Genomic DNA, 72,089 nt, shown 5'->3' with positions numbered 1-72,089 from the left:
TGGACACAAACCCAAATAAATACAATTTTCTCATACTAGACAAAGGGTCCAAAAATATGCAATGGAGAAAAGATAGCCTCTTCAACAAATGGTGCTGGGAAAACTGGAAAACCATATGCAACAGAATGAAATTAAACCCCTATCTCTCACCCTACACAAAACTCAACTCAAAATGGATCAAGGACCTCGGAATCAGACCAGAGATCCTGCATCTTATAGAAGAAAAAGTAGGTCCAAATCTTCAACTTGTTGGCTTAGGATCAGACTTCCTTAACAGGACCCCCATAGCACAAGAAATAAAAGCAAGAATCAACAACTGGGATAGATTCAAACTAAAAAGCTTTCTCTCAGCAAAGGAAACTATCAGCAATGTGAAGAGAGAGCCTACAGAGTGGGATAATATCTTTGCCAACCATACTTCAGATAGAGCACTAATCTCCAGAATCTATAAAGAACCCAAAAAACTCTACACCAAGAATACAAATAATCCAATCAACAAATGGGCTAAGGAAATGAACAGACACTTCACAGAATAAGATGTACAAATCAACAGATATATGAAAAAATGTTCAACATCCCTAGTAATAAGGGAAATGCAAATCAAAATTACCCTAAGATTTCATCTCACCCCAATTAGAATGGCGATTATCAAGAACACAAGCAACAATAGGTGTTGGCGAGGATGTGGTGAAGAAGGAACACTCCTACATTGCTGTTGGGGTTGCAAATTAGTGCAGCCACTCTGGAAAGCAGTATGGAGATTCCTCAGAAAGCTTGGAATGGAAACACCATTTGACCCAGCTATCCCACTCCTTGGACTATACCCAAAGGACTTAAAATCAGCATACTACAGAGATACAGCCACACCAATGTTCACTGCTGCTCAATTCACCATAGCCAGATTGTGGAACCAACCTAGATGCCCTTCAGTTGATGAATGGATAAAGAAACTGTGGCATATATATACAATGGAATATTACTCCGCAATGAAGAATGATAAAATTATGGCATTTGCAGGCAAATGGATGAAATTGGAGAATATCATGCTAAGTGAGATAAGCCAATCTCAAAAAACTAAAGGAGGAATGATCTCGCTGATAAGCAGATGAGGACATATAATGGGGGGTGGGAGGGGTTAGCATTAGGTTTAGGGTTAGGTTTCGGATTAGGGATAAGGTGTGTGGTAAGAATGAAGGAAAGAAGGACTGTATAGAGGGAAAAGAGGGGTGGGAGGGGTGGGGGGGAAGGGAAAACAAAAATAATGAATCAAACATCATTGCCCTATGTAAACGTATGATTACACAAATGGTATGCCTTGACTCCATGTACAAATAGAGAAACAACATGTATCCCATTTGTATACAATAATAATAATAAAAAAATAAAAAAAATAAAAATCATGATTGAATGATAAAATTACTGGGAAGCAGTTGTTGCTATTGGCAGAAAGGAAAATTTGATTCTTGATGTTCCTTCCAATAATATAATTACTTGTGTATTTATTCTTGTAGAGCTGGGAAGTGAACCTATGGCTTCTTTCAAATGAGGCAAGCACTTCATCACTGAATTACACCATGAACCCAATAAGCTTCTTTTAAAGCAGTGTTTGTATAAAACAAAATTAGCTGGAGAACTGTAATTATTAATTCAATGTGTCCCCCTGAAAATTTTTTTTCCAATTCTCTAAATTATTTACAGAAATGAATTGAGGAAAATTACCCTTGAAATAAAAGTCTTGTTTTTAGAGATACAAAAGACATGATTCTTTATTTCAGAACACAGAACGTTGCATTTGAAGTTGTGTTTGATTATTAGGATGTTTATAGAGCAGCAATTAGCAGAACATGTTTAAAAAAGGGCAAAAACATTAGAGGTCATCATTAAGGCTGTTTAAGTTGTCCCAATTTTAAAATAATGCACTTTTAAAACATTTATTCATGACCTCAACTGCTTTGGGATGGATTGCTTCTTAAGTCAGAGGGCAGTAAACATTTGAAAGGTTGCAGTTTATTACACTAGTGCTTCATGTACAAGAAGCAAAATGTCTCAAGAGAAGTTATAATGAAAAAGTGTTTTTTCTGGGGCCACATATGAAAAGGATACTGGGTTCTTGGCTGCAGGAGTCCTGAGAGACGATGTTTTATAGCATGGCGTTGAGCCCCAGGAAGGGTTTGGTCATAAAACCCTTCTTTGTGGAGACTCTCCAGGGACTAGAGTTCTGAAGACACGTGCTTTGGAAGTGTTCTGCTCAGATACTATAGGCTTCTAATGGCAGATGAAACCTGGCGTGGGGATAAGATATTATATTAGCGTTCTGGGGCTGCCATAACAGAGCCCTACAAACTGAATACCTTAACAACACAATTTAACAATTGTAGAGGACAGAAGTTTGAGATGGAGGAGTCAGCAGAGTCATGTTCCCTCTGAAGGCACCAGAGAAGGATCTGTTTCAGGCCTTCCTCCTAACTTTGAGAAGTTCCTTGGCTTACGGCCACGTAACTCCAGACTTTCTGAGGAGTTCTCCCTGTGTGCATGCCTCTGTCCAAATTTCTCCCTTTTTATAAAAACACCACACTCAAGTGTATGACCTCAACTAATTACATCTGCAACAATCCCCTTTCCAAATAAGGTCACAGCCTGAGACCCTGGGGGCTCTGACTTTAACATATGAATTTGGAGGGACATCATTCAACTTGGAATAGATGAGGTAAGGTCATGCAGGACTCTAGGGAAGACACAGCCGCTCTAAGCCTCAGAATGACAACACATGACGTGTGACAAAAGTTGGAAGGTGTGTCACAACTAACCTGTTCCTGAGAGTAGCTCGCAGGCCTGAGTTTGTATATAAGTGTTACCAGGGGCAAGAAGACTGGGATGAGGAAGTACATGCTTAGATCAGCTTTGTTCAGCACTGGTGGCCATGAGTTCAGTGTTAATGAATCAACAATATATATTAAATTAGGTGTCAGAACAGAAATACACATAAAACAGGGTTATGTATTGATGGGTTGGTGAAAATTTTGTGACCAGAATCCTCCAGGACCCTAAACCTGTACTTCCCCCAGGAACAATAGTTCATTGTTTGCTGATTTAGTGTTCACAGTGGCTTTACATAAAGAACTATCATGAGGATCAACTCTAATGCTTTAAATCCACTTTCACTCTCCACATTTCGCTCATCACCAGCAGTCCTACAGTTTGTTCGTGCTTCAGTTTTCCACTTCCAAATTTTGAAATGGGAAAGCAATTCCCATCACACAAAAGAAAATTTAGCGGTGGTACTTTAGAAACCCTAATATATTCTAGTAAACTGCACGTCAGACATCCTGATGTGTAATTTTCACGTCTCTGTGTAACACTAGTTACTTCCTTTTCCTGACTGACCTCAGAATTCTCTTGGTATATATTTTAACTTTGGAAATACTCAGTTTAGCTCTTTTTTATGTACATTGACTTGTGCTGTGGTCCAATAATTTAAAAGAGACTCTACATCCCTAGAGATCTACTGTACGTTCCATGTCAATTTTACACCCTCAGGATTGCCTGACTCAGATCTCTGTGTACAATACATGCTCACCAGAAATTTGTTGAAGGAAATAAATTATTCTCTACTCTCTAAAGAGAAATATCAAACAATCATAAGTAGCAAAGTTTATCTGGAATTCTAAACAGAAAAAAATAAGACTGAATCTGCTCCCCAAGCCATCTCTGACTGTAAGACAGGAGTAAAAGACACATCTATGTGATTGCTTTCCACCACTGAAACTTTCATCAGCACTTGGCTTCTGCACCCGTCTGCTCTCTTCCCAGACCTTCTGATAACTTTTTCTAGGCTTCCTTGCCTCTTTCCTCCCCATAGACATTAGCAACCTCCAAAGGACTATGCTCGGTCTCATTTACTTTTTCTAAATTATCTCCCTGGACAACATTCACACACTTCAGTGGACACTATAGAGTAGATTATAATTGAGTAGATATCCCCACTCTGGTTTCTTTTCTAAGCCCAGAGATCAATGTACAACTTTTGCTCAATTCATAGTTAAACCTGTTACCATCCCTAAACACAACATTTTCCTTGGTAATCCATATTTTAGAGAGAAGCATGATTATCTAACCCACTCAATTTTGTTTCATTTCTTTCCTTCATCCCCCAGATCCATGTCTTGTCGTGTCTTGATAAGTCCATCTCTCCACACATTTCCCCTTCCCTTCCCCTTTGTGGTTATTAATGCTGATCAAGTTCAGACCCTTTGTGTCTTTGCCTGGTCCATTATGACAGTCTCCTTCAATCACTGGATTTTCTGCATCATTCTCTTGCCTTCGCAAATGACTTCGAATTACAACTCTGTTCAACATCCCTCATGTGCTCCTTCAAATCTACTCTTTGCCCTTTCCACACTGGTCTGTTGTCCTGAAAGCTGGACTATGTGGAAAACATCAACAATACTACTTGTTCTCTAGCTTCCAGTTGAACATGATCAGTGGGAAATGTGGTCCCATTCAGTCTAGGAAGAAAGGGCATCGGACCAATGATACCAGCTGATGTTTTTGATTCTATCAGGTAATCTCTCCCCATTTTCTCATTTAGAGGTGGGGATGGTGAAACCCTGCTACTGCCTCCAATTTCAAGTCCTAAAGGTTGTATTTCTTTCAATTTCTACATGTTTTGTCAATATTTTTTGCAGAACCCCTTTATTAAACTTTTCTCAAATTACCTTATTTGAATGTGCTTCTGTTTTCTAATAATGCATTCACCAAAATTATTTACCAAAAGCAAAGCAAATCATGTTACTCCCCTTTCCCAGAATCTTAAAAGTTTATTCATTGTCTAAGATCTAAACTCTGTTGCTGGTATTCAATTGCTCACAATGTTGCTACCTTTTCTTGTCCATTATATCCACACCACTCCCTGCCACTGAGGGTTTACTGACTTTACCTAGTTTCCCCCAAAACCATATATCGTTATGCTGTATGTCAGAAGTCCCTCTAGTCCTTCACTTTGTGGTGAGATGTTATTTACTTTCCAATTCCCAGTTTAAAATACTGTCTTTCAAATGATGTCTTCTTAATTGAAATCATCCCTTGTTTTTTCATTCTTCTAAATTGAAGTTTTAATTATATTTTGTCTTAAACCAATATATCATTGATATTTAAGGGATCCGTGTATAAATAAACTTATATTTTTGTGTGTTCATGAAAAAATGTTGCTTTTTTTCTTTTCTTTCTGTCTACCTTTTTTCTTTCTTTTTTGACATGTGTGTGAATTGCATCAAAGAATAACCAAAGTTTCCAATAGTAAGGATGCTGTGTGCAATACACAATTGCAAAAGTCACACCGTCTCCAATCAAACAACTTCCACGCTATCACGTATTATCGAAAACAACATTGAGAGACAAACATGGATGACAGAACTAAAGTAAAGGCAGAAAAATGTCTGAGACAAACATAAATTTTGGAATGACATCTCACTTTCAGTAGAGAACACTGAGGACATGGGCAAAGATCACAGATTGAAACAAGGCAGAATGTTCTTCTATGCTCTGATTCATAACCTTCTGAACTTAGAAAGGAAGTTGAGAAATTCCCCCAAGAGAACCAAGGAACTTATCCCTTGGTTATTTTGTGCTGAGAATGTTAAGTAAATATTACTCAAAGCTTTCCCCATTACTAACATGCAAATTTTTTCTAACTCTCTGGGTCAACAGTCAAATTTGAGGTATAATTATCAAAAATTACCAAAGATATTAGCTCTTGAGGATATAGTTTCTATATGAGGCACAAGTTAAACCCAGGCAAGTACAATAAAGTTCAATACATTGTAATTTATTTATTATCCATATTTACTAATGCTTAAATTTCTTGGATGCAAATGGTAAAATTTGAGAACTTTTCTATACCAAATAACAAGGCAAAGACTTAAGAGGCAATTGCTAGTGTGAAGATAGATATACCAAACTTGAAAAAAAAAATTAAAAAAAAATAAAAGGAAAGGGAAGAAAAACAACTCACAACCCACCAAACAGGTATTTGGGCTATAAGATGAAACATAGACATTTCAGAACCGTAAGATCATTAAGAAACTTTTCACTTTTTGTCAAACAGCTATGCCTTCATGCATCATGTTGAAAAACAGCACTATTTTCAAGTCAGCCCCAAAGAAAGCAGCACATGCAGCCACACACATCTGGTGCTTCGGTGGATACCTGGCTCTTCCACCACACCCACATACAGAAGAAATCCTCAATGTGACATGAAGGATAGCGAGACCAAAAGTGTTAGCAAAGTACTGTGAGCATCAAGGCTCTTCTCATCTAGAATTTCCCTTGAATCAGGCCTTTTAAAATGGGGACTGTGCATCCAAGACTCTGTGGGAAGAGTGAGCACATCAAGGCCAGACCAAGGCACGGTGGAAGAAAACACAGCAAAATGGGTTTCCCTCATCCTACCAACCCAGGCCGTTGCCATCTCTAATTTAATGGAACTCTTTCTTGCCTTTCTTTGCATTTCTCTTCCCACAATTTCCACAGTTTCCACAACCCACAGACCTTCCTTCCTCCCCACCCAAGCCACTGCTGACAGAACACATGATTAGATTTAAAGCAAACTCAGATGCTGAAATTAGAGGTGGCCTGTCCCAGAAGGGAACCCATTTACTACCATTGTTTGATAAACTTTTAAACTAGAGGGGAATGCTGCTTTAGAGAACAGCAAGCAGATTAACACCATGCTGGGGAATGTAGGTCATCTCTTTACATGTAGAGGTAATTTAATTCATCGTCATTTGGTACTCATAATCATTTCTGAGTTGAATTTAAAGCACATTGCTCAGAAGCCTGGATTATATTTTCTCCTTGTAAATACATAAAGCTTCACCTAAGAAGAGAATCATTTGTTTGTAGAAAGAAATAAGTGTATTTTAGTTGGAAAGTATAATAAAATTTGTTTTGTAAACAGTTTCAAATTGTTGTATTCAGTGTCAAATATTTTTCTTGAACACTATTTTTATGTTGCATTTTTAAATCCATACATGATGGATTTCAATCCCCCTCGTGGTTTCTCTAGAGTGACTGACTCACTACGCAGTTAAGAGCAAGGATTTCTACACAGGCGTACAACTTTCATCAGAAAAGAAGTCACTTCCATGTTTAAGTTGAAAGAACATAACACAAACTGGTTACTTATTTTTCCCCTAATCCACAAAAGTGGCTTTGTTTTATCAGAAAGGAATTCTGCATTCAAGTTTGTGGTCAATTATCCTTGTTTCCCTTAAAATACCATTACTTAGAATTGTGGTTATAAACAAACTAAAACACATCCTTTTCTTCCCCAAAGTTACAACATAAAAATACTATAGCATCTTTAGAAGAAAATGCACTTTCTGTGAGCAGTAACTTGTGTTCATTGCCAAAACAAAATTAAATGTTTGATACATGGTATTAAAAATAGATAAAAATATCCTGCATTTGCTATATTATTATTGAGAAAATTTAAATGGCCAGTTTGAATTTCTTCTACTAGCTTTAGCTCCATTATCTACAATGAGAAATTCTCACAGAGTATTTCCTGTTTTAGTGTAAATCAAGTACTATATTTTTCACATTGCTTGAACATAAGAAAGGAGGAAAACTCACCACCATTTAAAGTTAAGTTTACCCCACAGACCCTTGGGAAATGAACCCCCTGGTCTAACTGCATTAAAAATATCAATTGTAGGCCTGGATTAATGGACATAGCACATCTTAGGTAAATTTAACCAAGTTTACTGTTCCAAAAAGCACAAAACAAAGATATTACTTTCAGGGCAGAAGACAGAGACAAAAGTAACACTGCCTAAAACAGAAATATAAATTTCTGAACTCCCAAATTCACACCAGGATCATACAAAAGGGAACAAAGTTTCAAAAAAAAGTCTTTTCTCTGTCTGAAAGTGTAACTTTCAGGACTTAACACATAGCTTCATAAACAGATTTATCTTTTTTAATATGGTGAAATAATTCACCACATAGGCAATTGCAAACATTTCAGGTGACCACTTCTGATCTTAGTGAACTTCATAGTATCAGAATTTTGCAATAAAGTTGGAACTGCAGGACACAATACAATACCACACCCTTAGATATGAACACAGTTCTCATCCATGACCCTCCACCCAGTCTAGCCTGGTCTTTGTTCCATGGCAGTAATTTCTGGTATAAACTGTCTAGATGTCATGCTAATCAGACAGAAAAATGAGCAAGAAAGACACCAATGCCAAGTTGTTATGGTGAGAAGAAAGGAAGGTACAGAGAGAAGGAAAACTCCTTGCTCCCTATTTACTTGGTGTTCACACACTGAACACGTGGTGCTCATTAATTTATCATAAGGAATTCTTCTCACTTGCTTTATGCCCAGTACTGTTCTGGGAACTGAAGAAAGAACAGCAAGCAAACGAAAGACCCTGTTCACATGCAACTGAGATTCTCCTCTGATTGCCTCTGTGTTATCTCAAGGTTATGGGATGTGGAGGAAATAGATGGGAAAACTGTCAAAGTCACAGAGAGTGAACATAGGGTGGATGGGAATATGTTCTGGTACAAATTTGAGTCTTTCCCAGGGGCCCACTTGTTATTTTGTGCTAAAGGCTTTATATACTTCAGAACAGAATTGACCCAAGATCCATAAAACATCATGGAGGAGGGGAGAGTTTAGCAAATCACTTGAGGCACAGAGAATATCAGATTTCTTTCTGTAGGATGATACCATTCTTCAAATTATTTTTAGCTAATTATGATCTTCCTGAGGAATCCCTAGAGTCTCTCCTGACTATACTCAGAGGTCAAAAGCAATGTGAGTAACTGAAGCTGGTGGGGGTAAAAGAGAACAAGAAGTGAATGGTGGGTAGGTCCTCTCCAAAATCCCTTCACACTTATTTTTCAAGAACACTATGCAGGTTAAATTTGTCCCAAGCACTACCAAATTCAAACCTCTACCATAGTACTATAAAAATCTATACTTTTAAAGCTATAAATCAGTAATAATCATCATTGTCATTGGCCATAAAGATATTTTTACTGTATATGTCTTCTTTTTACTACCCAGAATGCAGTCATTCTTCCTGTCCTAATCATAACTCATTTTTCCTAAACGTGTAGCAACCAATCCACCTCTATTTTCTGATCACATGCATTGAAAGGATCTTCACACCGGGAAGAGATGGAGCATTTGGGCATATGCCAAAGCATTGTAATTCCCCAGGAAAGTTGATGATTGGTTTTGTAATAAACACATAAACCAAGCAAATCTAATGAATCTAAGATGAAATAAATTCTTCCTGTTATTTGGGGCAAACAGTTTTTGCTTTTTCACAATTGAAGTCAAAATGACACATTCTAAGGCTGAAGCTGTTCCCATCAACTTTAGACCTTGAAGCCTGTTTAAAGGAACAGTGTCAGAATTTATTGATCTGGATTCCATGGTAACCTAACATGTCTGTGGCACAATTTACTACACACTAAAGGGACAGTCTAGATCAGTGACTCTTAAATTTTTCTACCTACAGAGAAGAATAAATGCTTAACCTCAGAAGGCAGAGCAGTATAACCCCAAATAGCTCATATCCGCAAAAATTTTTTTCAACTTGTACAGTTTATTGCAAATGTAGGCACTTTCCAATTTTTTTAATGTCTATTTTAATATAAAAATCACCTGCAAGTAAAAACTGATATTCCAGGAAGGCGAGAGATGGACATATTTTATTTTCCAGCTTTATCAAACCGCTAGCACCTTGCTCTTGCCCTGGGATATTAAAAAACATGAGTCAAGACTATTCATAGACAAATGCCCACCATTTAATATCTACTAATTTGCATTTCTGAATACTTGACTTTAAAGATGTTCACTTAAGATTTTAAAAACAAAGAAGTAATTTTACTGAGCTTTCATATAATTCAAACTAATATAATATCACCCAGTAGAAGGGTTCCTTGAGAACACTACTGGGTTTCCTTCTTCTTCTTTCTACTTCACACCACTGCCATTCACACACACTACCACTTACTTCCCTCTCTCTATTTGGTCATTAAAATCATAAGATGAATTTACAGATTGCCACCTTCGCAACATAAAAAAGCAAACTTACCTGTCCTCATCCAAGACAAATAAATGTATTGAGTGTATTTAAGGAGAATGTCTTAGGCCTTTACAAGTTAACACTGTTTTATCAACCTCATTCCAAGTAAGAGTTTTAAAAGTGGGAGGGGGTCTAAAACAAGTTCTTAACTCCCCCAGGGTTTTATTTCAAAGTCTCCACCTCTGCGGAGGCAGTGTGTCCTGCTGTTTCAGGCAAAGTGTCATACAAAAACCTGAGGACGTTCTGCTAACTTGAGGAGTAATTGTGGAAACAACATGTTATGGAGGTACTGAAAACTAATCCTGGATTTTCCAGTGTAATTTACATTTGCTGAACAGTCAGCTCTCCCCAGACAGAAGTCAGAATGTTTATAATGTTCAGCCTTGCTGTTTGTAAATGGAACACTGAGCTCAGAATTCATAATCACTAATTAAGCTCCTGTTTTTTACCCAACATAGGGGAAAAAAAATCCTAGTGGGTTCTCTCATACTGAACCATAAACACATGTTATGTTGTGTGTAATAAATTCCCTAACATTGCACTTCTTTTGAAGGGAAGGATGAGGGACGTAACAGAATATTTTGAGCTAAAATCTAAAAGACTGTCTAGTTGGCACATCAAGTAAAAACTGAGAAGAAATCCACACGATTACAATACCATATATATCCCCCGTGTTAGCATGACAGTGTGATAAGCCAGAAACTAGAAGTACTTTAGAGGTTACCTGATCGAATTCCTTTTTACAAAAAAAAAAAAAAAATGGAAACCAGCCAAGCAAAGTTACTTTTTCAAATGACAATTCTTCTGATTTCTAGTGCAGCATTACTTTACTGCATAAAGAATGCATAGAACATACATGAAGTCAACTCATCAGTGTTCCATAACACTCAGAATATGTCACATCATTTTACACACAGAAGAGTTCTTTTTCTTGCTATCTTTACCACTGTTATCCAAGGTGTTTGGCCCTTAACATTCATCCAGAACTCTGCTTGTTGGAATTCCCTTACTCACCTTCTTTTGCCCATGCTTGAATGCCTTTGGCTAAGCCAGAAAGCTCTGAAAATAAGTCTGACTTTGCTGAGTCAGGAAGAAAGAGATCAGTTATGAGTTAGGAGGAATAGCAGTGAGTCAGAGTATGATAGCTACCAGGCGCCATCCATGGCCAGCAAATAAAACCAGACTTGGTGAAGCTATCAGACATGGAAATCTGACTCTCAGGAACTGATAATCATGAGACATTGTTCCAGATTGCCTGGAGTATGTGGTTTCCCTGCAGTGGCTCACTGCGGGGATTTGCATGCCCTGGAGGTGCCAATGACCTGCTAGAGCAAAATGCCTTGCTTAGCTCCACCCATCCTGTTTCTCACAGAAGAAGCTCCTACCTGTCCCCCTTTGATCTGTACTGCTATAAATAAAGAAAACGTGGGCTCCTCCATTTTGTTAGAGCCAGACCCTTATGAATGGCTCAACCCATCAAGCCCCCATTCTAAAGATAATTCTGTCTCCTGTTTTGCTTGATGATAAATAAATTTCTTAGCAATTAGTTCACAGTCAGCCCATCCCTCCCATAGGAACCCTTTTCCTGGCCCTTTCGGGACATGCGGCAATAAATAACCACATTCCCTGGTTTCTATATTTGACACTGTGTCATCTTAAGGCCTTGCAGACCTGGGAGGAACGACTCCTCTGGGGGCTAGACAATTTGCATAGATAGTAAAGGACTGGCCTGCAAATATAGCTTTCATGTGAAAACCAACTTATCCAAAACCCACTCTCAGACCACCTCCTATCTCCCGGCTACTAGCCATCTGCCCTAGTCAGCTCAGAGACTGGTACCAGACAGGGAAGGACAAACCCAACATCTCAGGGCCTGCTGAAATTACTCACTCCACCCAATCTTAAGCATGTGTGCCCTGCTTGACTACCACTGCCTGCAGAAACTACAATAAAAGCCATTGCCAACATTTCCCCCTCATTATTTCTTCTTCCTACCCGGACCCAGTGCTTCCCTGTGTGGGGAATGATCCCCATTCTTGGGAACTCTGAATAACAAACTGTCCTTTCAATAATGATCATCTCCTGATCTGTTGACTTCATCATACCTGAGTAAATAATAAACCTACATTTTAAAATGCAGAAGTCAGAATTCAAGAAAACAAAGATTGCCAAAATAAGAGATGGATTTCAAGTAAGTCAGAAAAAGCAAGAGATAAGTCACCAGTAGGAATAATGTGGCAAAAGTCTGGCTCAGGAAACCTGAGAACCCAGAATTCTGAAGGTGGTATGCCTTCGGGGTCCTCCTGCTAATATGAGAGGATTGTCTTAAAGTGGCACATGAACAATTTCCTTCTGAACACACTGCTTAATAAATGGCATGTGAGAACTTCAACATTCCTAGACACAGACTCACTCTGTAGCATTCCGATGACCAGCAGCCTAGTCCTAGTCTGTAGTAGAATGTTAAAATAGCCTCTTAGTCATCCCCTGCTTTTTCTTTTTCCCTTTTTAAATCACTTTTCCAGCCTAAGTCACAGCTTGCATATTCATAAAAATATTCCGTAGTTCCTCATGTTAAACACTGAATCCTCATCATTACTGGAACTCTCCAAAGTGTCTCCAGCCCAATCTTTACTTCTACTTTTCCAGTTTATTCTCTATGATCTGGCTAAATTAAAGTACCCATTGTTGCCTGTGTGGTTTTTCTCCTGCACTGAAGTACCATAAAGTGTGTGTTACACATACTTGATGTTAGTTGAGGCCACAAACATACATGGCTATGAAGTCTTAACTCCCAAAAAGAATGGTGTGATCTTGGAACTCTATATTCTTCCTTCTTCTCACAATGAAGTAGAATCAATAAAACACGTATGAAAGGATGACAAACAGGATAAATGAGATAATATGTACAAAGATCTCAGTACAATTGTGGGGTGAATTAGCATTAGTTAATAGCTATTAGATCATTATGTTAAAAGAGTGGGCTAGAATTTTTTAAAAGTATGTCATATGCTCTGTATTGTTTGGTACTCATGGAACTCTGATACATAATTACTGTCATTTTTCAAATGAAAATAAAAACTTAGATTCAAGAGAAGTGACTTGCAAGAACATAGAATCAGATAAGAATTACGAAAGTCCTTGGCTGTGTCTTACTTCCACTCTTTTCTTCTGCACAGTATATGATTCCTTTTTTAATGAAAGAACAGTTACTCATTTATCTTTTATTCTTACAGTACCTAAGAATCAAATGGGAACTTTTAAAAAGTAACTTTTTGCGTATTTGTATATATGTATATTAATTTTTATATAAACTATGTCATTGAAATGTGACAACAGATCTGCAAGTTACATATTATTCTACCCATTTTCAGGTGAGGAGATGAAGAATCACAGAGACTGAGTTGCTTATATCAGATAGGTGGTGGTTGGCAGCACTATACACATCCATTAAAAACAAAGGCTGAAGTTACAACTTGAAATAGGCATGTTTTTCGTTTCCATTGAATCAAATTTTAATTGACATCTGAAAAACATCTACTTTACTCTGTTATAAAGTGCAAAATGATGAGATTTTCTGGAAAAACTCTGTGTGTGCGTGCGTGCGTGTGTGTGTGTGTGTGTGTGTGTGTGTGTGTATGTATGGTGTCTGTGTATATTTCAATAAGAATTCTTTCTTTCAGCTACAATAGAAATCTGTTTAAGCTGAGTACATGGTACTCCAGCAGTATAAAGATAATCTTTCCAGACTCTTGGCACCTAGTTTTGACCTGTTGGAAAGTTATGACTAAGGGGATATTAGGAGATGTTACGGAAATAACTTATAAAATATTCCTTACTGCAAGTGAAGATCATTTCTTCTCCCTTTCTTGACCCCTGCATAGAACACAGATATAATGACTAGAAGTACAATATAAAGCAGTAAAATAAAAATTATTCCCTAGGAATGGCATTGTAGAAATTTCAAAGCACCCTGAGTCCCAGACTACTACTGAGTGACCATATAAACCCTGAATATTCTAAATGCTAACTTTTACAGGAGAAAATAATGTCTATGTAAACTATTGTTATTTTGGTTCTGTACTACATATAGACAAATTATAATTATTCTTATTTCTTATTTATTTCCTGATGAGTAAGGGAAGGAGGAAAGAAGGAAGAGAGAGAGGAATGAGGGAGGGAAAAAAGGAGGTAGAGAAAATGAAGAAAGAATTGAAATAAATTTTGAGGGACATATGGGTTAAGTATCAATTACGGAATCTCAGAGTTGAGAAGGATATTAACGGTAAATCCATCTATCCACAGAGGCAGTCCTCAGATCTTCTCTTCAAAATTAGCAAAATCAGACCACAGGAAAACTATAAACAGATGTACTGATTTAGAAGTCTCTAAAATGAAGTGTGAAGTTCAATAATTGTCAGAGCCAGATCGATGTAGCTACATTCTCGTTCTTTGGGTTGAATATGGGCAGGGCAGTGACATCTGTCTAAAATGTGCTAGGTCTATATGAAATGATACAGAAGGGACAGAACTGCTGAAGTCATTGTGGAGACCCAAAGGAGGATATTGATCGAAAGAGCTAACTCGGAATACTTTGCCTCAACTTTTAGAGCCTTCGAGAAGTGTTTCCGTTTTTTTGTTTGTTTTTCCCACATAGCCCTGACTGCAACATCTTCAGTGACTTGCTTCATGGGAAACAGGACCAAATCACATGTGGCTCATTATGGTTTTTAAAATACATGTGTTATAAGAATTGCACTCACATGATCATGCAGACAACTCGAGAGTGAAGTCATTGCTGCTGTATGGAGCAAAGCTGTGGTTTATTCGCATGTTGGTGCCAAATGTTCAAAAGGAAAACAGGAAAATCAAAGATGCTGACATACTTATAATGCCTCGGGTAGTGAGAGGGTCAACACTGTGATCCTCAGCAACGTTATACAGCATCTGTCCAGAATTTTTATTATGAGAATGAGCAATACCCAGGAAGTAGGAAGAGCTTCCAGGAACAATAAGACACATTACTTCCATCTGTTCCTTAAGGGGTGGAGTTGAGTATGAGGAAAATAAGCTCACCCTTGAGCAATCAGAGTCTTCCCCGTTCACTGCTGAATTAACATTTCTCCTCACCTGGACAACCTAAGCAAGGTCTGTTCTCCATCTTCCTGAAAATAGATCTAAAAGCTGATCAAGAATGACCAGCTTGGGAGCTGGGGTTGTGGCTCAGTGCTAGAGCCCTTGCCTGGCATGTGTGAGGCATAGGGTTTGATTCTTAGCACCACGTATAAATAATTAATTAAATAAAGGTCAACTAAAAAACAGTTTGACAACTAAAAAAAAAAAATTAAAAAAAAAAAAGAATGACCAGCTTAAAATATTCTCCAAAACCTGTTGAGAATCCAGGATTCTTCATCTAACATCATTACTTTCACAAGCATTTGACATTTCTTTTTTCTTTTTTTCCTAAGATATGATTATGATGCTTCACTGAGGTTGAAATAGACTGTTACAAGACGTATCATTGAAAGCAGAATCAGGACTAATTAGAAGTGTTTATATGATTTGTGTTCTTCGTTGGTTATATACTTATAAACAATGACGTTACTAAACACCCAAGCAATTAATATCAATCCTTCTTAACCTCCTCCAAATAATAGAAGAATAAGGAACACTTCCAGATTTTTTTAAAAAGCTCTCAACAAAATAGGTATAAATGAAAATTTTCTCAACACAATAAAGTCCATACATGAAAAGCTAACATCATCATCACAGGGAGGAAACAAAAGTTTTTCCTCTAAGGTCTAATAAAGATAAGAATATTTACTCTCACCACTTTTCTACAACACAAAACTAGAAATTCTAGCAGAGGAATTAGTCAAGAGGAAAAAAAAAATCAAAGTCATCCAGATAAGAAAGGACCAAGTCAAATTGTCCCTATATGCAGATGATATGATCTTTTCTTTTGGGAGGGGAGAGGGTCCCAGGAATTGAATTCAGGGGCACTCAACCATTGAGCCACATCCCAGTCCTATTTTGTATTTTATTTAGAGACAGAGTTTCACTGAGTTGCTTAGCACCTCACTTTGCTGAGGCTGGCTTTGAACTCAAAATCCTCCTGCCTCAGCCTCCCAAGCTGCTGGGATTACAGGCATGCACCATGGTGCCCAGCTGATACAATCTTATATATAGAAAATTCTAAAGATCCTACCAAAAGGTCTTGGAACTAACAAATTTAATTTGATTGCAGAACATAAAACCAACACACAAAAATTTGTAGCACTTCTTTATGTTAATAATAAATAATAAACAAAATCTCATTTACAATAGTAATGAAAAAATATTATGTCTAGGAAAATATTTAACCAGTTGTGAAGGATTTGCAAATAAAAATCATTAGTAATATGACTGCATGACCGATGTGATCCTACAATATGTATAATCAGAAAAATGTGAGCTTATACTCCATTTATGTATGATCTATTAAAATGTATAAATGTATTCTACTGTCATACAACTAATGAGAACAAAAAATTTTTTTAAAGTTCTAAAAATCATTAATAAAAAAATATTTAAAAGATACAGACAAATGGAAAGATACCCTGTGCTCATGGATTAGAAGAATTATCTTTGATATAATGTCTATGTTACTGAAGTAATCTATAAATTCAATGAAATTCCTATCAAAATCCCAATGACATTATTCACAGAAATAGAAAAAAAATCCTAAAATTTACTTGGAACCATAAAAGACTGCAAATAGTAAAAGCAATCTGGGAAAATGGATGTCCACAGATAAAAAAAATGAAATTAAACACTGAAAACAAAATACAAGAACCAACTCAAAATTGATTAAAGACCTGAAGTCATAAAAAATAACAGCAGATCCTCCTTCAGCTTCTCTAACCCCTGCACTGGTTTAACTCTGTGATCAAGGTCCCTGGTTTCTCCAAAGCACCTTTATCATCAAGATCAAAGGCATGAAATAACTGATTTAAGTTCAACCTAGTTGTTGCGGTCAGTTTTTTGGCCGCTGCGACCAGAAGACCTAACAAAGAGGAGGAAAAGCTTATTTCAGGGCTCAAGAGATCAGAGGTCTCAATCCATAGAACACAAACTCCGTTCCTTGGGGCTCAAGGTGAGGCAGAACATTGTGGCACAAGGGTATGGCAGAGAAAAGAGAATCATGGCATGGCAACAGGAAGCAGAAATAGAGACTCCACTTGCCAGATACAAAATATATACCCCAAAGGCACTCCCCCAGGGACCCACCTCCTCCATCCATACCTTACCCACTTTCAGTTACCACTCAGTTAATCTCTATCAGGGGATTAATTCACTGTTTGGGTTAAAGATCTCATAACCCAATCATTCATCTCTAAACCTTCTTACACTCTCTTACACACGAGTTTTTGGGGAACACTTAATGTCCAAACCATGATTTACAGTATTTTCTCTAGCCAGGATATTTCTGGAAGCATAAATATTTTTAATTTTTATTATGTCCAATTTATTATCATTTTTTCTTCTATGGTTTGTTTTTATTGCCTGCTCTAAAATCTCTGTGCATAAGTAAAGTCAGGAAGATTTTCTCTTTTCTTCTTTCCCAGAAGATTTATCTCTTACATTTTTCAATACATTCCAAATTGAGTTGATTTTTGTTTATGCTATAAAGTAAGAGTGTAAATTTATTTTATGCATAAAGATTTCCATTCATCCCAGAACTATGCTGAAGAATTTATTCTTTACTCCATTGAATTGCCTTGACACATTTGTTCAAACCTGTTCTGGCTCTCTCTCACTTTATATCAATCTTTGCTTCTCAAATATCTACCCTTTGGACATTAAGCTCCAGTATCAGATGAAACAGCAGCATTGTATACAGATATTTAAGTCGCTTCCAAAATTGCATAAGGTCATTATCCTTAATACAGATCGGTGGATTAAGGAGAGAAATATTTCTTAGTAGTCCTGCTTCTTAGAACTCTAATAAATTAAATTACTTTCCAAATCTTATTATGATGATCTGAGATTTTTTCAATGCAAAGTTTTTGGGTTCATTGTTATTCAGTCATCAGAGACTTGATATTTGCATCAGTTATTAATACTCTTTAGCTATTAACAAAGTATAACTCTAAATTCAATTGGTTTCAATGTTCACATCAAAGTCCTTTAATTCTGTATTTTTCAATTCTTTTTTAAGTATTTTTTAAATTGTAGATGGACACAATACCTTTATTTTATTTTTTTACCTGTTGCTAAGGCTCAAACCCAGTACCTCATACATGTGAAGCAAATACTCTACCACTGAGCCACAACCACAGCCCATGTATTTCTCAATTCTTGAAATGTTAAATTTATTCATCTTTTAATATATGTTGATGATAAGCTGTTTTGTGTCATCCATGTCTGATAATATCTTTCTGCTAAATTTATGTATAAATCAAAACTTAGCTACATATTAAATCCTTGGCTCAAGGAAAGTGTTTGCTTCCATGGAGAGACTTAAGCAGAGGTATGTATTTTCCTCTCTTTCTCCTCAACACACTAGTGACACTCCACTTTCGTGACTTCAGTCTAGTTAATATGAGAAAAGTTTATAACCTGACATAAACATCACTTTAATCCTAAAGTAATTTTTCTCAAAAATTTTCCATTTAATACCAAGTATTTGAGTGAACACAGTGTTAGTCAATATTATCTGTGCATTTTATGGAAACAACGATTTAAATGTGGCACAAATCATGGGAAATAGTTCATGATTTTAACTCTGTTAATAAACAGCTGCCTATATCTGCCTGAATCTTTGTGTTATTTGTAAATAAATAGTGAAATGATGCCAAAGGAACAAAATGTATAAAGTATCTATTCATCTTCTTCCAGTGTTTTAAATTGGGTTGTCTTCTTATAATTGAGTTGGAAGAGTTTTTTATATACTTCAGATTGAAGTCCTTTATTACAATATGATTTGTACACTGATAGAAGAGTATGTATGTAATATCCTGCTGAATTAAAAATAAAATTACTTTTGGGGCTGCAATATGTTAAATGAATTTCTTTTTATCACTTCTCTTTCCTATATAGCCTTCCTCTATATGAATAAAATTCTATTACTAAAATTTGACTGTCATTTTTTTCATAAATTATGATACATGTGTTAGCTATGAGGCATAATCAATAGTTAAGTGAGTACTTGTGAACACATCACCCAACTCAAGATCTGGTACATTGTGTCTGCTTGGGGTACTTGTTCTTGTTTCCTCCTCCTGCCACCATCCCTTCTCTTAGTCTGAATTTCAGGTTTTCTATACCACTTTTTTCTTTTTTATTAGCTTTAGCAAATAATTTTATATACAATATAACACATCAGATTGATCTAAGTTTTAACAAAAACTTCCATGATAAGGAACACTTCCATTATGCTTGGAGGGTCTCCCGTGCACTTTAGTCAATGTCTTCCCCTGACCCACAGGCACCTAGCAAATATTGACCTAATTTTCTGTCATATCTTTTAACCTTTTCTCAAACTTCAATAGATAGCCATTTAAATCTGATTTCTTTCACTCGATAAAGATCTTGAGATTCACCCATGTCATTCTGTACCTTCTTATGACTGAGTAGTATTCCATTGTAAGGGTTTATCATAACTTATCAATTCATAGGTTGATGGAGATTTGGTTTGGGGGGGAGCTATTATGAATAAAGTTGTTATGAGGATTGAACACTACTCTTTGTGCTGGATGTTTTCATTTCTTTTATGTAAATGCCTAGAAGTAAATTACTGGGCAATATATAAATGCATATTTAACTTTATAATAAATTGTCAAACTCTTTTCCAAATATACTTTGCAGGTTTATCTGATTTTTTTTAAAACACATAATTTCATTAAATGTCTGAATCCCAAGGCAATATTCTTAGTTTTGCATATTTTAGAGCTTTATATAATTTTATCAATATAATGCATACAATTCTTTCTAATTTTTCTTCAGTTTTTGAGTTACAAAGACTATTTTGCTTTACGTATTCATTAGTGCTATCACTTTCATTGCTGTACATTTGATTGTGTAAATGCACCATGATTGGTTTTTCCCTTCTCTATTTGCCTATTCCATGGTTTTTAATTGTATTTGTCAGTTATTCTAAATGTTTGTGAAATTTTTATCAATATTCAGAGTTATTATATTGAAATTTTCCATCTAAGATTTTTTGCTTTTTCTTTTCATGTTTAATTTTTACATTTGAGGATATTTTTGTAAAAGCATATAATTAAAATTATTTCAGATTTTTTCCTCACATTAATGTAATTATTCAGGCTTCTTTTAGTTAGTATTTCCCTGGAAAATCTTTTTTCCATTTTTACATCAGATTTTCAATTAACTTTTATTTTAGCCACGTTTCTCAATAAAAGAATATGACAATGATTTGCACTTCGCCTTATCTGATAGTTAACGTCTTTTAACTGCTGCATTTAGACCACTTAGATATATTGTGATTAAATAAGTTCTACTATATTCTTTTTTGGTTTCTATTGTTTTCCTTTTTTTATTTCCTTTCTTCTCTGTCTTTACTGTTGTAGAGTTAACACTGTTTGTTTGTTTGTTTGTTTGTTTTCTCCTGATTTTATTTTGCCCTGAAATCATGTAATTTATTCTTCTTCTTTGTTTCTAAATTGTAACTCTTAAAATTTTACCATGCACATTTACTATGTAATGATCTCTGAAGTTAACATCTTAACCCAACTCATGAAAAACGTGAGCACCTTTGAACATTATTAGCTTTTGTTGAAGGAGGGATGACAAGATCAAATATGGACAGAAGCAAAGTTCTAAAACATTCCCTCAAGGCACAACCCAACTTATTCTCTGTGGAATATTTGCATATCCCCCCGAAGAACTGATCTCCCCTGTCCCCATTATATTTAACGCATATACTGTTTCTTTGTGTGTCTTTTGAGTCATATCTGACACAGGACTTAGCATATAGAAACTTACATTTAGTCTAATGAATTAATTTTTAGGATACATAATTTTATTATCCTTTGTATTTATGACTTTTCATTTTCTCATATTTAATTATGATAACCAACTTTATTAAATGTTACTCAGTATGACTGCCAATAAAAGAGAAAATCTTGAGACGTTGCAAAGGACAATTTTTGTATGTTCTCGCTCCCTTTCTCTCTCCCCTTCTGGTATTAACTAGTCTTCTGATCTTTTTCCCTAATTAATTAACTCGAATAGCCCTTGTACAATGAGTTCATCTTGAGAAAAGCAGGACTATTCTATCAGAGTAATCTGCATCATAAGAACTTCCATGTGCTTCAGAAGCAAAGGAGGGAAGAAGGCCTAAGTAGGACTAAGCCAGATGAGCTGTGATTATTCTCATGTTTATTCAGATTATTTCGAAAGAAAAATGACAAATATCATATAATTTCTTTAGCATCTCAAACTGTTTTCTCAAAATGTTATTTAAATTTGGAAGTTTCCTGCTGTTTCCATGTTCAAAGACTTTCCTAGTTTCCTTAGGACAGGAATCATGAGCTACAGAACTCTGCCAACCAGGCAGCCACCAGAGCAAATAGTGGTCCCTGGATAAATCTGAGATGGTTGTATCTATGAGCAAATGAGCACACACGTTGGTGAAGAAATAAAGTTACAAAAGAATAACTGAATGCAATGGTCTGTCGTTTTCAGTTAGGCTTTTTGGTAATTTCCTCACTATTATTAGTTTTAAATTTTATTATTTGCATTTATCTAAAATTATGTAAAATATCTTTTTCTTGCTTGGCTGTCGGTATTGAGTTCAAACTTATAGAATTGGTCCACAAAAGCATAAGCCAACAAATATTATTTTTTAGATGCTAGAGATGGAATGGATTACACACCATATTTTGAAGAAAAATCCAGCAGGAATGGAGAAAGAAGAATACTAGGAACAAAGAAACAGGGTTAGAAATGACCATAAGCTCATCTGATCTATAAACTCAAGCCCAGGTAAAATTACACACAGGTCATTTCACATTGTCTAGAGTGTATTTTGCTTTCAGTTGAGCAAAAGAAACTCCACATCATCTTTCCTAACAAATCATAGCTTTAACAAAAATATCACTAGGAATGGCTTCCCAGTATTCAATCAAAACTCCTCATTATGATAAAAGCTAAACTTAACCAATGTGATGAACAGTGCTTCATACTCATTATTTTATTTAGTTCTCATCATCCTATGAGCTAAAAAGAGAAAATTAAGGTTTTGAGGGGGTTAAGAAATTGCCAGAACTAGGATTTGACCCTAGGAAATTTAGGGTTTACCAGTATTATGCTCTTTGTTTCTCTGTGCTGTAATATAAATAATTTTCTTCATGGGAAACTGTTGATCTATTTAAATGGCAACATACTTCTACTTCCTCATGCCCTTAATTCAATAAACATTCATATATTTTAATTTTATTTTTATAGCTGATTCCTATTTCCAAAAGGGAATAAAAAAGGGATAAATTTTAGTCCCTACCTCCTCCTTTCTCTAATATCAGCCCTCCCTTCATGAAGAGGTAGAATATTTCTCTATTCATGTAAAAAAAAGTCTGAAATTAATATATCAAAATACCATCTCTGTCATCTCTACAGCTAACATGAATCTCTAGTTTACCCACTCTAGCTTCTTCATAGCAACTCCCATTTCAAATTACCTTACTCAATTTCTGGAAATGGCTGACCCAAATATCTGGTCATTGTAATGGCATGTATTTCTCTAAAATATTTTAGTATCCAAGTTTGATTCCTACACAAACCCAGATATCCATTAAGCTACAAAATTGGAATAAGCCACACTTGACCTCATACTATGTCTTTTGCTTTCACATAAGTTGTCTCCAATTGTTGTAAAAATATTATCAAGTACATTGCTCATTTTGTCCCTTATGAAAACATCTACATGATAAATTTCTTTCTAATCTCAGGGCCAGATTAAAAACATAAATACACTTGACAAACTTCTAAACTTCCCATTATGGGATATTGAGAGATTTATAACACTCCAGTTACTAGAATAAATCATTTACTTAGTTCTCATCATTCCATGACCTAAGAAGAGAAAACTAAGGCATTTTGGTTCTAAAGAATTGGCAGATCTAGTATTTGACCCTAGGAAATTTAGAGTTTACCTTTATTATTTACCTCTTTGTTTCTCTGTGCTGTAATATAAATAATTTTGAGTTCAGTTTCTTTAGCTCTCCTACCATTTTTACTTTATTTTAAATAATTTTATATGTGTTAAATAATTTTCATGCCACCCACTTGACAAACAGTCCCTGCAATCCCTTTCTGATGAGCACTAAATTGACAACTTGTGATCATGGATCTTGAGCAGCTGTTTAGCATCTCTGGGTTATCTTGCTGTACCCATGCCAGCCTTGCTCAATAGCTTACATTACTCATCTGTTGTAGAAAGTGCTGCTAAATTACTAATGCAAAAGATTTGTCCCCTGATGTACTTTGCAAATCCAGTCACTTACTGGTCTTGACTGATGTCCTTTGCCTGTAGATTATGGCCCCATTCTTTTTTCCTTTTGCATGAAAAACCCTTGGGGAATTGTCTGTCACCAATTCCTCACCAGTCATTCTCTTAATCTCACTTGTGCTTACTGCTCCACTATGACTACTCTTTTTCAAGGTGCCAGCAACTTCCCAGACATTAAAGATAAAGGTCAGTCCTCAAGCTTCACCTTTCTTCAGAAGCAGTCAATATGGATCCTTGACCCCCTTCCTAAGTACACTGTCCTCCTCTGCCTCCCAAGGATACCTGACCTACCCACTCGGTGCTCCTTCCGTCTCCTTGGTTAGCTCCTCTTCTTCCATGAGTAATGGCAGATTCTCCCAGCAATTAGTTCTTAGGCCCTCTTCCATCTTCACTTCCTCCTTTGGTGATTGTGTTCAGGTTATAACCCTTAGTCATTCCTGTGTCCTCTCTCTTACCTTACATCCAATCTCTTAAATACTGTTGAAATAACTTCAAAATACATCTGGATTCATCACCTCTCACCTCCACAGATTCCACCTGCATTTAAGCCACCATCATATCTCACTTGGAGTAGCACAATATCTCCTGATTGGTCTGCTCTGCTCTTTTTCTACCACAGAATATCCACAACAACACAACTGGATGGATTCCTTTAACAGAGAAGTAAAATGATGTTACACTTCTGAAAAGCTTCCAGAGGCTCCCAGTTCTACTAGAGAAATAGCCCAGTTCCTTACAACGGTATACCATTACCTCTCTGATCTCAAGATCCTGCTTACTTCACATTGGACTCTGCTATTTCTCTAGCACTCCATGTATGTGTCTACTTCAGGGCCTTTGCACAGGTTCTTCTCTTTGCTGGGAATAGAGTAATCCCTGTTACCTACAAGTTCTATCCCAATCCCTCCTTTGTAATACAGGTCATTCTGACCACTCAATTTAAAATGATAAGGAGCTCCCTTACTCCTTCCTCTCTGCATTTTCCTTTCTTCATTCTCTGATCTACTTTAATTTTTTTTTCATGTAATTTAACACGTTCTCGTTCACTATATAATGGGCTTAATGTGTTTATTGTCTGCTGCCCAACTGGCTGCCATATACTAAGAATTTAATAAATATCTATTCAATGAACATGGAAAGACTGTCTGTATCAATCAGTGTCCTCAGAGATGCCTGAATTCATTCTAGTTAATTTGAGTATAACGATTAATATCCCTTTATTTTTGTCAAAACCGAGCAAACATTGATAATAGAAGATGACATTAATAATTGCTAGTGCCACATGATAAGATTTTCCAGTTAAAAGAGCAGCTCCTGCAATGACCTGCCTTGTGATCAGAATGCAACCAAATGAGGAAGCTGCTGCCACTATCCCAACCCAAGAAAAACGAAATCCTTTTGCAGCCTTGCCAAACTCTTACCAAACTCTTCGCTTATGACTCATCCTGAATGTGTCCATGAGGCCAAAACCTAGGTCATGAGCAGTCTCAGCTGAAGGGCAATCTGATAGATGGAGTCTGCATCTTTCTTGATGGACATGTTCCAAAGTCAACCACATTCTCAAACATACATTTACAATTTAAAATATCAACCCTTTCTATCATATTGGTTAAAATGTTTTGGGTTTGTTCTTTGTCCTTTTGACCTGTTATTTCTAAGATTTAAATTATTTATATAATCATATCTGATATTCTCCTTTGTACTGCTTTATAGGTCAATAATTTTTTATATCCAGCACATTTTATTACTATAATTTCTCTTAGAGATGCCACTTTAAATATTTCAACCTATTTAGATTGCATTTGGGGATCTGGTAATACTTTAACCTTATATAACTCTAGTTCTATTCTCATTCCCTCTACTATGTCTATTGGGCCAATATGGCTGCTTTCATAGGTCTAGAATTTTGTGTATCAACTTATTAATTTAGTTTAAAATATTATGTGTCTTAGTTGCAGTGCTAGGTGATAAGGATGAAAAGACAAAATATTCTATTACTATATTTTAGTAATGCTTAAGCAAACAAAGTAACTTCGGAAGGTGAAACAAAGTTTCAGAGGAAGTAAATAGGCTGCAATGATATTTCAGGGGAAAAGTCTTTGAAATTGTGACATTTATGCTCATGATCACAAGATAAGAAGATAAGCATGATGAAGCAGCCAGGCAGAGGACAGCCTGTTCTACACACCCTCGGAGGGCAAGGCTGGACAGAAGTTCCTTGTGACAAGATCACCAGGAAGGAAACAGATAGCCTTAGAGATCAGACCAGGAAGATGAACAGTAGCCAAACCCAACATAGAAATTTTGTAGAAATCTTATTCTACCTGCAATAACAAGACACTTAAAGGTGTCCTTTGGCTATTATTCAGAAATTTGATTCTAACTGGGCAAGGTGGAAAGTAGAGAATCTGGCTAGAAACTGTGGCATTATTTATTACATACACTTTAACGGTTTAGAGAGACCATGAAACTAATTCTAGTCACAAGGTTATGAGAAGATACAGCCTTTGTGAATCCCAGGATGAAGCATTTATTTGCCATTGTGAGATGATTCAGGATTCTTTTTCTCCCTTCTACCACAACTGACAATTCTTAAAATGATGACAACCCCATGTCCCCATGACCTGAAGTCAAGAGTTATGTCTCAGTCTATTCATGATGGAAAAGAAGCATGTTCCCCCAAAATCATTATTGTCATAGTCCACCAAGCCATTGGGACATGGTTATAACATAACCTAAGGCTTCTTGGAAGATACAGAATCCACTCCACTATCTGGTTGAGAGATCATTGCCCCTGGAACAAGACGTTGGCAGTGAAGTCAAAAGAATTTGACAGAATCAGTATAGAAAACATGATGGAGTATCACATGCTTCTGACTGTCAGGTGACACTTAAGATTTAAATGTGATACTATTGAGAACATAAAAAGAGAAACAAGTTCAGTCATTCACAACAACATGAATGAACTGGGAAAATACTACATTAAATAAAAGAAGCCAGACACCCAACACAAATACCACATGATTCACTCATGTGGAATCTAAAAAAGCTGAACCCATAAAATTAGAAAGAAGAATGTAGAAGCTGGTAAGAGGCTGGGTAGTTATGGGGAGAAGTCAGTGGAAGTGGACGTTGGTCACGGCACGTGTAGGCAGGAGGATTGATCTACTGTACCATAGTGACTATAGTTAATGACCCTTGCTAAGAGAGGAGATGTTAAGTATTCTCACCACGAAAACAATAACTATCTAAGGAAAAAGGTTTTAGTCAGCTTTTTCACTATGACTAAAAGACCTGACAAGAACAATTTTAGAGGAGCAAAAGTTTATTTGAAGGCTCAGGTTTCGGAGGTCTCAGTCCATAGAAGGTCAACTCCTTTCCTCAGCTCCTTTCTTCAGGGTTGGAGGTGAGGCAGAACATCATGTAGGAAATGTGTGTAGACGGAAGTGGTTAACACGATGATCAGGAGGCAGAGAAAGACAGAGACTCCACATGCCTTATACAAAAATATGCCCCCAAAGCTCACCCCTAATGACCCAACTCTTCCAGCCACACCCTACCACCTACAATTACCACTAGTTAATCCCCATCAAGGGATTAATTCATTGATTGGGTTAAGGCTCTCATAACCCAATCATTTCTCCTCTAAATCTTCCTGCATTGTCTCACATGTGAGCTTTTGGGGGACACCTCAAATCATAATAAAATACAAATTTGTTAATTAGCTAGATTGAATTATTCCACAATATATATAAGCATCAAAATATTATGTTCAACATGATAAATCCATACAATTTTATATGTCAATTTTTAAAATAAATACATTTGAAAAAAAATTTAAAGGCGGGAAGTGAGAAAATAAGAAATGTCCAAAGCAAAAATCTCAAGCCTTGGAATTAAATAAATGTAAACATTTACTGAGACAGGAAAGACTAGATTTAGACCAGGTATAAGGGTGAGTGAACTCAGTCAAAGATTCTATTTGGAACAAGATTCTATTTTGAATCTTGAAACTCCCACATGGACCTGTTAAAAAATCACCTGAATTTATCAATTTGACTTCAAAATCAGAAGTGATAGTTGCATTTATAAAATTTGTAAGATGTCAAAATATAGTGATAATCAAAGTTACAGGAATGAATAAGACCCCCAAAAGAGGCTAGGAAGATACCCAGAGACAAACCCCTGGGAACTCCAGCATGTAGCATTTGGTAGAAGAGGAGATTCTGGCAAAAGAGATTATGAAGGAAATGCTCACAACTAGAAAATAAATACCACAAATTTATTGTCCCTGAAGGCAAGAGAGAAGATTTTCAACAAGAAAAGGAATAATCAGCTGTGGTGAATGATGTTGAAGTCAGGAAAGAAAAGAACTAAGAAGAGTTCATTGGGCAACTCACACATAACCTTGACCAGGACACTTTGGGTGCAGTGGTGGGTTTAGAAGCCAGGCTGGAGTGGGTGAAGAGTTAGTGGGATGTAGAGACAGCAGGAGTGGAGAAACCTAGAGAAAGCAAAGAAGGGCGAGTTCCTAGTCAGTCTGTGAAGAGAGCAAAGGTTTTTATCGTAGCTACTTTGGTAGCTTTAACATAAAATAAAAGGTATCTTATTATTATGCTGGAAACGATCCAATTAATAGAAACTAATATTCTTTCTTAAATTTTTAAAAATTTTTTTATAGTTAGTCATGTAAGTATCCTCTCAATACTTTTTCAGAAATAATTTCATCCGGATTTTTCTTTCTTTTTTTTTTTTTTTTTTTTGGCAGTTTTCACATTCCTTTGTAGGTTTGTTTTTACCTTGGTTAATTGATTGTTGGCATATCATAGCTGAGTTCAGAACTTTTCTTTAGAATCTTTAAATATATGAACTTTTTCTGGACTATTTGAGAGTTTTGGACATACTGGTTTGTATCCATGTATCAAAATATCTCATTATTCTTCCCCCCCAAAAAATATATATTTATGTATAATTACTATGAGTCAATTAAAATTTTTAGAGAAAGACTTTGGGGGGGAGAAACACTTTCTGAATAAATTATTCTTTTACTTTGCTGTTTTCAGATCCAACAGTACATTTATGGCACTTTTATTTCTAAGACTATCCTTATATTTTCCAAATAGGAATAAGAATATTTTATGAATTAGCCTAGTAGAGTTTGTTTTAATAATCCATAAGAAAACAGAGGAATTTAATTTTGACTTGCTTTAACATTTTAATATGGAAAATCTCAGGAATATACACAAAAGAAATTGATTGCAAACGTTCTATGTATAAGCAAATGTTCTACCACTGAACTACACACCCAGACCATTTGCAAATATTCCATATATAAAAATAAATTACTTTTACTGAACTAAACTTCTTATATCTTGGTTCCAAAAAATTTTATTTCCTGATCCAATTCTTCGTTTATTGATGCATTTTTTATTTCTTTGGATTCTGTACCTTAGTGTTACTTTTCTGTTATGGTACAAATTTAGGTTTTTGATATCCCTGTCCTAATTCACTAATACTGAATGTCTGAGTAAGGTGGTCAAATACTAGAAAGTTAGACACTTTAAACACTAAAGTGAGGGATGCCATCTCTACTTCTGATTATAAATTTAATTTCCACTAGAGAATTAGGTCCAAGACTAATAACCTAGGGAGTGTTCTTCTACCAAATATTTACATTTAAGTGAGAAAATACATTCAGAAAATTAAAGACCACTCACATAATTCTCAAGGAAACATAGAGCCCCTACATAAGGGGCCAGATGGACACTAAGAGAAAAATATTCCCTGCCCCTAATCCTGCCAACTTCTCCATGGCCTGGAATTCGAAGAACACAAGCCTCAAGTCCTGGATCTTTTCCCAGATCTTCTAACAGCTTGCTTTGTACCTTTCAAATACTTGACCTGTCTGGACTTTAGATTTCCTGTATATATTAGCCAGGAAATGGTTGAATGCAAATAACTTAAATCTACATAAAAATATATTTATTGGAAGACTTATATGAGTACTTCACAGAATCCAAGGAAGTAAACTGCAGCAAGAACTAAGGAATTAGAACCAGGAAATAAAGACTCTTGGGAACCAAGGCATTTACTTTTCCTCTCTGAAGCCAAATATTTCATTATCACCTCTTTGAATATTTTTTTTTTTTTTTTTTTTTTTTTTTTTTTTTTTTTGGTCGCTACAGATTTGTCCATGAGCTCATGGCCCCAGATTATGACCATCCCCACTCAGGTATCCATTATAAGTCCTGTCCCCACAACAAAATGACAAAAATCTCTCCAAACTCCAATTCAGTTTCAAGGAGAGAAGATATAATGGACTAACTTCTTAACTTAGGTTATGCTTCATAATTCGCTCCAACCAGCTATAACTAAAGAACAGGCCAGGATGCAGTCCAGGGGAATAGAATACACTCAGCAGGAAGCATAAAGAAGTATCTCTGAGAAAAGTGTCTCTAAGAAAAGAATACAGGTAGAAAAGTAGTAAAGAGTTAGAGATTAAGGTTTGCTTTTCTAGTATTCTTCTCTAAAACCCTTTAAAATCATAGGATAAATGGAGATCACAGCTGCAAGAGTGATTAGAAAATACAGTATAGTTAGTTCTTTTAAAATGCTGGAGGTAAGTATCAATATTATTTCTTTTGTGGCTTGTATGAATTGCTTTATGCATTTAATCAAACATTTTGGTTTAATTAACATAAACTTCCTAATAAACAGACATACTCTTAATAATTGTTTGGTTTATTTCTCTTGCCAAAATAATATTTGGGAAGTTATACTACTAGTTTTAGTCAATGACTTATTTTTCAGTATGTAATAACCCTTTACCCAAAAGCACATTAAACAGACATGGCATAAGAAGTGACAGTTCCAATGAGAACAATGATACAATATATCAAAATCTCTGGGACACTATGAAAGTGGTACTAAGAGGAAAATTCATTGCATGGAGTGCATTCAAAGAAAGAATGAAAAGTCAACAACGAAATGACCTAATATTACAGCTCAAAGCCCTAGAAAAAGAAGAACAGAATAACAGCAAAAGTAGTAGAAGACAGGAAATAATTAAAATCAGAGCTGAAATCAATGAAATTGAAGCAAAAGAAACTATTCAAAAAATTGACAAAACAAGTACACTCATATATTGCTGGTGGGACTGCAAATTAGTGCAGCCACTCTGGAAAGCAGTGTGGAGATTCCTTAGAAAACTTGGAATGGACCTACCATTTGACCCAGCCATCCCACTCCTCGGCCTATACCCAAAGGACTTAAAATCAGCATACTGCAAAGATACAGCCACATTAATGTTCATAGCTGCTCAATTCACAATAGCCAGATTATGGAACCAATCTAGATGCCCTTCAATTGGTGAATGGATAAAGAAACTGTGGTATATATATACAATGGAATATTACTGAGCTATAAAGAATAATAAAATTATGGCATTTGCAGGCAAATGGATGAAATTGGAGAATATCATGTTAAGTGAGATAAGCAAATCTCAAAAATCCAAAAGACGAATGATCTCACTGATAAGCGGATGATGACACATAATGGGGGGTGGGAGGGGGACAAGAATGGAGGAAGGATGGACTGTATAGAGGGACAAGAGAGGTGGGAGGGGTGGGGGAGAAGGAAAAAAATAACAGAATGAATCAAACATCATTACTCTATGTAAATGTATGAATATGCAAATGGTATGCTGTTACTCCATGTACAAACAGAAACAACATGTATCCCATTTGTTTACAATAAAAATAAATTTTAAAAAAATTGACAAAACAAAAAGTTGGCTCTTTGAAAAAGTAAACAAAATAGAAAAACCCTTAGCCACACTAACAAAGAGGAGAGAGAAAACTCAAATTACTAAAATTCATGATGAAAAAGGAAATATCACGACAGACACCACTGAGATACAGAACGTAATGAGAAGCTACTTTGAAAATCTGTATTCCAACAAAATAGAAACTACTGAAGACATTGACAAATTTCTAGAGACATATGCTCCTCCCAAGATGAACCAGGAGGACATACACATTTTGAACAGATCAATATCAAGCAATGAAATAGAAGAAGCCATTAGAAACTTACCATCCAAGAAAAGCCCAGGACCAGACAGATTCTCAGCTGAGTCCTACAAGACTTTCAAAGAATAACTCATTCCAATACTTCTCAAAGTATTCCAGGAAATAGAAAAGGAGGGCACCCTACCAAACTCATTCTATGAAGCTAATATCACCCTCATATCCAAACCAGGAAAAGACACATCAAGGAAAGAAAATTTTAGACCAATAGCCTTGATGAATACAGATGTAAAGATCCTTAACAAAATACTGGCAAACCGTATCAAAAAACATATTAAGAAAATTGTGCACCATGATCAAGTGGGGTTCATCCCTGGAATGTAAGGATGGTTTACCATCTGTAAATCAATAAACGTAACCCATCATGTCAATAGACTTAAGGATAAGAATCATATGGTTATTTCAATTGACGCAGAAAAAGTGTTGGACAAAATACAACACCCCCTTCATGCTCAAAACACTAGAAAAAAATAGGGATAGTAGGAATATACCTGAACGTTGTAAAGGCTATTTATGCTAAGCCCATGGCCAACATCATTCTTAATGGAGAAAAACTGCAAGCATTCCCTTTATAAACGGGAACAAGACAGGGATGTCCTCTTTCACCACTTCTATTCAACATTGTCCTCAAAACTCTAGCCAGAGCAATTAGACAGACTAAAGAAATTAAGTGGATACGAATAGGAAAAGAGGAACTTAAACCGTCGCTATTTGCTGTGCTGATGACATGATTCTATATTTAGAGGATCCAAAAAACTCCTCCAGAAAACATCTAGACCTCATCAATGAATTCAGCAAAATAGCAGGCTATAAACTCAACACACATAAATCTAAAGTATTTTTATACACAAGTGATGAAACATCTGAAAGGGAGATGAGGAAAACAACCCCATTTGCAATAGCCTCAAAAAAAATAAAATACTTGGGAATCAATCTAACCAAAGAGGTAAAAGATCTCTACAATGAAAACTACAAAACATTGAAGAAAGAAATTGAGGAAGACCTTAGAAGATGGAAAGATCTCCCATGTTCTTGGATAGGCAGAATTAATATTGTCAAAATGGCCATACTACCAAAAGTGCTATACAGATTCAATGCAATTCCAATTAAAATCCCAATGATGTACCTTACAGAAATAGAACAAGCAATCATGAAATTCATCTGGAAAAATAAGAAACGCAGAATAGTGTGGCGGACGAGACCTGGGACCCAGGGTTACGCCACATGCATCCAAGATGGCGACTGGCAGAGAGCCAAAGGGCATGCTGAATGAACCTTGAGAAAAACAGGAAGCATTTACCATTGGCTGTATGATAATTAGTTCAGCTGCTTAGCGTGTGGACAGATATTTCTTACATGTATGCTTGAGCTCATGATCACTTGACCTTTAATAGGATTGGATGGACATATCTGATTACAATTGCTTATGCATGAGAATACTTATATATTGAGTGTGTTATCTGAATAAAGCGAAAGCTGCTTCATGAACTTCTGAAGTGTATGTGTTCTTTGTCCCACTGGTCGGCGGCAAGTAGCAAGTGATGGCCCGTACAGGGAATGGTGAGCGCTCAGGTAAGTAATAAAGGAGAAAATTTTCCCTAGCACAGTCAACTAGCAGTCAACTAGCAGGTTTCCCTATTTGAGGAAACGGTAGCCTTAAGGTTTAATGGAAGGTTCCCCTAGTGAGGGAATGTAACAGAAGGTTCCCCTAGTGAGGGAAAGTAATGAAAGGCTGTCCCAAGAGACAGCAAAGGACGACCTGTAGTAAATGAATATGTGTAAGGTGTTATTTGTGTTACCTTTTCTTGTTTGGTTTCTGTTTGTTGTTGTTGTGGCGATATGGACATTAGTTCGTTTCTGTCTGACTTCCAAAAAACCAAAATTTCAAGAACAGTTAAGAGAAGGGGAAAAGATATTGGAAACTGTAAAAGAAGAACAATCAAGTCGAACTTCTGAAAGAGAAAGTAGATGTTCAGACTCAGAACAGGGATGTGACTCCGAAGAACAGGAACTATCTGAGACAGAGCTAGAAAAGAAGTTCTCTCAGAGGCATTTAACTCCTACCACGCCACGCCCTCCGGCGTATAATCCAGGTCACCACTCTTTTCCAAGTTGTAGGGGCACATGTACTTTCTGCACAGGGGCGGCCCCCAGACAGTGGGCAGATGTAGAATCTCGATCAGTGTTCCCAATATTTCCGGTATTTGAAGATCAAAATAATCAGAGATATCATCAAATATTAGATATATAATTAGTAAAACAGTTAAAAGAGGCAGTTATGTCCTATGGAGTACAAGCTGCATTTACCATTTCTCTATTAGAGAATGTTGCAAGTCAAAATCTTACTCCGAGTGATTGGGGTAATTTAGCAAAGGCATGTTTATCTGGGGGGCAATATCTCATGTGGAAGGTGGCTAACCAGGAGTTATGCTCTGATACTGCCCGACGTAATACAGTTGCGGGCAATCCTCAATGGAATCTAAACATGCTGACAGGCCAAGGACCATATGAAGGGCAAGATAATCAGATTAATTTCCACCCCAGTGTGTATTAACAAATTAGTACTGCTGCCACTAAAGCTTGTAAAACACTTTCAGGTGCTGGCGATCTTCAAGGACAGTTATCTAAAGTTATTCAAGGTCATAATGAACCCTATGCTGATTTTGAGGACAGATTGATTCAAACAGCAGGACGTATATTTGGAGATGTGGACCAGGCTATGCCTTTAGTCAAACAGCTTGCATATGAGCAAGAAAATAAATGGTGTAAAGAAGCAATAAGACCTTGGAAAAACAAAGATCTTGGAGCCTACTTAGAGGCTTGTAGGGATATTAATGAGACTTTTATTCAAAGTCAGGTGATGGCTGCAGCGCTTCACAGGGTCTTAGAGGTGATACCAGCTCCCACCCAGGCCAACAGTGTTATCAATGTAAACAATTTGGACACATGAAAAAGGACTGCCCCCAAGGTTCTGTGCCAAAACTATGTACTCGATGTAAAAAAGGGAAACATTGGGCAAGTGACTGTAAATCAATTAGAGAAAAAGATGGTAACCCTTTATCTCCAAAAAACGGGAATCAGGGCCCCCAGCCTCGGGGCCCACAAATATACGGGGCTATCCAGTTGGTGCCTTGGACTCATTACCCCTTGACTCCCCAATTAGACAAACAAGAGGAAGTGCAGGATTGGACCTCTGTGCCTCCGCCAGAGCAGTATTAACTCCAGAGATGGGAGTACAACCAATACCAACTTCGGTTGTCAGCCCATTACCTAAAGGAACAGTGGACTAGTTCTGGGGAGGAGTTCTTCTGCTTTAAAAGGATTAAATATTGTCCCTGGAGTTATAGACCCTGATTTTACAGGAGAAATAAAAATCCTTGCTTCTTCACCAAGAGGTGTAGCAATAATAGCTCAGGGTGATCGCATAGCACAATTGTTGGTCTTACCCAGCTGCCATGATCAATATCCATCAAAGAATATTATTAGGGGAAATAAAGGATTAGGTTCTACTGGCCAAAATATGGTCATGTTAACATTGGATTTAAAAGATAGACCTATGACAAAGTTAGTGATAGAAGGCAAAAGTTTTGAGGGCTTATTAGATACTGGGGCTGACAAAAGTATTATCAAAATTACAGAATGGCCCAAAGCCTGGCCACTTCAACAGGCAGATCAGACTTTAAGGGGATTGGGTATAGCTTCCAATCCTAACAAAAGCTCAGCCATATTAAAATGGAAGGATGAAGAAGGTCATAGTGGTACCATCCAACCTTACGTCCTCGAACATCTCCTGGTAAACTTGTGGGGGAGAGATATCATGGAACAGATGGATTTACACCTCACATCTGAGATCCCATACAGTAATCCAAAAGCTAATCAAATGATGTTAGCCCAAGGACACATATGGGGAAAAGGTCTTGGGAAAAATAGTCAAGGACCTATTTCACCCATTTTAATTACTCCAAAACAAGATAAAAAGGGATTGGATTTTCATTAGGGGCCACTGAAGCAATTAAAACAACATAGAAATCGGATAAACCTGTCTGGGTCCCTCAGTGGCCCCTCTCAAAAGACAAATTAGAAGCGGCCCAGCAATTGGTTAAAGAACAACTAGAGGCTGGGCACATCAAACCATCCACCTCTCCTTTCAACACACCAATATTCATAATAAAAAAGAAATCAGGAAAATGGAGGCTATTACATGACCTAAGAGCAGTAAGTTCTATAATGGAGCCCATGGGACCTATTCAATTAGGATTACCTACTTTATCGACTATCCCAGTTAATTGGCCCTCTATTGTTATTGACATAAAAGATTGCTTCTTTTCCATTCCATTACATCCCTCAGACACCAAAAGGTTCGCATTTACTGTGCCCTCACTTAATAATAGCTCTCCTAATAAACGATATGGATGGATAGTCCTCCCACAAGGCATGGCCAATAGTCCTACTATGTGTCAAGCATATGTAAGCAAGGCTATTGAACCCATACGCCTAGCAAACCCTCAACTTTTAATCTATCATTATATGGATGATATTTTGCTAGCTCATAAGGAAAAACCTGTCTTAGAGCAATGTTATAATTCCTTACTAAAGTCACTGGAAAGATGGGGCTTACATATTGCCATTGATAAAGTACAAATGACAGACACCAAAAACTTCCTGGGATCTATCATAAATGCAACTATGGTTAAACCCATAAAAATTACCGCTCAGGTGGACAGACTTAGAACTTTAAATGATTTTCAAAAACTTTTGGGTGATATTAATTGGATTAGACCTTACCTTCATTTACCTACCTCAAGTTTGGTCCCCCTGTTTGATATTCTTAAAGGTGATTTTGATCCCCTTTCTAAGCAGGTGCTTACCCCTAAGGCTTGAACAGCTCTCAAGCTTGTTGAAACAGCTATGGAAAAGGTTCATCTTGATCGTATTGACCTAGCTAAGCCTTTATCATTCATTGTCTTGGTCACAAATAAGTAACCCACAGGAATGTTTTGGCAAAAGGGTCCTATTCTATGGGTTCACATGAATTATGCCCCTAACAAGGTCTTATCCTTGTTTACTGAATCTGTGGCAGAATTAATCCTTAAGGCATTAAAAGTATCCCTTTCCACCTTTGGATCACATCCCTCAACAACCACTACTCCATATACTACTGATCAGATACAATATCTTATTAATAATTCAAATTCATGGGCTATAGTCTTTACTAGTACTTCTGTGTTTGACAATCATTTGCCATCTGATCCTCTTCTCCAATTTTGGAGTCAACATCCTATAATTTTTCCTAAAGTCACCCGAAAAGAACCTATTATAGGAGCTACCCTTATATTTACTGATGGATCAAAAAATGGTACAGGTGCTATTACTATAGATAATGTTACAGGAACATTGCTGTTTAATACTCTATCTGTACAACAAACAGAACTATTAGTAGCTATAGAAGTATTCAAAACCCACCATGAGCCTTTTAACCTATTCTCTGATAGCAAATATGTTGTTAATGCTATTCAAATTTTAGAATTAACTGGTCTGATTTCTCTCACCTCCACTATTACTAAATATTTACAATGTTTACAAAAACTTATCTGGAACAGAAAAGATCCTTTTTTTATTGGGCATGTTCAGGCTCATACTGGCCTTCCAGGTCCTCGAAGTTTACACAATGATTTAACAGACACAGCCACCAGAGACCCACACATCTTTAATATGCTTGAAAATGCAAAAACTTTTCATTCCAAATTTCACGTAAATGCTTCCACTCTACGTACACGCTATAAAATTACTAAGGCAACAGCTCAGGACATAGTCAAGTCTTGTGCTAAATGTGCTACTCTTATTCCTAACCCCTCGTTAGGAGTAAATCCAAAAGGGCTTCAGCCCAATCTTATTTGGCAAATGGATGTAACTCATTATTCAGAATTTGGAAAATTACAATTCATTCATGTGTCTATGGATAGCTTTTCAGGATTTATTATGGCCTCTGCTCATACTGGAGAAAAAAACCAAAGATGTAATAATACACTGTTTACACTCTTTCTCCATCCTGGGGGTTCCCAAATTAAAACAGATAATGGTCCTGGATATACGTCTCAGGCCTTTAAACAATTTTGTTCCACCTTTGGTATTCAACATGTCACAGGAATTCCCTATAATCCTACTGGACAAAGCATTGTTGAGCGTGCCCATTTAACGCTTAAAAACATGCTTTATAAACAAAAAGGGGGAATAGGGACATCATACAGATCCCCAAAAGACAAATTATCTGTTGCCTTGTTCATCTTAAATTTTTTTGAATCTCGATTCTGAGGGCTAATCGGCTGCTGACCATCATTCAGAGCCCAATAAAAAACATCTACCTCAAGTACTCTAGAAGGACATTCTATTGGGACAATGGAAAGGCCCGGATCCAGTGTTAATCTGGACCCGAGGGTCTGTTTGTGTTTTCCCACAGGACGCACAATCACCAATTTGGGCACTGGAGAGATTGGTCAAGGCCTCAACAGAGACACCAAAACAGGAAGAAGATGAGGAGGCTTCTCCCGCTGATGGTGTTGGCGATTTCTCACCAAGTTAATGGAGGAGACTCGCATGAACTATGAGGGATAGTAAAGATGTGACCCTATCCTGTACCCCTTACCAATTCCTCTATTCTATATCCTCCTATTTTTACAACAATTGGCCACATTTCTCCAGTCTGCTGTTCAATGGGGAAAAGAATGGTTTGGGTTTTTGTCCATGGGAGGTCTATTGTGTGTTGTATCTGTTTTGTGCATATAGTGTTTATACAAAATGCGTATACATCGGCGCAGAGAAACAGTCATTTTTCGCCAAGCTCTCGTTGCAATTGATGCTGGCTTATCCCCCCAAGTCTGGTTAAACATGCTGGACCAGTAGTCAAAGATGGGTAAAGATGCATGGGGAGCTCATACCGACCTAAGACAGGAAATGAGGGATAGAGCCTCATTGTCCAATGACGGGTAAGGATGTTGCTCTGTCATGGACAACCTAAGACAGGCACAGTCTTATATAAATAAACAGGGGGAAATGTGGCAGGCGAGACCCGGGGCCCAGGGTTACGCCACATGCATCCAAGATGGCGACTGGCAGAGAGCCAAAGGGCATGCTGAATGCACCTTGAGAAAAACAGGAAGCGTTTACCATTGGCTGTATGATAATTAGTTCAGCTGCTTAGCGCATGGACAGATATATCTTACATGTATGCTTGAGCTCGTTATCACTTCACCTTTAATAGGATTGGATGGACATATCTGATTACAATTGCTTATGCGTGAGACTGCTTATATACTGAAGGTGTTATCCAAATAAAGCGGAAGCTGCTTCATGAACTTCTGAGGTGTATGTGTCATTTGTCCCGCTAGTCAGCAGCAAGCGGGAGAATAGCTAAAGCAATCCTTAGCAGGAAGAGTGAAACGGGGTATCGCAATACCAGAACTTAAACTCTACTACAAAGCAATAGTAACAAAAACGGCATGGTATTGGTACCAAAATAGACAGGAAGATCAATGGTACAGAATAGAGGACATGGACACAAACCCAAATAAATACAATTTTCTCATACTAGACAAAGGGGCCAAAAATATGCAATGGAGAAAAGATAGCCTCTTCAACAAATGGTGCTGGGAAAACTGGAAATCCATATGCAACAGAATGAAACTAAACCCCTGTCTCTCACCCTGCACAAAACTCAACTCAAAATGGATCAAGGACCTTGGAATCTGACAAGAGACCCTTCATCTTATAGAAGAAAAAGTAGGTCCAAGTCTTCAACATGTTGGCTTAGGATCAGACTTCCTTAACAGGACTCCCATAGCACAAGAAATAAAAGCAAGAATCAACCACTGGGATAGATTCAAACTTAAAAGCTTTCTCTCAGCAAAGGAAACTATCAGAAATGTGAAGAGAGAGCATACAGAGTGGGAGAATATCTTTGTCACTCATACTTCAGATAGAGCACTAATTTCTGGAATATATAAAGAATTCAAAAAACTCTACACCAAGAATACAAATAATCCGTCGTACGCTGCCTTCCCTGGGCAATTTCCCACAACCTTCTCGAATTTTCTGTAGGCCTTCACCAGACATTGAACACAAGGAGTCAACTGATCTTGGACTTTCAGCCTCCAAAACTATAAGTCAGAGAAGATGGATGCACAGAGTTCGACCAAGGTCAATTCAAGGAAGAGGAGGACCCATACTTAATGGGGCATCAGAGGAAGATGGAATTCCTTCAAAAGTGCCATGCTGTACAGTTGCAGAAGGACAGTCAGCAGGGTGAGACGACACCACCAACTCGAACCTCCTGGTCATGCATGTTCTGAAGTTTAATTGAAGAGGAAGAGGATCAACCACCAGCTTCTCCAGGTTCTCGGAACGGAACTGGCCTGCTAGTGAGAGCCTTTCTGACCAGAACAAGCTCCGAGTCCCGGAGCCACTGCAGCGCAGTGTACTTCGGCAACGAACCAGCGGAGAGCCTCGATCCGCAAGCAGCCTCTGGGATTAGGGCAGGGCAGCCAGAGACCTCTTCAGGCGGCTCTGCCAACTCTGGCTGCAGGCTCTCTTCACGGGGCGATCCAAGATGGCGGCCTAGAGGGAGACTGCACCCCCAGTCGCTCCAGAACCCAGGAGTTAAGAAGGGGAGGCATTGAGAGACTCGGACTGAAATAGAGCCACGGGTGAGTCTGCCCACTGGGTAAAGCTCAGCCCGGGTGGCAGGCCCAGATAGAGGTGGCTTATTGGAGCCGGGCAGGGCAGCTAGAGTCTTCCCAAGGTAGCCTTCCACACTCCGGCAGTGGGCTCCTCCCACACGGCCAGCTGCACGGTGCAGGCCCACAGTGAGAGCATTTCCGCACAGAGCCAGTTCCAAACCGTGGAACCAGTAGGGGGCTAGGGGCAGTTTTCTTCGGATGCACTGCTTTATCAGATTCCTCCAAGACATCAGGCTACTGAAGGCTGGGAGGTGATACACTGGAAATCTACCGGGACACTATAAGCCAATAGCGGCAAACTGCAATATCTCAGGGTCCCACTGACAACTGACCAATATGAGAAAACAAGGGAACAAAATTTCCCAAACAAACCTGGATACTACATCAATAAAACCAATGACAGCACAGCAGAAGAAATGTCAGAAAGGGAGTTCAGAATGTACGTAATTAAAACGATCAGGGAAGCTAATGAGGAGATGAAAGAGCAAATGCAGGCATTGAAGGAGGAGATGAAAGAGCAAATGCAGGCATTAAATGATCGCACCAATCAACAGATAAAAGACCAAATACGGGAAGCAAGAGATCATTTCAATAAAGAGTTAGAGATACTGAAAAAAAACCAAACTGAAATACTTGAAATGAAGGAAACAATAAACCAAGTTAAAAACTCCATAGAAAGCATAACCAATAGGATAGAACACCTGGAAGACAGAACCTCAGACATTGAAGACAAAATATTTAATCTTGAAAGCAAAGTTGGCCAAACAGAAAAGATGGTAAGAAATCATGAACAGAATCTACAAGAATTATAGGATATCATGAAAAGGCCAAATTTAAGAATTATTGGGATTGAGGAAGGCTTAGAGAAACAAACCAAAGGAATGAACAATCTATTCAATGAAATAATAACAGAAAATTTCCCAAATCTGAAGAATGAAATGGAAAACCAAGTACAAGAGGCTTATAGAACTCCAAACATACAAAATTACAACAGACCCACACCAAGGCACATTATTATGAAAATACCTAACATACAAAATAAAGACAGAATTTTAAAGGCCGCGAGAGAAAAGAATCAAATTACATTCAGAGGGAAACCAATAGGAATATCAGCAGATTTTTCAATCCAGACCCTAAAAGCTAGAAGGGCCTGGAAAAACATATACCAAGCCCTGAAAGAAAACGGATGCCAACCAAGAATCTTATACCCAGCAAAAATTACCTTCAAATTTGACGATGAAATAAGATCCTTCCATGATAAACAAAAGCTAAAGGAATTTACAAAAAGAAAGCCAGCATTACAGAACATTCTCAGCAAAATATTCCATGAGGAAGAGATGAAAAACAACGTTGCAAATCAGCAACAGGAGGCGCTAGCCTAAAGGAATAGCCAAATAAAGGAGAAACCAAATCATGTCAAAAACAAATATGAGTCAATTGACGGGGAATACAAATCATATCACAATAATAACCCTGAATGTTAACGGCCTGAACTCATCAATCAAAAGACACAGACTGGCAGATTGGATTAAAAAGAAAAATCCAACAATATGCTGCCTGCAAGAGACTCATCTCATAGAAAGAGACACCCATAGACTAAAGGTGAAAGGATGGGGAAAAACATACCATGCACACGGACACAGCAAAAAAGCTGGAGTATCCATCCTCATCTCAGATAATGTGGACTTCAAACCAAAACTAGTCAGAAGGGATAAAGAAGGACATTACATGCTGCTTAAGGGAAGCATAAATCAGCAAGACATAACAATCATAAATATCTATGCCCCGAACATTGGCTCATCCACGTACGTCAAACAAATCCTTCTCAATTCCAGAAATCAAATAGACCACAACACAATAATACTAGGCGATTTTAACACACCCCTCACCACTGGATAGATCGTCCAAACAAAAATTGAATAAAGAAACTATAGATCTCAACAACACAATCAGCAATTTAGACTTAACGGACATATATAGAATATACCATCCAACAAAGAACGAATACACTTTCTTCTCAGCAGCACATGGATCCTTCTCTAAAATAGACCATATTTTATGCCACAAAGCTACTATTAGCAAATACAATAAGATAGAGATACTACCTTGTACTCTATCAGATCATAATGGATTGAAATTAGAAATAAATGACAGAATAAAAAACAGAAACTTCTCCAATACCTGGAGACTAAATAATACACTATTATATGATGAATGGATAACAGAAGACATCAGGAGGGAAATAAAAAAATTCTTAGAAGTAAACGAGAACAAAGACACATCATATCAAAATCTCTGGGACACTATGAAAGCAGTACTTAGAGGAAGATTTATTTCATGGGGTGCATTCAAAAAAAGAAGTAGAAATCAACAAATAAACGACTTAACACTACAGCTCAAAGCGCTAGAAAAAGAAGAGCAGACCAATACCAAAAGTAGTAGAAGACAGGAAATAGTTAAAATCAGAGCCGAAATCAACGAAATCGAAACAAAAGAAACAATCGGAAAAATTAACAAAATAAATAGTTGGTTCTTTGAAAAAATAAATAAAATTGATAAACCCTTAGCCACACTAACAAAGAGAAAGAGGGAGAAAACTCAAATTACTAAAATTCGGAATGAACAAGGAAACATCACAACAGACACGAGTGAAATACAAAACATAATTAGAAGCTATTTCGAAAATCTATACTCCAACAAAACAGAAAACCTCGAAGACATGAACAAATTTCTAAAGACATATGAACTACCTAAACTGAAGGAGGAGGACATACACAACTTAAATAAACCAATTTCAAGCAATGAAATAGAAGAGGTCATCAAAAGCCTACCAACAAAGAAAAGTCCAGGACCAGACGGGTTCTCAGCCGAGTTCTACAAAACCTTTAAAGAAGAGCTCATTCCAATACTCCTCAAACTATTCCATGAAATAGAAGAGGAGGGAACCCTACCAAACTCATTCTATGAAGCCAATATCACCCTGATACCTAAACCAGACAGAGACACATCGAGGAAAGAAAATTTCAGACCAATATCCTTAATGAACATCGATGCAAAAATTCTCAACAAAATTTTAGCAAATCGCATACAAATATATATTAAAAAGATAGTGCACCACGATCAAGTGGGTTTTATCCCAGGGATGCAAGGTTGGTTCAACATTCGGAAATCAATAAATGTCATTCGCCATATCAAGAGACTTAAAGTTAAGAATCACATGATTATTTCAATAGATGCAGAAAAAGCATTCGATAAAATACAGCATCCCTTCATGCTCAAAACACTAGAAAAAATTGGGGTAGTGGGAACATTCCTAAACATTATAAAGGCAATCTACGCTAAGCCCATGGCTAATATCATTCTAAATGGTGAAAAACTGAAAGCGTTCCCCCTAAAAACTGGAACAAGGCAGGGATGCCCTCTTTCACCGCTTCTATTCAACATCGTCCTTGAGACTCTAGCCAGAGCAATCAGACAAACCAAAGAAATTAAAGGGATACGAATAGGAAAAGAAGAACTCAAACTATCCCTGTTCGCTGATGACATGATTATATATTTAGAGGAACCTGGAAATTCCACCAGAAAACTTTTAGAACTCATAAGTGAATTCAGTAAAGTAGCAGGTTACAAGATCAATGCTCATAAATCCAATGCATTTTTATACATAAGTGATGAATCTTCAGAAAGAGAAATTAGGAAAACTACCCCATTCACAATAGCATCGAAAAAAATAAAATACTTGGGAATCAATCTCACAAAAGAGGTGAAAGACCTCTACAATGAGAACTACAGAACACTAAAGAAAGAAATTCAAGAAAACCTTAGAAGATGGAAAGATCTCCCATGTTCCTGGATAGGCAGAATTAATATCGTCAAAATGGCTATACTACCTAAACTGCTATACAGATTCAATGCAATTCCAATTAAAATCCCAATGATGTACCTTGCAGAAATAGAGCAAGCAATTATGAAATTCATCTGGAAGAATAAAAAACCTAGAATAGCTAAAGCAATCCTCAGTGGCAAGAGCGAAGCAGGGGGTATTGCAATACCAGATCTTCAACTCTACTACAAAGCAATAGTAACAAAAATGGCATGGTATTGGTACCAAAATAGACAGGTAGATCAATGGTACAGAATGGAGGACATGGACACAAACCCAAATAAATACAATTTTCTCATACTAGACAAAGGTTCCAACAATATGCAATGGAGAAAAGATAGCCTCTTCAACAAATGGTGCTGGGAAAACTGGAGAACCATATGCAATAGAATGAAATTAAATCCCTATCTCTCACCCTACACAAAACTCAACTCAAAATGGATCAAGGACCTCGGAATCAGACCAGAGACCCTTCATCTTATAGAAGAAAAAGTAGGTCCAAATCTTCAACTTGTTGGCTTAGGATCAGACTTCCTTAACAGGACTCCCATAGCACAAGAAATAAAAGCAAGAATCAACCACTGGGATAGATTCAAACTTAAAAGCTTTCTCTCAGCAAAGGAAACTATCAGAAATGTGAAGAGAGAGCCTACAGAGTGGGAGAATATCTTTGCCAACCATACCTCAGATAGAGTGCTAATTTCCAGAATCTATAAAGGATGTGGGAAAAAGGTACACTCATACAGTGCTGGTGAGGTTGCAAATTAGTGCAGCCACTCTGGAAAGTAGTGTGGAGATTCCTCAGAAAACTTGGAATGGATCCACCATTTGACCCAGCTATCCCACTCCTTGGCCTATACCCAAAGGACTTAAAATCAGCATACTACAGAGATACATCCACATCAATGTTCATAGCTGCTCAATTCACCATAGCCAGATTGTGGAACCAACCTAGATGTCCCTCAATTGATGAATGGATAAAGAAACCGTGGTATATATATACAATGGAATATTACTGAGCTATAAAGAATAATAAAATTATGGCATTTGCAGGCAAATGGATGAAATTGGAGAATATCATGCTAAGTGAGATAAGCCAATCTCAAAAAACCAAAGGACGAATGATTTAGCTGATAAGTGGATGATGACACATAATGGGGGGTGGGAGGGGGGCAAGAATGGAGGAAGGAGAGACTGTATAGAAGGATAAAAGGCGTGGGAGGGGTGGGGGGGAAGGAAAAAATAACAGAATGAATCAAACACCATTACCCTATGTAGATGTATGAGTACACAAATGGAATGCCTCTACTTCATGTACAAATAGAGAAACAACATGTATCCCATTTGTTTACAATAAAAATAAAATAAATAAATAATAAATAAATAAAATTTTAAAATTTTTTGCCAAAAAAAGAAGCGACAGTTCAACATTATAGTTTTGGGTGATGACTAATTAATTTACTCATTATAAGAGTATCTAATTAGTGGGTACCTCCTAGGGAAAAGTTGAATCACATATTATGTTGCAATGGAACCTAAATATTTGCCTTGAATACATGCATGTGTACAAAGTGAGAGGGCAGACAAGGTGGCAGTTTCTTTGACTCTTTGGTCTATTTCAACATTACATGTTTCAAAAGTGCTCATACTTAGCCTTTATTTTCACTTTAAAAGGGAAGGGAGAGGGAATGGGAATAGGAAGGATAGTAGAATGAATCATACTTTCTTGTATTCATATATGAATACACATATTCATATATGAAATCTTGAGCTGGGGAAATCACCCTGGATCCCATTACCAGAAAGGTCTTTATGAAAAGGAGACAGAGGAAATTTTCACTACCAACAAAAATGAAGCAGTGATATTAAGACTTGACAAGACACCCCTGGCTTTGAAGATGGAGTGTGGGCCATGGGATACAACCAGTCTCTAAAAGCTGGAAAGCTCAGGAAATAGATGTTCCTTTTGAAGACTCCAGAGGGAATTCAGACCTGCTGACTCCTTGATTTTAGATTTCAGGACAGGAAGAGAAAAAATTTGCCTTGTCCTAAACTACTCAGTATGACATTTGTTATAGTAGCGAAAGTAAACTGGGTCCCCCAAGAAAAGACCATTTAATGAAGATAATGGTACAGCCGTGCACCTTCAAAGGAACAATCCCCTCTCAGCCCACGCCCAACAATGCCTCATTATGTTAGTTTTCTTCTCTTCCTTGGGGAAAACAATTAGTTTTGATTACATAATGTTTTATGTACAGTCTTTATTTACTTTCAAATGATTGTTTGTGTCTTTTATACACTTGTTTTCATTGTTCCCTAGTTTTGTTTAGTCTGGGGTTGAAATGGAATGCAACATCACTTCACATTCAAATAAATGAAACTTTTTTCATTTTACGTTTTTTTCACTTAGCTATAGGGTTTTTACAAAGGGGACAAAATAAATAAGTGAAAGTTGGGTATATTAAAAATCTATTCACTTGAGTAGTCCAAATTTTCATAGCCTATTTTTTTTAAGGCATATTCTGGCATATCTACTAAAGAACACTCTACTTAGAGGAGTGGCTTAAATGGGGTGCAGATAATGCCCAGGATCCTATGTGTGGAAAATCGTAAAGAAAATTAAGCAGTCAGTGCCAGCAAGAATATCAGAAAGGACAACCTATCCCTCCCTGTTTTTCAGGTACCATATTTTTAAAATGAATTAAAATTAAATTTAATTTAATTAAAATTAAAATTTTTAAATTAATTAAAATTAAAATTAGCTTTTTTTTTCCCCCAACTAATAACTTCTCATTTTACAAGAACTTCTCAGTTCCTTCTTCTCTCCAGTCTCATGTGCATCTGAGGGGAACCCTTTCCTTTTACTGGGTGTACAAAACCCCATTTCTAAAAACCATGTTTGCATGGTTCACAGAATCCAAAGAAGTAAACTGCAGCAAGAACTAAGGAATTGGAACCAGGAAATAAAGACTGTTGGGAACCAAGGCATTTACTTTTCCTCTCGGGAGCCAAATATTTCATTATCACCTCTTTGAATATTCTTTTTTTTTTTAATTCTGTCAGTTCTTTTTTTTTTTACTCTGTCAGTTCACTCTTAAACTTTCTATTTCTGAAGATGACTCTCTTTTGTTCTTCTTCTTTTTTTCCTTCCCTCCTTTCCCCTCTCTTTGTACAGGATTTTTCTCCAGATTATGAAGAACATCGACACAGATTTTCTCTAGAATCTCATGCTTCAGCAACTTGTTCACCATCTCTACATAGGAAAAAAACACAAAAAGATGCACAATTGGGCCTCTGCTTGGAACTCCAAGATATCCCTGTGGCCAAAGTGACAGAATTTCTCAATTTGGCAACCTGCATAAAGCCCAGTCTCAATACTTGGGAATGAGGCTGTGCTTGGTATTACTCAAAAAAGCCACATTGGTTGGAATCGAGAGGCATAGTTTGCTCAAGAGTGTAGGTTAGGAAGAAGGTGGAGTCATTTCTGATTTAGACAGACAACATTATTTGTTTCTTCTGTAAATGAGTGTTAGGATTGTTCCATTTTACTAGCAAACTCAGGTACAAGTTCTGCAAAGTTGAATAACTTATTCAAGATTATACAACGAGGAGGGGAATAAGTGAAGATTTAAACTGAGAACAAGATCCAGCAATTAACCATTAGCTAGATAATATTAAGAATTCCTCTATGGTGTTAGAGTTATATTTAGACTCATACTGAGAGTAGGAAATTCACTGTTTACAGAGGATTCGAGATGGTAAATTGGAGGAAGGTTACATTTCCTGGTGCTTTCTGGTTAGGGATTTAAGCAGTGAGAGTACCTATACTCAGCAAGGTGAGTAAAGAGGGAATTCACTGAAATTCAATATCAGGTGGTCAGAGTCCCTCAAAGACTCAGATATTCAGGTGCATTGAACAAAGAACAAGAAAGAATACATTGTAGCCAAACCAGTTGTGGCAGCAGCCTATGTTCCAGTTCATTGCAGAGGGGAGGAATAACACACAGAGAGACAGACATCATTACCCTACTGTGTATGTATGATTACACCAATGGTGTGAAGCTACATCGTGCACAACCATAGAAACGATGTACCCCATTTGTGTACAGTGAATCAAAATGTAGTCTGTAAAAATTAAAAAAAAAGAGAAACACAATGAACAAGTATAAATGACCTTTCTTTTTTATTTTTTTTCATTCTACTATCTTCCCTTCCCCCACCCACGCCTGTCCCATTTTCCTCTACACCATCCAAATTTCCTTCATTCTTCTCTCCCCCAACGCCCACCACCCGCCTCTTTATGTATCATCATCCACCTATCGGAGAAAACATTTGGCCTTTGGATTTTTGGGCTTGGCCTATTTCACTTAGCAAGATATTTTCCAGCCTCATTCATTTACCAGCAAATGCCATGATTTTATTCTTCTTTACAGCTGAATACTATTCCATTGTGTATATATACCACAGTTTCTTTATCCATTCATCAATTGAAGGGCATCTAGGTTGGTTCCACAATCTAGCTATTGTGAATTGGACTTCTATGAACTGTAGGTGCTGATTTTATGTCCTTTGGTTATAAACCGGGGAGTGGGATAGCTGGGTCAAATTGTGGGTCCATTCCACGTTTTCTGAGGAATCTCCATACTGCTTTCCAGAGTGATTGTACCAATTTGCAACTCCACCAGCAACGTATGAGTGTTCCTTTTCCCCACATCCACACCAACACATATTATTGCTTGTGTTCTTGATAATAGCCATTCTAATTGGAATTAGATGAAATCTTAGGGTGATTTTAATTTGCATTTCTCTAATTACTAGGAATGATGAGCACTTTTTCATACATTTGTTGATCACCTGTATATCTTCTATGAAGTGTCTGTCCAGTTCCTTAGCCCATCTATTGATTGGGTTCTTTGTATTTTTGGTGTAAAGTTTTTTAAGTTCTTTATAAACTTTGGAGATGAGTGCTCTGTCTGAAGTGCGTGTGGCAAAGATTTTCTCCCACTGTAGGCTCTCTTTTCACATTATTGATTGTTTCCTTTGCTGAGAAAAAGCTTTTTAGTTTGAATCTATCCCATTTATCAATTCTTACTTTTATTTCTTGCACTATGGGGGTCTTGTTAAGGAAGTCTGGTCCTAAGCCAAGGTGATGGAGATTTGGGCCTACTTTCATACCCACATATGTACAGTTATCTCATACTAGACAAAGGTACCAAAAACTTAAAATGGAGAAAAGATAGCCTCTTCAACAAATTCTGCTGGCAAAACTTGAAATCCATATGCAGTAAGATGAAATTAAACCCCTGTCTCTTACCCTTCACAAAACTCAACTCATAATGGATCAAGATCTAGGAATTAGACCTGAGACCCTTCACTAAACAACCATTCTTAATGTTAATTCCTCTATATAAGATACTTCTTTCTCTTCCTGAACTTTAAAGGCTTTTTGAAGAACTCCTTTCAGCACCAAATGCAGGAGACCCCTGATGCCCAGGCACATACTATTTATCAGTTGACTAATTTTTCCTGGAAGTAGGGTCTGTACAATGCTAAGGTGGAAGCATCTGGCCATTTTACAACAAGACTCCTCGTTATGGTTCATATATGAGATATTCCCCCAATGTTCCTCTTAATGCAGGAATATTCAGAGGTAAAGTGATTATTTTATGAGAGCTATAACCTAAGCAGTGCACCCTTGTTTGAATATGATTGCATTGTAACTGTAGGTAGGTAGGGAGTGACTGGAGGAAGTGGGTCATTGGGGGCATGCCCTGGAAGGGTACATCTTCCCTGTGCCCCACAACCTCTGCTTCCTGACCCCACCATGAACTTAGCAGCTTTCTGCCACTGGGCCCTTCCACCATGATGTGCTGCCTCACCTTGGGCCCAGAGCAATGGAGTCAGCTATTTGTGGACTGAGATCTCCAAAATTGTGAGCCCCAAATAAAAATTTCCTCCTCCAAGTTGTTCTTGTCAGTATTTAGGTTCCAGCAATGCAAAAGCTAACTAAAACCCTTTTCTTCCTCGCAGAAGTAAGACAAAAATAAGTCATTTACTGTGTTTACTCATTAATTTTTAAAGTTCAGTCTTTGGATACTTTGTTTCTAATTTAAGTTGTTTGTACTTCCATTGAAGTCAAATATTATACTTCTTACTAGACTGTACCAAAGGGAGAGAGGCAGACAAAAACAGAGACAGAGGAGTGTGAAAATCCCACATACTACTAATAAATATGTCTTGGTCTCTGACTTGAGAAGATTTAAAGATTCTCTAGGACTTGAACTGCATCCGTGCTGAATTGGTGAATGAATTCCATGTGCCTTTTAAAATGCAACTTGTAGAACTGTTGCTTTTTATGCCTCAGAATTTACATAAACTCATATTATAACATAAATCATGGGGCTTAGAGAAAGGGAAATGTGTGTTATGTTTCTCCACTCATGTTGGGAATAACCACATACGGTTCTTATTTTAAGTATTAACTACACTAATTGACTTGATAGACAGTAACTGTTGGCATGGTTTACTAGAAATATTAATTTGGCACATTGGCTAAGATCATTACACTGTTTCAAAATGGGTGTTGATTAACAAACACTTAGCGATTCTGTGTATGTATATTTGACTTCCTGAGTTTTGTGCTACTTTCCCCCAAGGACTTGAAAACATTTGAAGTGCCTTTTATTTTTCTTAAAAAGAGAATTATACACTCTATCTAGTATATGATTTATTTCACTGTCAACAAAGATCATAAGTAAAAGAATTATCTTTAGTCAGGTCCTAATACCTATCAAGTAAAAAATTAATATCTGTAGATATTTATGGAACACATAACACATGTAGAAAATCCAACTATATAGGATATGAAAGACAAAAGTGTCACATGTTACACAGTAGAGGAAGAATTATAAATGTGATTTTAATGCCTTTACTCTTGTGTTTCCAGAAACCATCTATTAGAAATAACAAGATTGGCAAAGAGGGACATACCAATAATCCAGTTACTACCCAGGAGGCTGAGGCAGGAGGATCACAAGGTTGGAAGCCAGTCTTGTTAATTTATTGAGATCCTGTCTTAAAATTTTAACAAAATGAAAAGGACTAGGGATGAAGCTCAGGGGTAGAGTGCTTCCATAGCCTATGTAAGATCCTAAGTTCAATTCCCAGTACCACAAAAATAAACAAAATAATAAAAAATTAAAATCTTAGAATAAGCTCAGCCTTCTTCTATTTCTACAAGTCAATTTGAATAGACAAACTCATTGAAAAATAATTCTGGAAATATTTCTAAAAACATAATTGAAAGAAACATTAATTATCGATTGTTCCTCAGATTTAGAATGAAAATTAAAAACTGAGTTTTAACTCACTCATAAATCATATGTTACATGGGAATTTATTTTTTCCATATATTTGTTGGTGCATTACATTCATGCATAATGGTGGATTTTTGTTATATATTTATTACATGATATAATAACATAATTTGGTCAATATCATTTCCTAGTATTTCCCCTTTCCTTCCTTCCTTCCCCTGGTATCTTTTCTTTACTCTACTGATCTTTCTTTGATTTTCATGAGAATCCGACCCCACATACATACCTTTCTTTTCCTTTTTCCTCTCTACCTTCCACATATGAAAGAAAACATACAACTCTTGACTTTCTGACTTTGGCTTATTTTGCTTAACATAATTTTCTCAAGTTCCATCAATTTTCCTGAAAATGACATAATTAGAGTCTTCTTTATGGCTGAATAAAATTCAATTGTGTGCATCTACATATCACATTTTCTTTGTCCATTCTTCTTCTGATGAACTCCTAGACTGGGCCCGTAGATTGGCTATTGTGAATTATGTGGCTATAAACATGTGCATGCATGTGTCACTATAGCATGCTGTCATTTGGAGGGCTCTGACCCAGGAAACAGACTTGGGGTTTGGCAGGTGGAAGCAGATGTAAGACCTGTTAGTACAGTAGACAGGCTTTATTCAGTGGTGGCCACAGCCATTAGCCAGCCCCCAGCTTCAGCTTCAGTCCCTAGCCAGTTCCATTTTAGCCGGTCCCTGGCCCATTTCCATAGGCCCTTTTTATATGCTGGTCAAACAAAGAAGACACACCGCCAACAGATACCTAAGGAGGCACAAGCTCACACGTTAATGTTTATGACCTTGAGTCTATACATTGAAAATCATAAATGTTTCTGGCCTTGTCTACCCATAACATAACCAGTTTCCCAGCCCTGGCTACATATTAAAAACATAACATAGCCCACCAGAAGCCACATCAAGGGAGCCTAACTATAGCCATTTTGGTCCTGCCCCAACATATGTTGATTGTAATTCTTTAGGATAAATACCAAGGATTACATAGCTGGGTCATATGGTGGTTCCATGCCTAGTCTTTTGAGGACCCTCCATACTGATTTTCACAGTGGTTGTACTAATTTATAATTCTACTAACAGTATAAAACCGTTCCTTTTTCTTTACATCCTTTCCAGCATTTAATATTGTTTCTATTCTTATGGTTTCCATTCTAATTGGAGGGGGTCTCAGTGCAGTTTCATTTGCATTTCACTAATTGCTAATGATGTTAAACGTTTTTTCCTGTATTTGTTAGTCAATTATGTTTCTTCTTTTTAAAAGTGACTATTTAGTTCATTTTCCCATTTATTAATTGGGATATTTGTTTTATAGTGGTTTTTTTTTTTTTTAGTTCTTTATATTTTCTGGATATTACTCCTTTGTCAGAGAAGTAGCTAGCAAAGATTTTCCTCCTGTTCATTAGGTTCTCTCTTTACATTATTATTTCCTTTGTTGTGCAAATGCTTTTGAATTTGATGTTGTTTGATTTATTAATGTTGGTATTATTTCCTGAGCTTTAAGAGTCCCAATGAGAAAAGTGTTGCCTGAACCTATATGTTGGGTAGTTGACCCTAAATTTTCTTCTAGGACTTCCATAGTTTCTGATCCAATTCGTAGGTTTGATCCAATTGGATTTGACTTTTGTGCAGGGGGACAGATAAGGATCTAATCTTATTGTATATATAGATAACTAGTTTTCCCAGCACCATTTATTCAAAAGGCTGTCTTTTCTCCAATGTATGTTTTTGGCACCATTGCCATGGATTAGATAACTATATCTCTGTGGGTTTGTTTCTGTGTCTTCTATACTATTCCATTGGTCTATGTGTCTGTTTTTATACCAATACCATACAGTTTTTACTGTATCTTTGTAGTATAATATGAAGTCAGGTATTGTAATGCTTCCAGCATTACTTTTTTGGCTTGGAGTTTCTTTGACTAGTCTAGATCTTTTACTTTTCTAACAAAAATTTAGGAATATTTTTCCTTCTTCTGTGAAGACTGTCAATGGTATTTCAATGGGACTTGCATTGAAGCTGCATATTGCTTTTGGTAATATGGACATTTTAACAATAATAATTTAGCTTATCCATGAACATAGAAGGTCTTTCCATTTTCCATCTTCTTATGTCTTCTTCAATTTCTTTCTTCAATGTTCTGTAGTTTTCATTGTAGAGGTTTTCACCTCCATGATTAGATTTATTCCTAGGGTTTTTGTTTTTGTTTGTGTTGTTGCTTGAGGTTACTGTGAATGGAATTCTTTTTCTGATTTCTTTTTCAGGAGATTCATCACTGGTATATAGGAAAGCTATTGATTTTTGTATATTAATGTTAGAACCTGCTACTTTGCTGAATTTGTTTATTAGCTCCAGCTGTCTTCTGGTGGATATTTTTGATTCTACTAAGTATAGGATCATATCATCTGCAAAAAATGGTAATTTGACTTCTTCCTTTCTTATTTTCATCCCTTTTATTTTCCTTTCTTGCCTAATTGCTCAGGCTAGAATTTCTAATACTCTGTTGAATAGGACTGGTCAGAGTAGACATCTTATCTTATTCTGGATTTGAGATGTTTTCAGGTTTTCCCCCATTCACTATGACATTAGATTTCAGTTTTTTGTATATAAGCTTTATGACATTGAACTACATTACTTCCATCCCTAGTATCCTATGTGCTTTTATTATGAATGGGTGCTGAATTTTCTTGAAAGTTCTCTCTGCATTGATGTAGATATCTCTGCCTTTGGACTCTATTTATTAAAATTTAATTCTATTTATCAAAATTTATTGAGTTGTCTATATTAAACTTTCCTTACAACCCTGGGATAAAATCAACATGGCCATTATGTATAATCTCTTTAATAGTTCTTGACTATGATTTGCTAATATTTTATTAAGAATGTTTTCAGGGCCCTGGCGGCTCCCCGGTCTCAGGTGGGGTCACCCGTCCCGCTGTCAGGCCGCTTCTCCTCTGCGCCGAGGCAACTTTTTTTTTTTTTTTTTTTATTGTAAACAAATGGGATACATGTTGTTTCTCTGTTTGTACATGGCGTAAATGCATACCATTTGTGTAATCATAAATTTACATAGGGTAATGTTGTTTGATTCATTCTGCCATTTTTTCCCTTCCCCCCCTCCCCTCCCACCCCTCCCCTCCATCTATACAGTCCTTCCTTCCTCCATTCCTGCCCCCCTCCCTAAACCCAACTCCAACCCCAACACTAACCCTTCCCACCCCCCATTATGTGTCATCATCCACTTATTAGCGATATCATTCTTCCTTTGGTTTTTTTGAGATTGGCTTATCTCACTTAGCATGATATTCTCCAATTTCATCCATTTGCCTGCAAATGCCATAATTTTATCATTCTTTATGGCTGAGTAATATTCCATTGTATATATATATACCACATTTTCTTTATCCATTCATCAATTGAAGGACATCTAGGTTGGTTCCACAATCTGGCTATTGTGAATTGAGCAGCAATGAACATTGATGTGGCTGTATCTCTGTAGTATGCTGATTGTAAGTCCTTTGGGTATAGGCCAAGGAGTGGGATAGCTGGGTCAAATGGTGGTTCCATTCCAAGTTTTCTAAGGAATCTCCACACTGCTTTCCAGAGTGGCTGCACTAATTTGCAGCCCCACCAGCAATGTATGAGTGTACCTTTCTCCCCACATCCTCGCCAACACCTGTTGTTGCTTGTATTCTTGATAGTCGCCATTCTAATTGGGGTGAGATGGAATCTTAGGGTGGTTTTGATTTGCATTTCTCTTATTACTAGAGATGTTGAACATTTTTCCATATGTTTGTTGATTGCTTGTATATCTTCTTCTAGACAAAGGGGCCAAAAATATGCAATGGAGAAAAGATAGCCTCTTCAACAAATGGTGCTGGGAGAATTGGAAATCCATATGCAACAGAATGAAACTAAACCCATATCTCTCACCATGCACGAAACTAAACTCAAAATGGATTAAGGATCTCGGAATCAGACCAGAGACCTTGCATCTTATAGAAGAAAAAGTAGGTCCAGAGCTTCAACATGTCAGCTTAGGAACCAGACTTCCTCAACAGGACTCCCATAGCACAAGAAATAAAAGCAAGAATCAATAACTGCGATAGATTCAAACTAAAAAGCTTTCTCTCAGCAAAGGAAACTATCAGCAATGCGAAGAAAGAGCCTACAGAGTGGGAGAAAATCTTTGCCAATCATACTTCAGATAGAGCGCTAATCTCCAGAATCTATAAAGAACTCAAAAAACTCTACACCAAGAATGCAAATAATCCAAGGCAACTTTTGACGTTTTGTCAGTAGGGACGCGCGCGAGCTCGCCTGGGCCGGCGGCTGCAGCCACGTCGCGGGGCCCCGAGTTGGTGAACGGGCTCACCGAGAACACCTACTGGAATGTTACGGAACAGTTTAATCTGGGGCTATGAAATTTAATAAACTTAGGAAAAAATTATGAAAAAGCTGTGAATGCTATGATCCTGGCAGGAAAAGCCTACCGTGATGGAGTGGCCAAGATCAGGGAAAGTGCCCCCAGGTCTCCAGTGTCGCCGGAGCTGGGCCACGTCCTCAGAGATTTCAAGCACCCACCAGAAGCTCAGTGAGACTCTGGATGAGAATTTCAAAAAATTCCATAAGGAGATTATCCACGAGCTGGAGAAGAAGACAGAACTGGATGTAAAATATATGAACGCAACTCTAAAAAGATACCACGCAGAACACAGGAGTAAATTAGATTCTTTGGAGAAATCTCACACTGAGTTGAAGAAGATCAGAAGGAAAAGTCAAGGACGAAACGCCCGAAAAGTACGAACACAAAGAAATCGAGTCTGCAGAACTACTTAATTCCAAACTGCCCAGGTGGCAGGAAACCTGTTGTGATGCCACCAAAGTGCCAGAGAAAATCATGAACATGGTAGAAGAAATAAAGACTCCAATCTCTACCCCTGTGTCTGGGACTCCCCAGCCATCACCTGTGATTGAAAGAAGCAACACAATTGGGAAAGATTACGACACCCTTTCTTCAAAGACGCCCCCAGCTCCTTCGGCCAGAGCGCGTACCCGTCCTCTGATATGTTCAATAACCCAGCAAGAGTTGCACGGAATTCAAAAAGGATAATTAATTCAACAGGCACCTCAGAAGATGCCAGTTTACAGCGTTCCGTTTCGGTCCCATCTGAACTGAACCTGATGAAAAAACACCATCTTCCCTCACACTGCTGGCACCAACAAGACCCTGCTCGGCTTGGCACAGGGAGATGTCACCACGCTGCTCATGCCTAAGGAGAAGGACGGCCGGCTCTATGGGGAGCACGATGACACCAAAGCGAGGGGTTGGTTCCCGTCATCATATGCAATGTCGTTGGAAGAAAATGCAAAGGAATCAGTGTCCATGCCTACACCGAGCCCCGCGCCGGTGAGAAGCGACAGCAACTGTGGACCAGTCTGAGAAGGGCAGCATGGCCATCCCCCTCCTGACTCCTTGGAGTGCTTGTCCGCTGGAGCAGCTGCTAAAAAGAGAGCCCATGTTGCCAAAAACACTCCACCTTTAAAGCGCTGGCATCCAAATCAGAAACCGCATCTCCTAGTGATGCAAACTGGACCCCAAAGCCGCCCTTTCTCAGTGGAGAAAATCCCTTTGCTACTGTGGAACTTCAACCTATAGTGACAAATGATCCTTCTGCACTGATCATTCGATGAAGAGGCCCAGGACCCTCTTGGTTCCTCTGGTGTTAAGTTCTCACTGCACTCTGATAGGTATATTGTCTGACAAGTGCTGAGACTCACAGGCTTCACCCAAGGGTACCTGATTTCCAGTGTATCCCACTGGAGCAAATGGATGCATTTTCTCAATTTAGTTTTAGCAAAGTTGGGTTTACACATTTCTGTCTTTAAGATAAGTGAATAATAGTTTAGTGAGCAGCTCAATCATCTGAAGTATTTTCTTCCTATTCTGTTAAAAAAAAAAAGTAAATGAGGTTCTGATCCTTACTACATCTTTAATATTCTATGATTTTTAAAAAAAATAACTGCAAGAATAAAGGATAGTCTATGCTTTCATGGTTGGCTTTCTGCACCTGAATGCAAATGAGACCATGGTTTTATTCTACAAAGCATGTGCTCTTAAGTAGCATTATGAAGTTTATCTGAAGAAAATATTGTGTAAAGTTTGCATCTTGGCATGCAAATCATAATTTTAAGCAGTATAAATTATGAAAACATAAAAAAATGAATGTTTTCATCTAAGTTCATCAGGGATATCTGGTCTGTAGTTTTCTCTCCTTAATGTGTCCTTACATGGTCTTGGTATGAGGATGATACTGGCTTCATACGATGAATTTGGAAGTGTTCAATCCCATTCTATTTCATGGAACAATTTGTGGTGCATTGGCATTACTTCTTCTTTAAAGATCTGATGGATTTTAGCTGAGAATCTATCTAGACCTGAACTTTTCTTAGTTGGAGGACTTGTTTTTACGACTGCTATCTCATTGCTAGTTACTCATCTGTTTAGGTTTTCTATGTTCTCTTGATCAAATTTTGGTTGGTCATATGGGTATAGAAATGTATTTGTTTAAGTTTTTCAATTTATTGGTGTATAAGTTTTCAAAATAGTCCTAATGATACTCTGGATTTCTGTGACATCTGTGGTAAATTCTCCTTTTTCATCTTTAATTTTAATTTGGGTCTTCTATTTCTCAATCAGTTCATTTGGCTAGGGGTTTATGAATCTTATTTATCTTTTTTAAGAATCATCTAATTTTCCTCATTGATTGGCTTTTTTTTTTTATTCTCTAATTCATTTATTTTTGGCTCTGATCTTTATTATTTCCTTCATTCTACTGCTTTTGAAATGGGTTTCTTTTTGTTTCCCAAGGGCCTTGAGATGAATTGTTAGGTTTTTAAATTTGGGGTGTTTCTGTTCTTATTTCTTATGTCATCACTCATAGCTATAAACTTTCCTCTGAAAACCACCTTCAGAGTATCCCAGGGGTTTTGGTATGTCATGTCACTATTTTTATTTGATTCTAATAATTTTTAAATTTCTCCCCTGATTTATTCTATCATTCATTAATTATTCAAAAGTGTATTATTTAATCTCCATATGTTTATAGAATTTCTGTAGTTTGTTGGGGTTGGGGGGATTAATTTCTAATTTCTAATTTCATTCCATTATGGTTAGGTAGGATGTAAGGAATTAAATCACTTTTCAAAAAACTCACTTAGAGTTACTTTGTGGCCTAAAATATGATCTACTTTGGAGATGATTCTAAAAGCAACTGAGAAGAAAATGAATTCAGCTGTTCTTGGATGAAATATTCTATAGATGTCTGTTGAGCCCACTTGATTTACAATACTTTTAGGTCTAAAGAGTCCTTACTGAGTTTGATGTCTGAATGACCTTCAGTTGCTTAGAGAGGGGTCTTGAAATCATGTAGTATTGTTATACTGGGGTCTATCTGAGTGTTTGAGTACTGCCTGTCTTATGTATTTAGGTGTACTAATGATTGGGGCATGAATATTTACTATCATTACATCTTTTTGTTGAAATGCTTCCTTTACCAATTAAGGTAACCTTCTTTGTCTCTTCTAATTAATTTTGGCTTGAAGTTTGCATTGCTGAATATGAGAGTAGCTACTCCTGCTTGTTTTGGAAGTCCATTTGAATGTATATCAATTTTCATTCTTTCTCTTTCAGCCCGTGATTGTCTTTTCCTATAAGGTGAGTTTCTTGCAAGAAATTTATACTTGGGGCTTGTTTTTCCATTCATTCTGCCAGACTATGTACTTTAATTATAAAGTTGAGATGATTAATTTTAGTGTTATTACAGAGATGTTTATTAATTCCTGCCATTTAGATTTATTTCTAATGTTTAACTTTGTCCTGTTTCTCATTTGCTTAAATACTCTTGTCCATTTGTGCACTCTGGGGTTTATTTTCTATTTTTTTCTATAAAGTATATTTTATGTTGTGTTGGCTTAATAGTAATGAATTATTTCAGTTTATGTTTATCTTTGAAGGTTTTTATTTCTTCTTCAATTTTGAAGGACTACTTTGCTGTATATAGCAATCTTATTTAAGAGGAATTTTCTTTCAAGGATTGGACCACATCATCCCAAGCTCTCCTGAATTTGAGTTTGTACTCCAAAATCAGAAGTAATTCTAGTTGGCTTGCCTCTAAATGTGGCCTGATATTTTTCTCTTGAAGTTTTTAAAACTCTATCCTTTCTGTCCATGTTAGTCATTTTAATTATGTGTCCTGAAGAAGTTCTTTTTGAATCTTGTCTATTTGGTGTTCTGAATTCCTCTTGTATCTGGATGTTCATCTCATACTCAAGGTTCAGGAAATTTCCTTTTGTTATTTCTCTTGGTGGTTATCTATATCATCAGCCTGCATCTCATAACCCTCCTCAATTCCAGTGAGTCTTAAATTTTGTCTTTTCATGTGGCACCAGAGTTCTTGTATATTCTGGTCAAAGTTACAACTTTTTAAAATATTGTCTAAAGGTTCAAGCTGGCCACTTTGTGTTCCTGCACTTGTCAGGACAGAATGGCAATATTTGCTATGACCTCTCAGGTTCCCACAGCAAATAAGCTGAAACATGGCCCCCTCAAAATAGCTCCATGCCTCAGCTCTCCACTTGTAAGTTGAGAAACACGGAGCAATTTTCAAACACAGGTTTGCTGTGCAGCCTTTGGATCAACTAATTTCAGGCTGCCTTTCTGATGTACAGGCTTTTCTGTGCCAAACTTGTTCATGTAATTTCTCTCTGTGTTTGTTATCCCTCCCCTCTGCAGTAAACTGGTGCTTTTACCACAACTGGCTTAGCTCCAATGTATTCTTTCTCATCCTTCATTCAGTGCACCCATATTTCTAAGTCTCAGAGAATTTGACTGATATTGAATTTCATTGAATTCCTTCTGTCATTCATCTTACTGAGAAGCGATAATCTGATGGTTGAATTTTGAGCCTGGAAGCAATGGGAAGTACAACCTTCTTCTAATATGACGGCTTTAATTACCTGGGAATTTTAAATGTTTGTTTTATTCCTTGTCATTGACAAGGGCAAAAAAAGCAATTCAGATTGAACTATGTTATTGAAACTAGCTTTTTTTTTTTTTTCATTATCTTTTGTTTTTACTTTGGTAGATGTTGACATAAATTTTGAAAAGATACTTTTGGTGAAAAACTTCCAATAGGAGTGTCTACAGAGACAATAAAAAAAGTAGAAGTTGTTATTATGATCAATTTTTTTAGCTTTGTGATAGGAAAAAGTTTGAAGACAGCATATCAGTCATATGATTCCACAACTTTTTTTTTAAAGCTGGTTTCAGATAAAGTAGACTATGTATATTCTGTTGAATGTACATGCTGGCTCTTCAATAACTCAGTATGCTCATTTTTTAATTCAGAAAGGAATATTATTCCCACCAAACCAATAATCCATTTCCTTCCATGATCCATCCCTCTACTTCAGAGTAACTTAAGCTAACACAAAGCCTTCTGGGAATGTGAGATGCTCCATAAACATATTCAGGATATCACCTCTTATAAGGCATAAAATCACTGGTGCAATCCTCAATAGCAAACCCCAAATTATATGTCCCCAAGTGCAGGACACCTAAGAGTCTGACAAAGGTAAAATTAGTATTCCTAAACTATTAGTACTTTAGTATAAGTAGATCAAACAATGCTTCAACTAAACCCTGGACTTGTCATCCACTTGGGAAGGGAGGGGTCAGGCTATTCTATTATCCCTTTGGTAGTAAATCATAGGGTCCAAGCTGCCCCAGGAAAGGAATCTTGGGTCAGAATGCTCTTTCCAGCTATCAACCACCCTTGCAAGGAGTCATCTGAGAGCTATTGTCCTATTGTGGGACACAACGCACATTGCCCTGGGATGGGACCTCACTGGTACCTCACAGCCTTCAGTGCACTTAACTCAGTTTCATCCACTCACCAGAAAGCATGAATAAAATCGTGGCATGTCCAGGTGTCAATCAAGCTTTTGAAAAGAAATATTTTGTGCAACTGGTTTTCCTTTGTAGTAGTCATTTTTGACAGTGGTGAAATCTGTCTGCCTTCTCAGAATAATCGTTTAAATACTTAGAATTAAAAAGAAAAGCATTATGGTGAAAGAAAGGTATCAAAATATTGAACAATTAAACTTGTAATAGAATAAAATGTAGGCTCTTTATTACTACTATCATGATGCACAATATGTTTTAGTTAAGGATGAGCTGAGCCTTATGCATTATGGTGGTCTCATAAGATTTTACCACCTAGTAATATTATAGCCACCTTCGTTTGTGTAAGTACACTCTGTGATGTTCACACAACAGTGAAATAGTGTACTTCTCAGAACGTGTTCCCATCATTTAGCAATGCCATTAAACAGAAGGTCTAGCGGTTGACCTATTAATTACAATAATTTCAAAGTACTGATTAGAGTAAATAATATTCAAACATAATTTCAAGAGTAGTGATATTAAATGATATTCTAATTATTTATACTGGTAACAAGTCACAGGTTCTACTAACCCTGTGGTTTAGTTGTTTATATTTGTAATCAAAAGAAATGCCAAATCTTGGTTAGAGATAAGTGAAAATAAAGACTTCATTTCTCCCTATTTCAGTCTCTGGGTCCCAACTTGATAGAGCAATAGTTTACCAAAGATAGAATCTCTCCTGAGAAAAGGAAATAAAAAGGAAAAGAAAAATGAGAACTCAAAGTCATCAAGAAATTCCAATAAATTCAAATAAAAGTAAGTATAGAAAATTGCTTCTAAAAATAATATAAATAATACCAGGTAATAAGACACATATTCAGAACTGGTTCGAATCCTCTGGTGGAAAGAAGATAAAATCACAGTATTTTTATTCAGATCTGCTCGTTGTTTATTCCAGGCATCAGTTTCCCCACCTATAAGATGAAGAAAACCAAACCTACCTACCTCATTTTGTGACTGGGATTATAAAATCGAAATGAATCACTATGAACTTGACACATATTACCGGGCACTAAACATATGATAATATTTACTGCCTTACAAATGGAAGGACGAAATGTCACTTTTTGCCCTCAGGATGATCACCAGTTTAGAGGAACATAGAAATACACAAATAGATATCAACAAAACAATGTGATTAGTGTTGTAACTTTGGAGCGATCAGCAGGTCAACTGATACTGCCTGGGTGAGACCAAGTAGACTCTACAGAGAAAGCAGAGTAGTATTCAAGTTTATTGTATGCATGTATGAAAATGTCACCCAAAAACCTGTTATTTTCTACAATTAACATGAGCTGATGATTATAATAAAAATTTAAATATATAGTGTACTCAATAAAAATAAAAGAATAAATGATGATTTAATGAGGAATGGTAGAGGGCGAAGTAAGATGTTCTAGTCAGACTCCAGAAGTATTTTTTCCCCAGCAACATTGTGCTCTGGTTCAATTTTTATAATTTATGTGATTCTACTTCTCCTCAAAAAAAATAAAAATTCATAAGCAATAAGTAGCTGACATACAGACACAACACAGTATACCTTCTCAAGTGCAAGAAAAATATTTACTATAGTACAACCAAAATTTTGAGTGAGAAATTTAAAAAAGTAGAAATAGAGTAAAAATTTAAAAATGGTATCATTTAGGTACAGTACCTATATATAGTTCTTTAGAAAAATATTTATGTGATTTGATCTATTCTGACTATATGCAAATATTTTAATGTAGTGAGGACATCAAGAAAAATCATTAATCAGTTTTTATTGCTTAAATGTAAAAGTTTCAAAATCTCTTTAGTAAAACAAAATATCTATAGCAACAATTATGTGTACTGACATAAAACATTACAGAATCTTGTGGAAAATTCTTTCTTCTTTAGAAAAAATTTTATGGCAATACTCATAATTAGGGACATATGTTAACATGAAATACAGTAACACATGCTTTCCATATTGCCTAATATCTCCATGGGGTTTTTAATTCACCAGGTCAAATGCAAAAGTTCAGATAAGTTCAGTGTTGTTTTCTCCAACGCAATAAACTATATATCTGGAAATTTATCATTAGATGATATATTTGCTTCCCATAGTTGATGTAACCAATTAAATAATCCAATTTTTTAATAATTATTCACATCATTCATCATTATTCCTGAATCTTAATCATGCAATGTCTATTTCTACTTGAAGTAATCACAGATATAAATCTCTTTCTCTCTCTCTCTATCTCTCTCTCTCTCATCCTGATGTTCTCAGGGTTGCTAAAATTCCACGGACAATTCTTAATCCTTCTGTGACTTGAACTCTGTGGCATTCGACCTGCTACTGATCATTGTTCCTTTTTTAAATATTGTACTGCTGGCTTCTGCAACAACTCCAATCCGAGTTTCCTCCTTTCCCTCCCATCCTCTCTTCCCAACCTCACTTGTGGATTCTTGATCTTCTGCATGCTTCTTAAATCTCAGTGTTTACATTTCTGTCTTCAGTCCTCTTAACACGGTGCTTTCCACACTATTCTGAGAAGGCTCATTTATTCCAAAAGCTCCAACTACTCTCTTCCTGTGAAACCCACTTTACCCTGCCCTGAACATCATTATCATGCTTCTCATTTCACGAACTCTTTCCCTACCAAGGTCAATGATACCACCAGTTTTTAGAAATCCAAGCCAGAAATCCAGAAATCATGGAGTCACTTTGACTCTTCATTCTTTTTACTTCCCACCCCGCCCCCAATTCCCATTAGCCACCAAACTCTAAGCCCCGCTTCTCCTTAACACTGATCTCCAACACTGGTTTTCTAGATTGTGTCAACAGGATCTGTGCCTCCATTCTTGCTTTCTTCAATTCATTCTCCAATTGACTGTAATCAGTCAATTTCCTAAAACAAAAAGGAAGACATGTCCCTCCCTTCTCCCTTACCTATAGTCCTTGCTGATAATCAAACCCCAATGTCTCAACATATCCTAGGAGCTAACATCATTTTCTCCAACCTCGCCTCCTATAGGGGGTTCAGAGTCGTGGGAGCTGATCAAGGAAAAAGGTATAATGCAAGGCGATTGCACATACAAGCTTTACTGGGTGATGTCTGAACAGATTCACAGGCTGGGGAGGTCCCTCACGGTAGCTGTCTGTTGGTGTGCTATTAGCTAGGCACGCCTACAGAGAAGCAAGGAAGCACCAGGGAACTCCTAGGGGAGAGGGACTCTGTAGGGACTTAAGCATTTAGGTCACATCTGCTCAGCAGCTTGGGGCAAGTATGAATCACAGTTCCAAAGGGCAGTAACAGCATGGGATCTTCATGGCCTGGGGCTTGTCTATGGTTAACAAACGTGAAGTGAAGTCTTGCAGGGAAGCAAAGCTGGCAGTCCTTACAAGGTCAAACTCTGCTAGCATGAGCTATTTTTTAAATAACTGAATTGGAAAAAGTTTGAGTTAAGCACTGGTGGGCTATTGAGCTCACAGCCTGCAGTGAAGAAATTAACAACCTAGAAGTCAACACACAGAGGCTATCTTCCCCTCATTGTTGATAAGTATTACATACTTATCATATTCCTGACAGAATCTCCTTGATCCTACTTACTGAACCATCCTGGTCTTCTTTAAGTGAGTAGTTCACTTTCATATATCCACATTATTGTCCAAAAGCCTCTTAAAAGATCTGTTATTCAGCAGAAGGAAAAAAAGTTTGAATAACAGAATCAGGGAACAATTGGGAAAAAAAATAAATTAATTTTTTGCTTATACATCCAGAGTGTACAGTCAGCTCTTTATATCCAGGGGGTCTACATTCCTAGATTCAACCAACTACAGATTTAAAAAAAAAAATCAGAAAAAATTGTGTGTACTAAAATATGTAGAAACTTTCTTTCTTATCATAATTCTGTAAACAATACAATATAAAATCATTTATATTACATTTTAGATTTTACTAGGTATTATAAATAACCCAGAGATTATTTAAAGTATACAAGAGAATGTGAATTGGTTATATGCAAATATTACCTCATTTTGTATAAATGACTTATTTGCACAACTATGAATTTTGGCATTTGAATGGAGTTCTAGAAAAAATCTCCCACAGATACTGAGGGACAACTATATAATGAAAACCTTCAACAAACCAACATTAAATATATTAATATACTATTAATTCGCTTTCATAATACCACTCCACCTCTCTACCCCTCTATTCCTTCAAAATTTTATGTAATTATCTCAGTCTCACTTTGTTAGTCATATTCTCTTTCTATTTCTGTTATGTTGAAAAGCATGTATTAATTTAAACCACTGGTAAAAATATTGATCAGGTTACAACCAAAGTCTAAGTCACCACCAGATAAAGCTAACTAGATTAATCAGGATAAATTTTGATTAGACACCTCACACATGACGAAGTGCTCAGAGCTTGTGGCATAGTTATTAATTATCACCATAGTTAGGTGACTGGTTGTTATAGCCTCCAGATGAGGAAATTGGAACTCAGCATAGCAAAATAAGTTGGTGAAAGTTAAAAGTGAGAAATTGGCAGTGTTGAAGAAAATTCAAACCCAGATCTGTCTGATAGCAAAGATTTTGCTCTTTTATCAAAACACACTGACCATCAAACACCTACAAATTCATTTACCAGTACTTTTTAAACCCCATTTACTCTTCTGGTCATTTATCTCTTTCCTTCTTACATCTGCCAAATCCTTAGAAGTGACAGGTATGGTATGATAGCAATCACTTCTCCAGCATCTACTTTAATTTCCAGAACTCAGAAAGTGTCTTCTGGACCCTCAGAAATATGGAAAGAGAATAAAGGGAAGAGAGTATAAAGCAGATTCTCCAGCTGTTTTGGACCATTTGCATTCAGATATGGTTTGCAAATTATTCATATCAGTAGGATCTAATCCACCCAAGGGGTCCTAGAGATTTTGGAAGCAAGCCCTAGTGGAGGAATCTGGGAGGATCTTGGTTCCAAGTAGTTAGTAAGTTTTCAAGGGACCCCAGTCCAATAACAGAGGTAATGGAAAGTAATAGGCTCACTGGAAAAGCTGTGCAGGATTTCAAGGCCTTGATAAACAAGCACCTACCTCACTACTATACAAAAGCAGGAGCAGGAGGGGAAAATGCAACAGAACTAATGAGGTGCCAGGACTCATCCCTGGAACTCTGGGTTCTGGATTCAGGCTCCATCACCAGGATAGAGACAGGGGTCACTGAAGAGAGAAAGGCTAGAAAAACAAAACTAAGCTTCACAGCAACAGTGAATTCACCTTGTTTTCCCCCACAAGTCAGACAAATGGAATTTATTGTTTGCATAAACATGGATACAAATAATTCTTAAAGCATCAAAATATGAAATTTTCCAGTTCAATTCATGCTTATGAACACTGGGAAGCATAATTTTCTGACTCCAGAATTTACACACTTTCTTTAGATTACAAATGGTTTTGGAAGTTTCAAGACTTAGGAATATTTTTTCTAAAATATGTAATTATATCATTGGCGTTTGGAAACGCCAATGAAAAAATATCATATCTTAGGAAATGTATACGCAAAAAGGTAGAAAGATTAATTTCTTCATTCATTTGGAATGCAGGGTACTGGTTAAATACTATAGAATGTGGAACAATTTGCTCCACGAAAATATTTTCCATGTCCATTTCTTCAAAAGCCTCTCCATAAACATTAACCTCTTCAGGTAGACTAATTAAAAAATGTTGACAGCTTATTAGAAACTAATTTTATATTTTTAAATACCATTTTTTGTCTTGAATTCAGTGATTAAGTAAGAATAACATGATCCCTTATGGAGAAGTTATTTCTGGCTGGATCCCTTTGTTGGAAAATTATGAGGCCAGCTGCAATCTCCTTATGAACTCATCAGCTTTGTTCATGTATTTCTTATTCTGTGACAATACACTATATCCTTAACCATAGCCAAGCATCATAAAGATGAAAAGGCTAATAGATGAGAAAGAATTGATCTAAAAAGAGAACCACTTGCTATTGTGCTTTGGCATGCCTGTGAGTTTTATAGCCTTGTACTCCATAGAGCTGTTTTGATGAGGCTTTAGAGGAAAGATCAGGGTAGAAAAGCACTGGAATAACCCAGAAAGGGAAGCGTGGCTGATAGGGTTCACTGAAGAAGAAGCAAATCCACGGAAAAACCATCAAAACTTGGGAGACTGACTAAATGGGCAGAAGAGGGGCCACCTATCCCTTCTAAAATCTCCCCTGACTTTATGTCAGGCTTTATGAAGCCTAGACCCATGTTAAAATACCTCTGGATAATGTAACAAGATATTAAATGTGACCTTTTCTGTTTTCTCAGAATTTCAACTGAGTGCTCAGAAGTAGAGAAATTACAAAATAAATCATAAAACACACCATCTATTCTTGCCACTTAAAGCAAAGGATTGAGTCACCTATACAAGACAGGCTAAGAGATTTTAAAGCACATTCTGGTAACTTCAGCTCATTAGCCACCTTCAGGATAAATGAATAAAGAGGCAAACTTATTTGAGAGGTTTTAAAGAGTTTTAATATGGCAGTAATAAGGATTACTTTGGAGAAATTTGTCAGAGTCCTGTATATTTCTTTCCTATTTTCTTAAAGGAGAAAAAAAGACAGGAAACTTCCCTCTCATCTCAAACCAAAGAACCACTTTATATAATTTGAGAGGTGTTTGCGGAAATTTAAGGAATGAGAAAACTAATATTGGTCTCCTTTAAAAAAAAGGCATTGGCTAGCCAACAATCCAGGGCATCAGAACAAGAAAAGGGAAACTTCATGGAAGAAAGCTGGACTGAGTGGGAGGAATTCCTGGAAGCATGGGAGAATCCAACAGAAAACCAAGGGATCTTGGGGGAAGGTAGTTTAGCAACTAATACTACCATGTGAAAGGGACAGTGATAGGTTCTTCCAAATAATCACAAAAGGTTTCATAACACAACAAACAACAAAACCCATATTTTGAGAGGTCCTCCACAACAGGGCTGCCTCATTAAGTAAGACCTTAGTACACCTGCCCCTGCCCTGAACCCAGAGGAGCCACATGTCCTCCAGAATGATGTAGAGTGGGTACAGCAAAAGAAGATGGAAAGACAAAAATGACACTGGCCTTAGCCCGTTCGATGGCAGTTTTCCAAGCTTGAAATGAAACTGAGCTGAGGAAAGAAATAAATTTGAAACTGCATGAAAGTGTGATAATGTGATTATATGAATACAGGCCTTTTATTGTTTAAGAATAACCAGAAACGTAATGGCATTTGGCCAAGATGCAGGCATAGTGAAAGAGCTATTTGACCAAGAGTTTAACAGAGAGTGGTGAGAAAGAACAATGCCATTATCTTCTTGTACCTGGTATTCAATCCATTCAATAAATTGGTCTCATTAAAAGTCACAGGCTCCCTGTGCCCCAGAGTCAGGCACCTAACTGAGAAAAGATCATCGCTATAGCAAACTACAAGTCATGCCCTGTAAATCATTTTCTCTAGGTATGTAGTACTGTCTGTCATTTCCCTTGTGCTCGCATTTAGCATTTAATAATGTCTGAATGGTCTAGCCTGCTTTTATCTGGGTTATCTGCATTAGTTCAGCACCTTAAAGGGATAGGGATGCATTGCCTCTAAGGTCAGTGATGCCATTGATTAAGATGAAATCCCCAGGAGAAGGTTCTTCACAGTAGAATAAAAATAGAAACTAAGAGGTCCAACTGGGCCCCCGTAGACATACTGATTCTCTGTCCATTGCCAAACTCAGGGGATTATACTGATGACTACAATTTTTCTCAAGAATATAAAAGCATGTGAAAAGTTTATAACTGGTCAGTTGTTGTGAACTGAATGATTATGTCCCCCGCCCCACTCAAATTCATCTGTTGGAATCAGAACCCCAGCGTGATGACAAACTGGGATGTGAGGCCTTTGGGAAGGAATTGGGTCATGAGAGGAGAGTCCTAGAGAATGAGATTAGTGCCCTAAGGGCTCTCTTGTTCTCCTTCAGCCACAAGAAGATGTAGTGGAAAGTTCTCATTCTGCACACTGGAAGAGAGCCCTCACCAGAACGGCACCTTGCTCTTCTGTGGACTTCCGACCTGTTCTTCCAAGCCACCTATCTATGGTTTTTTGTCATTGTGATACATAATGACTTAGATACCAGTTGTATTAGAGTAACTCAAGAGTATTCCTTACTTAGGATGTATTATATTTAGAGAATGAACATCCAAGCAAGTGAGAACAAAGGAAGATGCTGGAGATCGAATGTCCCAGGAGCTGTGATTGCTTGAGGTATTAGAGTCCCACCACTTAACAGCTTGAACAGAAGGATTTAAGATTTTATTTTTGTTCTGTGTGGTAACCATTTTGTCAATATTTTAACCATGACCATGAGGCCCACATTACAGCAAAAGCTAATGTAAAGAAATAACCAGAATGAAGCCATACATAAGCCAGGTGCTAGTCTATTCTTACTCTGAAAGCCCGTGTGTTTCCCAGATTTATCTCTTACATTCCTGAAACTAGTCTTCCACTTTTGAGACAATACTCTTCAAAGACTGAAGTTAGTGACCTGATTGCCAAAGCTAAGGGGCCTTTCCATTTTCTTTGCGCATTCTTGTTTTCGTGTTGTAATGAATCATTTGTGTGCTGATGAATGCCTGTCTTCTCACAAGTGAGCATAAAGCTTCATGAGTGCCTGTCACTGTAGTTCCATGCACTACACCCAAAACCAGCACAAATAAATAAAAGGCTCTTAGGGAGTACTTTGTAAACGGTTTAGAATGCCAAGCTTAAAAGTATATAACTTTTCTGTGAAGATAATAGAGAGACAATAAAATTTCTTAGCCTATGGCCTCTTAGGTTTGACAGTCTGCTGGGATCATTATTCTGGCAGAATGTGCAGAATAATTTGTATGGGAGAAAGACCAGAACACTATTCCCCACCAGCAGCGTCCACAGCAGCAGACATCTGACCCCTTACCTCCTTCACAGCACATGTGAGAACTTAAATAAATGTCCAAGCAAATAAATAGAAAACTATCTTGACAACTTTTATTTTGTGAATTTTCGAGTGAGCTGTTTCTCTCCTCCTGGCTGAATTGACTGGTTGGCTGCTTAAACTGATAAAAATGACCGAACAAAATCAAATGGAGGTGGTTTCCCACCTATTCAACAGGACTGACTGCTGAAGAAGCATCGCTGGACTTTTGTAGATGTCTGAAAAGGACCAGAGCATCATCCAATTCTTCTTTCCAGTAATTTTATAACTCATCAAACGAAAAGTCATTAATGTTTCACTTTTTGGACTGGAATAGATGGAAACCTCTCCAAGCCAGGAAAAAAAATAATAAAGTCTGGCTGGAAAGACTCCGGCCTCAATCCTGGCCATCCCCCAGGGACCCGCAGAGTTACACGAGAAAAAGATCAGGATCTCGGTCACTCCCAACCCCACCCCAGCAGGTTTTTACACTAAAAATAAACATCATCATTAACCTTCCTTCACGACATCTCCTGCCCCATCTCAGTAAATCCTTCTCTTTTAGAAGCTCAGGCTTATTCGACCCGGTGGGTTTACTAAAACTTGTCTCCTCTCATGAGTCATGAAACCATATTTTATAAACCATATGGAAAAATGCAGTAAATTTGCACTCAGTCATTCCTCCCCTGTATGACAATGAATTGTTCCACTTCCCCTCTAATTTTATTTCAACAAATATGGCTAGTAGAGGATTCCAAAATCAGCATTCCATATCTGAGAGACCAAAAGAAATATATTCTATTTTTTAATATTTGAAAGTACCAGGATTATTTCTTTATAAACCATACTCCACTTAGCCTTAAAATATACATTTTTCAAAATCTGATTTCCATTCAAGTTATTAGGACTATATCTAACAGAAAACCCATGCTAAGCACGTAGAGCCACACATCCCGTAACAAATGAAATGCTATTTATGATTATTCTTCAGGTTAATAAGAAGAAATAGGAATTATAGGTGGTCATTTGTATCATAATGATCTTGGTACTTTGGAGTACTATACATGGGCTTTACAGTAGAGAACTGGATAACAAAGATGTCTCTATTGTTCCTCACTGTCTTCTTCTTCTTTGAGGTATAACATCCATACAACTTTATAGAGTCCATATGGTAATTCAGTACATACATACCATGTGTAACAATCAAATCAGTGTAGTAAGCATTTTCACCTCTTCAAACATTAATCATTTTATGTATTGAGAATTACATACTCTTCTAGTCATTTTGAAATAAATTATACACTGTTTTAACCTTTGGTTACCCTACTGTGCTAAATAAGAGCCAAAACTAATTCTTCCTCTCTGTATTTTCGTGCCTTGTTGAACTTCTTTCTGTCCCATCCCCTCACCCTTCATAGT

General features: G+C 37.1%; 1 pseudogene; it reads left to right on the top strand.

Moving 5' to 3' along the window:
- The first annotated feature begins 33,247 nt into the window (after nucleotides 1-33,247).
- LOC124985546 (brain-specific angiogenesis inhibitor 1-associated protein 2-like protein 1) lies at nucleotides 33,248-57,396 on the top strand (annotated as a pseudogene).
- Nucleotides 57,397-72,089: the final 14,693 nt, after the last annotated feature.

Source organism: Sciurus carolinensis, chromosome 5 (genome assembly GCF_902686445.1).
Source record: "Sciurus carolinensis chromosome 5, mSciCar1.2, whole genome shotgun sequence".
Classification (NCBI taxonomy): Eukaryota; Metazoa; Chordata; class Mammalia; order Rodentia; family Sciuridae; genus Sciurus; species Sciurus carolinensis.
Note: the sequence above shows the minus strand (reverse complement) of the source record. Positions and strands in the feature narration are given on the sequence as shown.